The 70,904-nt window shown below is 40.8% G+C and overlaps 1 protein-coding gene across 2 annotated transcripts; it reads left to right on the top strand.

The window, feature by feature from the left end:
* The first annotated feature begins 11,238 nt into the window (after positions 1–11,238).
* clec19a (C-type lectin domain containing 19A) lies at positions 11,239–58,843 on the top strand. 2 transcript variants are annotated; one of them, XM_059979385.1, is made up of 6 exons: positions 11,239–11,449; positions 24,441–24,618; positions 32,152–32,245; positions 37,808–37,940; positions 45,932–45,985; positions 55,675–58,843. In XM_059979385.1, exons 1-6 carry the CDS (start codon positions 11,299–11,301, stop codon positions 55,752–55,754), a joined length of 690 nt encoding a protein of 229 aa, XP_059835368.1. In that variant the 5' UTR covers positions 11,239–11,298; the 3' UTR covers positions 55,755–58,843. The 2 variants fall into 2 exon arrangements, with proteins under 2 accessions (XP_059835368.1, XP_059835369.1); XM_059979386.1 differs by lacking the exon at positions 45,932–45,985.
* Positions 58,844–70,904: the final 12,061 nt, after the last annotated feature.

Genomic DNA, 70,904 nt, shown 5'->3' with positions numbered 1-70,904 from the left:
ATGTTGTGACTTTACTCTATCTACTCTTTTTTTTAAAACTCCTTTGTTGATGTCAGTGAAGACAAAAAAAAAAGCAGGGAAGAAGAATAGTGGAGTACAGAGACCAAATGCCTGATAATACTGAGGGCAGACATTGTTAACTCCCATTGGGTAGGCACTCATATTCTTCCTGGACTCATGAAAATCTATTTATGGTCTTCTTTTCAGCTGGAATGTCGGTCTCCAGCTTTGTTTTCTACCATCTTCTGAAACAGTAACAGATGGATGCATTCTTTGCCCAGCTGAACCCTATGGTGACAAGCTGAGTTTCATTTGCTGCCTTACCACCCCCATCCCCTACCCCCACCTTCCCTCAGTTCCTCCAACATCTTATTTGTGTTTTTTTGGATTTCCAGCATCTGCAGAATCTCTTGCTTTCATAAAAAGTGGTTCTGACAGCCTGGTTCAGATCTGTCTTAGACTGATGGAATGGGTCTCTTCCATCTTTTGGGTGGGATAGGAGGAGATACTGTTTGGCATGAATTTCACTTTAAAGCTAAGGGATATCTGGAATGAGAAATACAAAAGTGTCATATTGGTGCCATAAAGGTTATTGAAAAGGTTTCAATAAACCAAAGGTTATCGTTGGGGTAGGCTATAGAGAACTTCTCTCTGCATCTGGTATAATATTCAACCTGAATATCTAGATTGAGTTTTTGGGAATCGAATGAGAAACAGGTAACTGCAAACTACCTGCTCTCTCAAGTTAGCACATCAGTGGTGAAGACAGAAATTTACTGTTGCGAATTTTAAATAGAAGAGGTTCCATTCTTCAGTACTAATAAGCACATGATAAAAAGGTTAATTAAAAGTCAAATAACTCACAGTTTGGTGAGATGGGAATGAGGACTCAAACTGGTAATGGTTACATCTGAGTAATTATTTGAATGTTAGCCCCGGCAGTTCTACAACCTGCACTTGCACATATGAACTGTGAGTCTGGGATATATTGACAGATCCATTTGTGGGGGTTGGGGATGTAAACCTATCAGTTTGCACTGTTACTAGTCTAGCAGCACTCAGTAGAATGCTGGGAATTGCCACTCAGATCCTGCACTTCAAATAACCTATTTTTTTCCAATTTACTTCAACTTTACTTGCTCTTAATTATAGTGGTTCCAACCACACCGATAGAGCTAAAGGTGAGGAAGGTAAAGAGTTATATTCCAAGTCTGAGCAATTTAATAGGTGGCTACGGCTTACGGATGACTTTTCTCAGTAGATCAGTGACAATGTAAATAGTGCGTAAAGCAATACGGCTGTGCAGTAGCTTCGTGTATTACAGAGCGAGAGACCCAGGTTCAGTTCCACCGTGGTCTGTAAGGAGTTTGTACCTTCTTCCTGGAACCATGTGGGTTTCCTCAGGGGGCTCTGGTTTCTTCCACATTCCAAGGACATATGGGTTAGTCGGCTAACTGGTCACATTGGTGTAATTAGGCTCTGCGAGCTGATTGGGCCTGTTATGCTGCTGTGTCTCAAAATAAAAATAACTAAATAAAAATCTAGTTATTAATGCTTTGACTCCAGAAAATCCCACTGGTGCTCCTCATCCCACAATCCAACGTCACGCTCTGAGTGACAATGGGCAGTGCACTTCAGAGGTTGCATTCCTAACACATGCCTGGCAGCCACAAAGAAGAGGGCAGCTGGGGTGTGGATCTTTACTGGCCATAAACCTGTAATTGATTTAAACATCTTTTATGTGTCTCTGACAACCAGAAGCACTTACAGACAAGGTAATTCTTCTTTCAAAATCATTAATTGATAAAATGTCTAAAAATATGGACAAGCATTTAAAAACATTAATGCAACAGTAAAATAATTTTTAAAAAGTTAAGCCTCTACCTTTCCGCCGCCCACTCTTTGACCTATGACCTTAAATAAGACGAATGTTGTACCCTGCACCAGATTTAACATGGGATCTGGGAAGCAATTCCCAAGAGTAATGCTGGGCGATCCAACAAAACTGGACTTTGTTGCTGAAGTCCATGTGGAAGGGAAAGCCAGCAGGTTCTGTCATAGTTCCAAGGCCGAAGGCAGAATTCCACCACACTTTCCACTGGCAAGTTGTGGAAAGACTTTGGGACATAAGGATGCGCATCATCCCACAGAATTCCCAGCCTCTGATATATGGATTTCATGTCCTGGATTCTTCCATTTCTACAATCTGGCATTATCTGTACAGAATCAAAACCGCCTGGAAATAAATGCCTTTCTGCTGATTATACTGCACAGTTCATATATCAACATTAGAATATCAATTAAATTGTTGTTTTGAAATGTAATCAGAAGAACTGCATAAATTTGAAATGAATTTGTGATAAAAATGTCTTGAAGCGGTCTGGCATTGTGGAAAAAATCTGAAACTAGGCGAGTGCAGATTAAGTACCCATTTTCGGCAGCTACGATTCAGCATGTTTTATCTATGCATGTGTTTTGCTGGATCACACTACCTCGTGGTAAGGAAGAAACCTTTTATAAGGCGCATTATGAAACAAAAGAAATAAAGACCACTGTAAAAAGAAGCAACAACCATGTTGCCAATTCCCTCCAAGCACATCACATAGAAAAAAGTACAAGTGAAAGAGGAAGGGGAAGGAGTCATGACAAAAAGCAGTACTGCCTGGGACTTGGATTCTACCCAGTATTGGTACACCAAAACATAGCAGAGTTTACTGCTAATCAAGCCTCTTGCCAAAATTATTTTATTTACTGCTCGTTGTGCTGCTGGCACTCAGGGCAGTATTGAATGTCTCCATCTCCCGTGATGTTCGGGACTTCCTTCATTGAGTCAGTAGCTTCCTCTCGGTTTTCACTACTGTCAGTCAAGCAAGTCCCAGATGGAGACTCAGGAATACCGTCACACTCCGATGTAGAAGGCTTCTTCACTGCTGTTTCCATAAAAATTTTACCATTCAGGGTTGTTAGCTCTGAGATGAATCACTGAACCTGGAGGACTGTTGGATCACTTAGTCAGTCCTCTACCCTGTTTGGCAAGGGTGACCCTGCCAAGAGCCAAATCATGCAGCTCTGACTCCAGCCAACATAGGTCTTTGGGTCATTGAGGCACGCAAGCCTCCAAACCACAAGGTTGTGGTCCTCTTGGAGATTGCAAAAATTATGAAATGGGTAAAGTAAAAATCCAATGTGAAACAGTATCAGAGAGGTTTATATACATTGAACCAAGCACTTAAATAGAAACTGCAAGATTCCTAATGGGACCTTACTGTATGTTGCGTAAATTATTCAACCCTAACAACACAGAAGTAGGCTATTTTGTCCCCGTTAATGAACTGGATGAAGGACCAGCTGGCATTATAGCAAAGCTGCAAATAATACAAAGGTAGGTGGAGGCAGTGAGTTTGTGGAAGGACTTAGACAGATGAAGAGCGTGGGCAAAGAAATGTCAGATAGAATATGATGTAGGAGAAGTGTAGTGTTGTGCACTTTGGTAGGGAAAATAAAGTGTACAAACTACTATCATAAGTGGAGAGAGAATTTAAAAATTGGAGGTGCAAAGGAACTTGTCAGTCCTGGTTCAGGATTCCCTTAAGACTAACTTACAGGTTGCATAGATAGTAAGGAACATAAATATAATGAGAACATTAATATCAAAGAACTGGAATATAAAAGCAAGGGTGGAATACTAAGGCTTAATAAAGCATTCATCGGGCTGCATTTGGAATATTGTGAGCAATTTTAGGACCCACGTTGAAGGAAAGATGTGCAGCCCCTGGGTAGGATCCAGAGGGGGTTCACAACAATACAGAAATAGAAAGCTTAATGAACTTGTAGAGTTTGATGTCTCTGGGCCTGTACCTGGAGTTCAGTAGGATGAGGGAGGAATCACATTGAAACTACTACAGTACTGTGCAAAGGTCATAGGCACACATATATAGCTGTAAGACTTATAACACATATAATACCCTTCTATAATACTGTATTTGTCACATGGAGTGGAGAGCCAGTTTGTATATCTGGCAGGAGTAAAGGATATTGGGAATGGTAAGGGTGTGGGACAGGTGGCAGAGAAGGAGTGCCAGAGGTAGGGGTTGGTCCAGGTGCAGACATACCCAGCCCTGAGACACCCGGTAAGGTCATTTGATTTGAGACAATTGGTTTAGTAATCACTACAGAATGTCCCACTCCCGCCCCTCTTCCTCTTTTCCCAATATTGTCACAGACTTCATTAAAGGAGCCGTGGATGAGTGTGCTCCCATAAAATCATTCAGGGCTTCCCCCAATCAGAAGCCCTGGAAGAACAATGAAATCTGGAATCTGATGAGAGCCAGATCAGAGGCATTCAAGCCTGGAGATCAAGAATGCTACAAGACGTGCAGCTATGATCTCCAGAAAGCCATCTTACAGGCGAGGTGCAGATTCCAGACCAGACTGGAATCAATGAGGGACAGTTGTGGCAGGGTTTGAATGCCATAACCTCCTACAAAGTTAAATCTTATGACGTATGGGACAGCAGAGCTTTGTTTTTAGATGAGCTCAATACCTTCTTTGATCACCTGAACAGGGAGGAATCATCACACATCTCCATGTCTCCCGATGATCCTTTGGTCTCAGTATCTGAAGACGACGTGAGAGTGAATCCAAGGAAAGCAGAGTACTTGGCTGAGTACTGAAGGCCTGTGCTGACCAGCCGGCTGGTGTATTCATGGGTATCGTCAACCTCTCGCTCTAACACTGTGTGGTACCCTCCTGCTTTAAGCAGGCTTCAGTCGTACTGGTGCTGAAGAAGAGCATGGGAACTTGTCAAAATAACAATCGCCCAGTGGCAGTCAAATCCACAGTGATGAAGTGTTTTGGGAGGCTGGTGTTGAAACATATCAGCTCCTGTCTGAGTGGCAACTTGGATCCGCTCCAATTCACCTACCGAACCAACAGGTCTACTGCAGATGCTGTCTTATTGACACATAACCCTGGAACATCTGGACAGCAAAGGTGCATACATCGGGATGCTCTTTATTGATTACAGCTCAGCATTTAGCACCATCAACCCCTCAAAACTAATCAGTAAACTCAAGTCCTGGCCTCAATACCCCCTTGTGCAATTGGATCCTGGATTTCCTCACCGACCCCAGTTAGTTCGGTTTGGCAAAAACATCTCCTCCACTATGTCCATCAGCACAGGAGTACCACAGGGATGTGTACTTAGCCCCCTGCTCTACTCGCTTTACACCGATGACTATGTGGCTACGTACACCTCCAACACTATATGCAAGTTTGCTGATGACACCACTGTTGTGGGCTGTATCAAAGTTGGTGATGAATCAGCATACAGGAGAAAGATTTGAAAATTTGACTGAGCCGTGTAATAACAACCTCTCGCTCAATGTCAATAAGACCAAGGAACCGATTGTAGACTTTGGAGAGGGGAACCAGAGGTCCATGAGCCAGTAATCATTGGAGGATCAGAGGTGGACAGGGTCAGCAACTTTAAATTCCTGGGTGTCACTGTCTCAGAAAGCCTGTCCTGGACCCATCATATAAATATTATTGCAAAGAAAGCACAACAGCACCTCTACTTCTCAGGAGTCTGCGGAGATTCGGCATGTCCTCAAGAACCTTGGCAAACTTCTATAGATGTGGAAAGTGTATTGACTGGCTGCTATACAGCCTGGTATGGGAACACCAATGCCTTGAGCAGAAAATCCCACAAATGGTAGTGGATTTGGCCCAGTACATCACAGGTAAAAAAAAACCACTGCTGTAGAAAAGCAGCATCCATCATCAAAGATCCTCACCACCCAGGCCATGCTCCTTTCTTGCTGATGCCATCAGGTAGAAGGTACAAGTGACTCAGGACTTGCATCAACAGGTTCAAGAACAGGTACTATCACTCAATCATCAGGCTCTTGAACAAAAGCGGACAGCTATGCTCATTTAAGGATTCTTTTATCTTCTTATTTCATGCTCGTTATTTATTGCTATTTATTTTTATCTTGCATTTGCATAGTTTGTTGCCCATTGATCCTGTTTACAGATACTGTTCAATAGATTTGCTAAGTATGCCCGCAAAAAGAATCTCAGGGTTGTATGTGATAACATATATGCTCTGATAATAAATTTTACTTTGAACATTGATGCCCCTCTCCTTGCCCCCTTCCCACTCTCAATCCACAACAGAGACACAACAATGGAATTAAGTTTATCATCACTCACATATGTCATGAAATTTGTTTTTTTGCGGCAGTAGTACAGTGTAATATATATGTGTGTGTGTGTGTGTGTGTGTGTGTGTGTGTATGTAAAACTACCTTCCTTAAAAATGGAGGCAAATACTCCATTAGGGGTAACATGAGGGGGAACTTCTTTACTCAGAGAGTGGCAGCTGTGTGGAACAAGCTTCCAGTAGAAGTGGTAGAGGCAGGTTCGATATTGTCATTAAAAAAAAATTGGATAGGTATATGGACAGGAAAGGAATGGAGGGTTATGGGCTGAGTGCAGGTCAGTGGGACTAGGTGAGAGGAAGCATTCAGCATGGACTCGAAGGGCCGAGATGGCCTGTTTCCGTGCTGTAATTGTTATATGGTTATAAACAAGTCACATGCATGCCAGATATAACAAAGGCACAAGCTCCCTATGTTGGATAAATATCCCCAATTAATAAAGGATTCTGTTAGCTTTCTTAATTACATACTATACTTGTACTCTAACCTTTAAAAAGTCATACACCAAATCCAGAACCCTCTGCACCCAAATTTATTCTTCAACCAAATGGTGTTCTATGTAATGTGCTTGCTGGATGAAGTGTTGAATCTTGTAACAGATTGCTAATTGCTAAGGTCCCAGGATAATTCATTAACGTAACCATGACAGAAAGTCTTTGAGTGTCTGTGTGAGATGGTGTGAAGACATGGGTGCATCTAAGTATGGAGGAAAACAACAGGAGAGTCTTGTTCCTGGGAGACTATTAAGAAGATATCTGAGGATACTAAAGTAGGTATGAATTTCTGTACAAATGTGTGTTTGGACAGAAGACTGTTCCTGTGAATGCCCATGCCCACGTGTGTGTGTGAGCAAATGGTTGAATGAGGGACAGCGTGTGCGAATACATGACCAATTGTTAGTGTGCGGACATGTATCTTGAACAGGACATCTACATAATTAGGTGTGCTAGAATGTAAATGTTGGTACACATATATTTTTTTTTGTGTGTGCAAATGTGTGTTTGCACGTGTGAGTGTTTTTTTAAATATATGAGGAAGAGATAGAGACACAAACTCAAAATAGAAGGGTACATATGTAACCATATAACAATCACGGCACGGAAACAGGCCATCTCAGCCCTCCTAGTATGCATGAGATTGACAAGTATGTGTATGATAAAACTGAACGTTGCTGTTGTAACACTGGCAATGAATATGTTTATTGTAATTAATTGCTACAGCCTGGTGTATCCTGAAAGAGTGGTTGTATAAAGATTTTCTTTAGCATTCTGATTATGCAATGATAAATCATATTGGAACTTATTTACTAATACTTGTAAGCAATATACCGTATATCCGCAATCTCTGCCAAAGCAAAATAATGAATTTGTGATGATAAACTCCCTCAGACGTTCTCTTGCTGTGATTTCTTTGTACGTTTTTGCATCGCAGATTACTTTGCCTTGTTCTTTTATTGTAGAATCAAGCTTTGTCTGCCCTTTTCTGATTTTTTTTTACATTTCTTTCACATTTCTAGCATTTTGTAACTTTCTGTCCTTTATTTTAGTTGTTTTCTCTTTGATCTGGATTTAGATGAATCACATCCGAAGTACAATATCTTTTTAAACTATCAATGTTGCTACATTAATGTTACCATCATCCTTGCATCCTTATTCTCTATGGATCTTTTTTGTTAATGATAATAATGGTTCTGAAACCTTTCAATTGACTGCATTGAAACACGGCCATCTCAGACAGATTGTCTCAATCAATACCATTGAATACCTGACTTCTAATCAGATCCATTTTCAAACAAAATCATTTGTACAAGAAACATGGTAATAATAGCAATTTGGGTTCCCTGGAAGATGAATGTCTGAAATTAATTGTGATTTCTTCTTTGAAATAAACTTTTATGTCCAACTGACAAAATTCAATGGAGTTTGCACATGAACTTTAGAAAGGGATCTCTGCATGTTTGACTGGGATAATTACTGTAAACTGATTGATCTGCAAAATGTTTTGCTTTTTTTTGGATCAATTACTGGGCAAGAACACTAAAAATCTGAAGTACTGAAAGCCAGAAGCACTTCAAGGAATCAACATAAACCCAATTTTCAGCATTGCTTTAACAAATGTAGACAAACTAGAAAGCCAGTCATTATAATGAGGTTTTGTTTTGTCTCACAGGTTAAAGTTGTTGGTGTCACAGCTCACAACTCACTAGGGGACATCAAACTTCCAGTGCTATTTGTACAAATTGTTTTAAATCAGCTTCCCTTTGGAGTGTAGCCAATCACTTTCTAATTTAAATATTAGATATAACATTGCCTAATGACATTTATTGCATTATCTGCTATTCATGTATTTCTGTGATTAGTTCACCCATAAATCATATTCAACAAGCGCTAAAAAGGCTGAAAATTTACGACAAAGTAGAAAGTCTGGAGATTCCTCCCTGGGCTCAACCCAAACATTAAATCTGATCATGTGGCAATTCTGCTGATCTCAAATTCTGCCCTGGAATACAAGCAATAGCATTAAAATGTGCACAATCTTAAAAGGGGATAAATGGGCAAGTCCACATCAAAAACTAGTTTCAGGAGAGGCACCAAATCCACATTTTGATCTCTGTTGATCATGCTCCTTGGCATTAAGTGGGGAAGTAATCAAATTTCAATGTGACTTATACTTACCTCAATTATAATGTATTTAAGAAGTCCAGACTGTAATCTTTGCAATGAAATAGCAAAATAATTACTTTTTTCCCCATTGCCCTTATAAAGTTGCTTGTTTCAGCCTAAACAAGTGCAGTTTAAGAGGAATCACCTTTGAGAGTTGACCAATATTGTGGGGTTGATAGATTTAAAAAGACGGTGGAGAGCTGAATCCAATATAGTGATGGAGAAATAGGCATCCTTTTGAATCATGCCTCATTAACGACCTAAATTCTCAATCAGTGGTGAAGGAATGGCACTTGTCACTGACATCAATGGAAGCTGCCAATACAATCCAATGATTTCTGTGATGCTCTCTCTCCTACCAGCAGTAACTACAGGCTTAGTCCAACAGAATCCATGGAGTCCATCAACAGTGAAGATATTCACCTGACTGAACAGCCAATCACATTGAAGCATTCTCATACGTAGCAAACTAGGAAGGAAAAATGCAAACTTTAATGAATTGTTAATAGCTTACAAATCAATGGAACATACTCAAGAGATTAATGTAGAAGCTGAAATATAAAACTAACACAATATAATTTGGTAAATCCATTAAAATATTTTCATGAAAATTAGACATTTTAAGTACCAGAATACTAAGTATGGCTTGGTAAAAAATTATCAACTTATGCACAGTTCATGTAACAAAGCCTAGAAGTTTTATAGTGTTTTTCACTTGTTCATGGACCATTAGTTTGCTTTGATCACACTGGAGAAGATGGTGTACCATGAGTGGAAGCAAAGAATTATGAACAGTGATTCCTGGATCTCTGCATTTAACTACACAGGTGCTTATTCCACAGGTTGCATTACCTGTTTCACCCTATAATGATACTAAATGCTGTCACTGAAACCATTAAGGCCTGGCTACTAACTTGCTGTTCACAATTCTAGGTAAACCATAGAGTGCTGCCTAAAATACGTATATAATTCTTGGTCAATAATTTCCAAGTGATTACTCTTGCTTCCGCCTATACAGGACTTTGAAGGAGACCACAACTGGATCGTTGCGTTCTTTTTACCCAAGAAGAGATATGCTTACCATACAGTGGGTGCGGTGAAGGTTCACCAGAATGTTACTTGGGATCAAGATCATGCTTTATAAGGATGATTAACTAGGGGTGTATTCACCAGAGGCTAGAAGAAAGAAGGATGCAATTGAAATGTCCAAAGTTCTGACAGGGCATATCAGGCTGGGTAAGGGAGGATGTTTTCCCTGAAGTATCTAGAATCACAGTTCATTGTATTAAGAGTGAGAAAGGGAAAAATTTCATCATTTTGAGGGGCAAGAATCTGCAGAACCTCCTGTCACAGAAACCTCTGGGGGCCAAGTCATTTGAAAAGATTTGCAAAGGAGTTAGCTAGATTTCTGGAGAGTAGAGGCATTGAGGGGAAAATGATAGAATTTGGTATTAAGATAGAGAAAAAGTCATTGGTCATTCTGAATGATGGGACAGGTGTATTAGCCGCATTCTAACCCTATCCAAATGGGCATAGATGTGTTACTATCAGTATAGCCTTGAATATTTATTTTAGGCTGCTTATTGGCAATTCTGGACAATGTTTCTCACCCTCTGCATGCCACCTTGGCTGAACAGAGGAGCACTCTCAGAAATAGGCTAAGACAACTGTGCTGTTCCAAGGAGCACTATATGAGGTCATTCTTTCCCTCAGCCATTAGGCTCTATAATGAGTCAACCTATAGCAGGGGAAGTGATGACCCTATCCTGTTAGACAGCTTGAGATAACTTTTTTTTATTCTTTCATACTTCTCTTCTAATATTTGCACATTTGTGTATCTGTGCATTAGTAATGCTATGGTGACACTAATTTCCTTTGGGATCAATAAAATATCTATCTTACTGCTTTTGAGTACTTCATTAGAGGTAGTAACCCATTTAGCTTCAGTGGATAGTGAATTCAGACAATACTTCTCAGCTGGGACAAAATGTGTGAAGAGAGAATATGCTTCAGAACAAAACCTAAACGAAATACAATTACCATCATGGACAGTACACGTTGTCCTCTGGCGTCTAGCCCACCACAGCAGAGATCAGAGGAAATTCTCAACTTTTTTTGTCTTCACCATCTTTCAAAAATGTAGTCTCTATTATATATTATGCTGCGCTGCTGGTGGCAGGCAAACTTAATAGATTTCTCTACTTCTACTTCTCTATTTCTGTACTGTGGATAAAATTAACACAATAGGCTTTCCTTATCGGAATCCCAACGTTGTTTTTTTCCCCCTCTCTGGGACCGAACGTACCTTTTTAGGATGCAAGCTCAGCCTCGTGACCCCAGTGTCTCATTTCCATAAAGGCGAGGGTGGAGGCCGCGGCTGGAGCGCGGCAGCAGTCGGTAGGAATTTGTACTGAATGAAGTGCAGAAGGTTCGCTGGGTTTGATCTACGAGTGGGAGACAGTCCAAGGGCTATCACAATGATTAGCTGGAATGTAGGGGTAGTCCTGTCTCTTGCGGTAATTTCAGAAACGGCTGTCCCCCCGACACAAATTCAAATTAGCCAAGGTAAGAAAAACTTTCTGGAAACCTGCTGGAAGTTACATCTTAATGGGCACAGTTTAATGACTTTGTCAAGTCCACATGCAAGATGTTTTAAAATCTTTATATTGCGCTGAAGTAAAATGTATAATGACATTTATTCTCTTTCTTTCCTTAATCATTCCACATCAAAATAGAAAAACGAAACCAGACCGAACTCGCACGGGGAAATTGGCCAACATTTTCCTTAATTTGTAAGCGCGATAAAATGGGGAATGAAGATTTATCTTGGAAACACGTTGCAGAGTGTTCATTGGCAACAGCGCCGATAAATCTGTACATACAGTATATTAGAACAATATTTCCCAAGAATTTAGAACATCACCGTGTCGACGGTGTTCGAGACCAGTCTGGGAACTTCATGGGCTCAGGCGCCTCAGATGTCTGGCACCTCTGGGCGAATGCCTGTCGGGAAGACGCTGTATGGTGCACAGGGGATTAAAATTAGAACATTATTTTTGCGTTAATGTAATAAAGTGGTGTTTTGCATTACATATGCTCTGGTCTGACACAATAGGGAATTAACGAGGCTCACAGTCCGCTGATCAATGATGTAACTGTTATATCTCTGCAAGGATGCGCAGTGGAAGGCGATTTTAACGTTTCCTGATCATATATAGAATGTATCTTCCGGTAGTGCGTATTTAGTTATCTTCTGCTATTTTACACGGAATTGTTAATGAGTAAGTCAAATTGTTCAAACGGGTAAAAACACAGCATCATGGGAGTTAGAAACCTTTGCTATCTAGGATGAACTTCGAATGGGTAAATAGGGATCCAGTGTGGATGGAATTAGCAGGATATAACTTATAGTAAATCTCCTTGACTCATATTTGCAACCTCTATAGCTCTTTAACGTTACTTAAACTATTAATTAATAGTTTACTTAATAGTACTTAATACTTAATAGTTTAAGTAACGTTAAAGAGCTATAGAGGTTGCAAATATGAGTCAAGGAGATTTACTGTAAGTTAAAAATGCTAATGGATTTGTGATTGATCTGTGCCTTAATATGACTTAAAGTAAAAAATAAATTAGTTAATATTTGTATGGGAGATTTGGCTGCATTATTCGCAAAGAAACAGTGGGATGAACCAGATAACTGCAAGCCTGTCAGTTTAACATTAGTCATGGAGAAATTATTGGAATGTGTTTTCAGAGACAGAATGACTGAGTACTTGGTGAGTTTGAACTGATCAAAGAAAGTCAGCCTGGATTTGTGAAGGGCAGGTCACATCTCTCTAATCTGGTTGGATGCTTGGGGAAAGTCACCAGGAGAATCTCACTGAGAGTTATCTTTCGCCAATGATTCCCAGAAAGAATTCAATAAAAAGTTTGCCCTGAAGATTACAGACTTAATTGAGAGCTCACAGATTGCAAGATAACCTTTTGACATAGGTTGGCAATTGGTTGAGAGGTGTGAGCCAGAACATAAACATTAAAAGTAACAATCCCTTATTGACAAGTCTTGATAAATGGTTTGCCTAAGGTCTTTCCCTCTCAGCAGAATGTTTGAAGAACTTAGTGGGCCAAGCAGTGTCTTGTAAGTTGATGTTTCGGGTCAAGACCATGCATCAGGACAGAGAGCAGAAAGGAAACTTTGTCAGTAAAGAACTATAGAGGATTGGGAGGGGTTGAATTAAGTCAAGAGGTTGGTAGGTCAGAAGTGGAACCAGATGGGGAGAGGAGCATGGAATGCAGTGGAACAGAATGAGGCAGGTGCAGGTACACCTCTGCCTCAACTGACAGGTGCGGGAGGAGGTGAAAGCGACTGGTATTGTACCTTCTACAGTTGCAGGGTAAATGCTTAGGAGATTCATGAATGGACCAGGGACTCCCAAAGGAAGTGGTCTCTGTGGAAATAAGAAAGGTGTGGGGTGAAGATGTGACTGATCATGTTGGAATTAGCAGAAATGGCAAAGGGTGATGTACTGTTTACCAACTGGAAGGCTGAATACTCGAATGAAGCAGGGCTCCTGTTACAATGGATCCTCCTCCCCACCCCCCCCCCCCCCCTCAAAGGCTCCTTTTCCAATGCAGCTGATCTCACCAAAGGCCTGCTTTCTACTCTAGGCCCTCTGAAATGTCTTTCTCCTTCCATGAACATGGCATCCCCTCTGCCGTAGTTGATGGAACCCTCGCAGGCATTTGCTCTATTTCCTGCAAGGCTGCTTTCAACCCCTCCGTCTGGACAGAACATCAATAGGGCTCCCTTGGATTTTTCCTTCCGCCCCACCAGCCTCTGCTTCCAGCGCAGCATCCTCCACTATTTCCACCAGTTCCAATGTGATCAAACCACCCATCGTGTCTTTCCCTCTTCACTTCCTCCCAACGTCTGCTTGTACTCTCCTGCGACTCCCTGGTTCACTTACCCCACTTCTCCCTACACCCCGGCTGTTTACCTCGAGGCGCAACACCTGTCGTTTCCTCTCCTCCCTCACCGCCAAGGGACATTAAAAACCCTTCGTAGGTGAGGCAGATGTACACCTGCGCCTCTTCTGGGCTAGTCTGCCGCACTTAGTGTTTGCAATGCAGCCTCCACAACGTTTGTGAGACGAGGTATGAGCGAGCTGAGTGCCTGCACTCTGTCTGCAATAGCCGACTCGAGCATACAGTTGCATTTTCATGGAGAGGCCAAATGCAAATTAGAATAACATCTTGTATTCTCTACAGGTAGCTTACAAACCAATAGCATGAACACTGAATTTTACAATTTCAGGTAACCCACCCCCCCCCCCCCCTCACATTCTCTTCCCACACACCCTTATTCACCCTTTTTTCACTCTCCCTTCCCCCTCCCCTAACTGGTTCCACCTGCTCATCAACTCCTCTCTGTCTGGATCCACTTATCACCTACCTTTCTATATCCCACCTCCCCTGCTACAACAATATACAGGCAATATTTCGTCTTCCCTCTCAGTCATTTTGCACGATTTCCACAGATGCTGCTTGACCCTTGGTTCAGTCAACAATTCCGGCATCTTTTGTGCATCCTAGGGACCCTGGAATTCAATAAGGAGATGTGATGCATTGGTGGGTTGTCCTCACAGCAGCTAGGATTGGGATGAGCTGAATGGTGGGGTTGTTCAAATGGAATCATCTCCTTCGTTATTTACTATTTCTGAACAGCGGGAATAATGATCAATTGGAACCATTTAGAAGGCGGTGCTGTACATTGAACAGGTATGGATTAATTGCGCTGTAGCTCTTGCCATGGAAAGAGATAGCCTCATCTGTAGAGCAGTCCTACATTGGTCTCATTAGCCAACTCAGAACCCACAAAATTATAGGATATATTGATGAGTTGGGTAAGTGGGCTGAGGAATGGCAAATTGAGTTTAATTCTGATAACTGCAAGGTTTTACTTTTCTGAAAGTTTAAATCAAGATAGCATTTTCACGGTAACCATTAGAAGCCTGGGGATTGTTGTAGAAGTTCAGATACATGATTCCCTGAAAGTGGGTCACAGAGTGGTGAAGAAGGCTTTTGGCATACTTACATTCATCTGTCAAGGTGGTGAATATAGAGGATAGAAAAGCCTCATCAACAATAATGACACGGTAACGTACGGAGTGGTTGGCAGAATGGTGCGAGCACAACAACTTGAGTTTCAACATGGACAAGACTAAACAGATAAGTGTGGACTTTTGGAAGATGTAGGCTGACCGCTCCTTACTTCACATAAACGGGTACTCTTGGAGAGAATTAGGAATACCAAGTTACTGGGCGTGCACATGAAAGATGATCTCACTTAGTCCCTTGTTATCACTTCCTTAGCTAGGTAAGCACAGCAACTTCCTGGGTGGTTTCACCACCTCTCTCCCCATTTTACCCAATAGAATGTTCCCAAGAGAATCTGCAGATGCTGGAAATCCAAGCAGTCCTTACCAAAATGCTAGAGGAACTCAGCAGGCCAGGCAGCAGATAATGGAAAAGAGTAAACATGTGACGTTTTGATTGCGACCCTTTGTCAGGACTGGTTGGGGGGGAGGGTGGTGGTAGATGAGAAGTCTTTAGGTAGGGGCTATCCAGTCGGAATATAAAGTGTTGCTCCTCCAACTTGAGAGCGACACTTCACCTGTGAGCCTATCCAGTGCTCCTGGTGTGTCCTCCTGTATATCGGCGAGACCCCATGTAGTTTGGGAGACTACTTTGCTGAGTAGCTACACTCCATCTGCTGGAGGAACTGTGATCTCCCAGTGGCCACCCATTTTAGTTCTCTTTCCATTCCCATTCCAATATGTCAGGCCATGACCTCCTCTACTGCCGCGATGAAGCCACACTCGGGTCTCGGGTTGGAGGAGCAACACTTTGTATTCTGTCTGGGCAGCCTGATGGCATGAGCTTTGATTTCTCAACCTTCCAGTAATTGTTCTCCCTCTCTTCCCCTCCCCCCCCCTCCATTCCCCATCCCATTTTCCCCCTCACTTTATCTCATTACATGCTCATCCCCTCCTCTGGTGGCTCCTTTCTTCCGTGGTCTTCTGTCCTCTCCTATCAGATTTCCCCTTCTCTAGCCCTTTATCTCTTTCACTATTAACCTCACAGTTCTTTACTTCACCCTCACCCCCCTCCCAGTTTCACCTATCAATCAGCTACCATCTTTTACTCCTTCCTCCCATTCCCCCCCACCACCTTACTCTGACTTCTCATCTTCTTTGCCCCAGTCCTGATGAAGGCCAAAAACAGGCCAAAAACATTGACTGTTTACTCTTCTCAGTAGATGCTGCCTGGCCAGCTGAGCTCCTCCAGTGTTTTGTGTGTGTGTTGCAGTGGAACATTTGAGATTGTCCTGATCAGCTGGATCACTGTCTGATATGGGAATTGCCAGGCATCTGACCATTAGACCCTACAAGGGATTGCAAGGAATGTTGGGAGGATCATTGGGGTCTCTTCCACTCACCCAAGATATTTATCATGAGCACTGTGTATCCAGGACACTTGGCATTGTCAATAGTTCCTCCTATCCATCCAACAATCTTTTTGACATCCTACCATCAGGCAGGAGGTACCACAACATTAGAACAAGAACTGTTCGGATGTGAAACAGCTTTTTTGCCAGGCTACGAGACCACTGAACTCCCTGCCACCACCTAGGTCTTATCACATTTAAAACACCAGTAGCATATATTGCCTACTTTTTCCACTTGTGTCATAAATACACCTTATTCTTTGTTAATTTATTTGTGGTATTATTACCTCTTGTGTTGCATGTGTGTTGTATGTAATGTGCTCTGCCCCTTGGTCCTGAGGGATGTTGTTTCATTTGGCAGTATAAATGTATGCAGTTGATTGACGATAAACTTAAACTTGAATTTGAGAGATTGTGTTGCAGTTGGACAAGCTTTGATAAGACAGCATGGTGTATTGTGTTCAGTTTTGGTCACCCTGCTATAGGAAAAGTGGTAATAAACTGGAAGTGGAGTAAAGATCTACAGGGATGTTGCTAGGACTCGGTGGACTAAATTACAGGGAGCAGTTGGTCTTTTTTTTCCATGGAATGTCAGGGACTAAGAGATGAACTAGGGTATAAAATCACGAGGGGCATAGACAGGGTGAATGTGTTCAGTCTTTTCCCCAGACTGAGTACACCTTAGTCAAAATGCTTTGGACCAGAGGTGCTTTAGATTTTGGATTTTTTTGGAATTTGGAATAGCTTGTGATTGCCATAATTTCCAACTCTGAATATATGTGCTACCGCTAAGCAGTCTCTGTCTTGCATTTGTTCATCACACTTGTACTGAAAATGAAAATAATTACATACCATTAATGTAATGAAAATATAATGTGTTCAGGGTAACACAAGCAGCAGAGCAGATCGGGAGAATACCTGAATCAGCTGTTAAATAACAACAAACAACAGCAGACTTTCAGTCTCCATCTACGATGCTGTGTTTTGATTTAAAAAAAAGTTATGGCACAGTGTATTTTTACTTTTTTTAGGTTTAATGTAGGGTATAAAGCAATCAGCATTGTAGACTTCTAGTGTTAGACTTTCATCAGTGGTGATCTTGGCAAACTCCAATTAATTTCTCTGCTGCTTCGTGATCTGCAAACGATGCTTTATTACCACAAATCTTTCCTTAAATTTTTGTTACCAGCCTGCTGAATATTTACAATTACCTTCAATGTTCAGTTTGTCGTGATAGATCTTTGCCTATTTCATGACCAGCAAACAGTTAGGTGACATATGTTCACTCTGCTGACGAATCCACTCTTTCAATACACAATCGGGATCTTCATTTCCTACTTTCTGCAGTGTTGTTTTATTTTTCATTTAACTTCTGCTCAATAGATGTGAGGTCACTTCTCAGAACTGTCTGCCATCCTCAGAGACCTGCTCATTGCCTGGTAACCTTTCCTAGCACCTTGTGGGAGCTTCCACTTGTGAGACCAAAAAATGCTCAAAAAATGAATTCAGATTTTGGAGGCTTTGGGTTTTCAGATAAGTGGTACTCAAACCTGTGGTAGAGTCCAAAATTAGGGGGCATACTTAAGAGGGGAGAGATTTGAAAGGGATTTGAGGGGCAAGTTCTTCACTCAGGAGGATACCAAATGGAATGGGCTGCCAGTAGAAGCGGAACAGGTGATTATAATAACACATTTTAAAAGACAGTTGGACAGGTGCATGGAAAAAGGAAAGAATTAGAAGGATTGGGCCAAACATAGGTAAATGGGACTAACTCGGGTGGCGTGGCCGTGTAGTACCAGCCAGCAGGGTTCAATTCCCACCGCTGTCTGTAAGGAATTTGCATGTTCTCCACATGACTGTGTGTTTCCTCCAGGTGCTCCAGTTTGCTCCCATAGTCCAAATACATACCAATGAGTAGGTAAATTGTCCCATGATTTAGGGTTAAATCAGGGGTTGCTGAGCGGTGTGGCTCGATGTGCCAGAATAGACAGACAGACAAGTTGGTGCGAAGGGATTGTTTCTGTGCTCTCTGACTCTGTGGCCCACACCCTTGATCCTGAGAGTGCCTGAAAAGAAGTGTTCATTCATCTCAGAATAGACTTGGAAATCTGTTTACTGAATCCTAGAAAGGGAGTTAATTCCAAATGAAATTGGGGGAGATGCAAATTCAACCATTTCAAATGATAATCTATCTCTAGACCAACTGTCATATGTGTAATTGCTGCAACTGTGACTTCGTCATTGTTGATCACCACTGAGGTAGTTTAAGGATTTTTTTAAAAAATTGTAATAATTTTGGAGTTTTTTCAACATTTTGCTTTATAGTTATGAGACAGCTGCAGTAGGACACCTATTAAAGTAATGCATATGTACAAATTAGGAATAAATGAAGTTTCCAAATCTCAAATACATTTCAGCAAATAAGATTTACATAGATTTTGTGTCATGTAACCTAATAAAGTACTATAGAAGATTAGATTAGGCAATATCATTTTGTTTAGGACACAGTTTTAAGCAAGTTTTGCAAAGTAAGCACAGAGGGCAGTAAAAGGGGGGAATATGTGGGGAGAAAACTGTGAATTGGCAGATCAATATTCACTACCATGCACATCTGAGGATATTGACTCATGGCTAGTAGCCAAGACACCATGTCTGATCCTTGATGTTGTATTTCGAGCTGGCACCAGATGGTGGAGCCAGAGGACAGTTACTAAGCTCTCCAGGGACTGCCTAAGCCTCGACTTGACATAGTAGGACTAGCCGCTGGCCTGAGAATTGGTAAACCAATATTCCCTTTGCACCTGGCACTCATCTCCCTCCTGTGTAGGGTAATCCCAGACTCTAATAGCAAATGATCCCATTGTAAAGAATTGTTCAAATTTGTGGTCAGCAGTGATAGATGTGGAGGGTCTTCTTTCCAGGCAGTTTTCACCATTTCGTAGCACATTCTTTTCTACCTCCGCAGTAAAAAGCATGGTACCTTTCTTTTGTTGGTTTAAACATAAATGTTGCCAGTTTACTCCAAAAATGAAACCTTCTGAAAATTCTAACCAATGAGCATAATGCAGCCAGTTGTGGTCTTGCATACAATCTACACAACGTATCATTTTATCATTGTTAGATGTTCTCTTTTTGAGTCGTATGCAAGACCAAAACTGGCTGTATCATGCTCATTGGTTAAAATTTTCAAAAGGTTTCATTATGGATCAAAGTGGGTACATACATGCTATATGCCTTCATATTTAGAGCAGCAGAAGAAAGAAACTTTTTACTGCAGATTCATAGAAGCTGAGGTAGAAAAGCTGCTGATGGGAATCGCCATACATTTCAAAATCTTATAACCTTTAAAAAAAGGATCTTGTGCTTTCCTGGTATATATAATGAAGCCAGTTAAAGCTTTCTCGGGCTTCAAGCCGGCTACAGGAATCGACTATAACCGATATTTCAATGAGAAGCTCTGCCATTGTCCAAATTCATTACTTTCTTTTGGAGATGCTAAGTACATTGGGATGATCACAACTGGTTAGCTGATTTGTAAGATCGTAAGGAGCAGAATTAGGCCATTTGGTCCGTCAAGTCTGCCCTGCTATTCCATAATGGCTGATTTATTATCCCTCTCAACCTCATTCTCCTGCCTTCTCCCATAACCTTTGACACCTTTACAAATCAAGAGCCTATCAACCTTTGCTTTAAATATACCCACTGACATGGCCTCTGTGATGTACGGATCTATTTCTTTTATAACAATGATTTCCTCCCCCCCCCCCCACCCATCCCCGCACCCGTACTATCTATTGATCTGTTGTCCGCATATGCGCTGTTGTCCACATGTGCATTGTTCCCTCTCTCTCTCACTGCAATGTGAATACACCAGTTAAAGCCTTCTCGTGCATGCTTTTATTTCGTTGATATGTAGTTGTAAAGACGCAGCAGCCTCTGTGGCAACGAATTCCACAGAATCGTTATGGGTGACTGGCAATACATTTATATTCCTTGCTGTTACTATGCCAATGCATAAAATCAGTGAACTATGTCATGTTCCATTTTTACATCACGTAGAATTGGTGAGATTTCAACAAGGAACTCCAAACCTGAGTTTCTACACATTTGTGATATTTCTATCATTAGAGTTTCAGGATTCTTCCATAAGTGTTAATTAGTTTCTGAATTATGCTATTTTCTATGTAAACCTTAAGCTTTTAGTCTTGCCTCTAATTTGAAATGATGAATTTTAGTTCCTATATGTGCTTTCCACATACAAGGCAATGGTCATCATCATATCACACTACTTTTCCCAAAAGAGTTTTGCTATCTGAGAAAAGACAGATCACTTGTCAACAACGACGGTGGAAAACCCTTTATCAATACAACTGAATGTTTCTTTACATTCCAATCTTAATATAACAATTCACAAACACTACTATAGATATTGTATATCTCCTTTTAAGGACACTTGCCCTGCATTCTGTCCTAATCTACAGCTGTCTTGCCAGTACGTATATGTTTCTCCAGCAACTTGCTAGAGTTTCCTTGCCTGGACCAAAATGGCGTTTCACTTGAAAAAACAATATTTTAGAAAACAACTGGACGCACAAGCCCCCTCACCAACATCCCAGGCTCCAGACAGTCCTTTCAGGTGAGGCACCACTTCACCTGCGAGTCAACTGGGGTGATATACTGTATCCGGTGCTCCCGATGTGGCCATTTATACATTGGGGAGACCCACCACAGACTGGGAGACCGTTTCGCCGAACACCAGCGCTCAGTCCTCCAGCAGTGGCGGGATCTCCCTGTGGCCACAAACTTCAATTCCACAGACCGCTCCCACTCCATGTCTGTCCATGGCCTCCTCTACCGTCAAGATGAGGCCACACGCAGGTCGATGGAGCAATACCTTATCTCCCGCCTAGGTAGCCTCCTACCTGCCGGCATGAACATTCAACTCACAGACCTCCGTTGATACCCCTGCCCCCCCCTTACCCCCATCCCTATCTATTATTTTAGTCTGGTTCTCTTTCTCTCTTTCCCCCCCTCGCTATAATCTCCCCCCCAGCCCTACCTTTCTCTTTTATTTCCCATAATTCTCCACCTTCCCCCTAGCCCATTTCCCTCCAGCCTATCACTTCCCAGCTCTCTACTTTATCCCTCCCCCAACTTCTTATCCCCTTCTGACCATCCCATGTTACTTCACTCCTGATGAAGGGTTTCGGCCCAAAACGTCGTCACTACCTCCTCCCATAGATGCTGTCTGGCCTGCCGAGTTCTGCCAGCATTTTGTGTTTTTATTTATTTCCAGCAACTGCAGATTCACTTGTGGGTCTCTGACTGTTTTTTTTTCCATGGATGCTGCCTTGCTGTACTGAGTTCCTCAAGCGTTTTGTGTCATATTGCTTTGGATTTCCAGTGTCTGCAGATTTTCTCGTGTTTGTGAGTTCACTCTGCCACTCCACGCCATGATTGGCTTGACTGATTTGAAATGGCTTGATTCTTTTAACTGCTTGCTTACCATCTCTCACCTTGTATTACTGTTCCTCTTTGGCCTTCCACCCCGTCTTTCACCTTCTGTCAACCCTACTCGTTTTCTCCGCTTCTTGAAGCTTGTTATTTCTGACATTTCCCAGTTTTTAGGAGAGGACCTTGATTGGAAACACTAGCTCATTTTTCTCCAGCCTGCTTGAGCGTTTCCTGTATTTATGTAAAATAGTTAATAGCTATCCTCCGGTGCTTCTTGCCTTCTTAATGGCAGTGAAATGACCACAATTCTTGCTAAAGCTAATTTTACAATTTGTATCCAGTCTCTCCTATTTCTAACCTTTCACTCATAAAAGGATGAAAGAATTTCCAATCCAAAACAAGATGAAGTGCAATAATTTGCCTACTTGAATCCCATTGGGATACAATGTTTGAGTTCACACATTAATGTTTATTTTGGTAATCATGGTTGAATTGTCTCTGCTGCCAGAATTGAATTCAGTGTTATCTTAAATCTTGCCATATCAATATGTTTATTGTAGAATCCACTTCCCCACCCAGTAATTTATTTTTTTAATCTTTTGGTTCTAGTTGCTTGTGTCTTGAAATGTGTATGATGAGTAATCTTGACTTGCTTTTAAAATGTGATATGTTGTATTTCTTGTTATAAATTCAGCAGCAGCTGGTCACTGCTAAGTATTGTTATGGGGGTGGAAGTATACACAGTTTTGAGCGGAAAAATTTACATTGAAGAATTTATTATCTCTGACTCTTGTTTTATTTTGAAAGTATCAGGCTAATTACGCAAATATTGCATGCGCCCTGAAATTAAAGAAATCAAATCCAATTACGGCAAGCTACAAATCTAATAAAACAGGTAACTCTGGTGCAGCACTTAAACTCAACATGATTGAGAACCACTCTGTAAAATTTCATCTGATTCCTCATTAACGTTCTTCAGCAAAAAGAGCCACTATGTTGATCTGACAATAGTCCTTGGTAAAACTGCTTACTGTTACATCACCCGTCTGAACCCATCTATTTCTGATGTATATAGTTTCAAAGTTCAAAGTAAATTTATTATCAAAATATGTAAATGTCACCATATAGTACCTTGAGATTCAATTTCCTGTTGACATTCACTGTAGAACGAAGAAATACAACAGAATCAATGAAAAACTGCACACAAATGAAGATTGACAATGTGCAAAAAAGCAAACTATGCAAATAAAAAAGTTAAAAATAATAAATAAGTAATACTGAGATCATGAGTTAGTTGAAAGTGAGTCGATAGGTTGTGGAATCAGTTCAGTGTTGAGGTGAGTGAGGTTTATTTGTTGTTTATTGAGAGACAATACAGAGACCCCTCTGGCCCTTTGAGCCACGCTGGTCAGCAACCCCCCCCCCCCCCCCCCAATTTAATTCTAGCCTAATCATGGGAATTAACCTATCAAATGCTATGACTTTGGACTTTGGGAGGAAACCGGAGCGCCCGGAGGAAACCCCCATGGTTACGAGGAGAATGTGCAAACTCCTTACAGGCAATAGCGGGAATTGAACCCAGTTCAATACTGTAAAAGAACTACGCTACCATGGCGACCCAACTTCGCTTTTGTGCCACCCCATTCCACACTGGTTTGGGAGCCTAATGGCTGAGGTGTAATAACTGTTCGTAGACATGGTCTTGTGTGTGCCTCCCTCCTGATGGTAGCAGTCTTGCCTTTGAATTCCAGTAATATTCACCTGCTCTGTTCGAGCCCACTGAAAGTTCTGCCCTCTGCATCTACTCCCACAATGTTTCTCTTGCCTATCACATTTATTCTTTGAGCTACATTAACTACAAGCTTCTCAGTGCATTGCATTTAATTGAAGTTCCTAACTTCACAGTGAAACTCCCTTCTCCCCATGTCCTTTTCTGCAAACTTCAGCTGTCTCCCATTTCTACCAATTATTCTGACGTGTGTGTGTGTGTGTGTGTGTGTGTGTGTCCTTCTTTCACACCACCATCAACACCTTGCCCCATCTTTGGTATCTTATTTTTGTTTACCTATTACAAAACACCTTCTATGGCATCTGTTTTCAGATGATTACTGCTCTCCATCTTAAAGTCAGTTTATAAAGCCAGTTGTATAGTCTCAAGGAATGTGGCTGATTTCTAAAGCTAAGAGAAAATGGGCAAAAATCCGTAAGTGCTGTGTTCTGTAGCATCCAGGCAGCCTTCTTAGAAGTTCAATCCTTGAAGATGACTTGAGCTATCCAGAAACATTAATCACTTCTGTTTGATGACATGTCCATCTAATGTAGAAAAGTCCAATGGCTAATGATGGGGGGGTGGGGGGGGCACGCAATACAGGTTATCCATTATAACTGCTGGCTCAATCTGCTTGAATCCCACATGCCATTCCTTATGATTGAGGTTCAGGCAAGTTTTCAGTGCAATAATAGCTCCAATTATAACCAGTATTTTGTTATGGGTTATTTTGAAATGCATGCAGAGTATTGGAAAGGACATGTCTTACATGGAATTGAATTATTTGGATTGAATTGCTGATTGTGACTTTTGTGTTATTGCAGAATTGCCTCTTCGTCTCACAGGAGCCATTCCAGCCTATTCCTGCCCTCTCTTCTGGACAGAATTCAATGGATACTGTTTCCGCTTCTTTCCTGAGACCAAAAACTGGGCGGAAGCTGACCTGTATTGTGCTGAGTTTTCAAATGGACTTAGATCAGCAAAATTAGCATCTATTCATAGGTAAATCACACCTGTTTAGATGGGGTATGTCAATAAGTATACACTTTTAAAATTGAAGTTCTTCGTCAAATGTGTATGACCAGGAACGTGATCTGTAATTCATCAGGAAACTTTATTTCCTGTATTGAAATACAGGAAACAAAGACATTAACTAATTTGTGGTGACATAAGCTTGTGAAGAATTAAGACTTAAATGTGCCTGGAGTTACTTAAACCTTCAACATGCAGGCTTCTTTTGAGCAGCTGAAAAGTATTTGATATCAAGTATATTTAATTTGGGTTGAAGAGTTTCCACGAAATTGAAGGTGACACGGATCATTGGAAATCGAATTCTCTTCATGAAAAGATGTTGTGTGCGAAAGTAAAGATGGTGAAAGGTGTCACAGCAAAGGTCACAGCTATTATTTCTCTTTATGTTTGTGCTGAAATAAACATGTAACACACAAATGAAATATTGCTGATGTTTGAGACCTTACACTAAAGCATAAGTGTTTTATATTTAAACCTTAGAAGTTTGGTGCCAAAACTATGAAACAGAGAGAGTGAGCACAGGCCAATTTGTAAGTGTTGTGCACATTAACTTATAAGTGTCTCTCTCTTTGTGATTGTTACTACTTGATATCTTTCACATAGGTAGGTAGACATTTATTTTATTTAGAGATATAACATGAAGAGCCCCTTCCAGCTCAACAAGCTGCATTGCCAGGCAACCCATATATTGAACCCTGTTCTAATCACTAGACTATTTCCAAAAAACAATTAATCAATAAACTGGTATGTTTTTGGAATATGGGAGGAAACGCACACGCTCACGGAAAGGATGTACAAACTTCTTACAGAGGACACTGCAGCTTAACTCCAAACTCGAACGCCACAGGCTGTACGTGGTCAAGAGCAGAGCATTTTTACTGTTCTGTCTGGATAGGATGTATTCTATGGTGCATTGACCAAAGAGAGAATGCTAAGTCTCTTTAGCCTCCTGAGGAAGTAGAGGCACTGGGAGCTTTCTTGGCACGGTGTCAACAACATGGTTGGACCAGAACACTTCACATTCAACACCACTAAACAGAAGCACGTGCATTGCCCTCTTCCTGAAGTCGATGGCCAGCTATGTCTTTTTTAACCGACATTGAGGGAAACGTCATTGTCACAACATCATATCACTGAGCAATCTATCTCCTTCCTATATTCTGGACTCATCATTATTTGAGGTGTGGCCAACTACAGTGGTATCCTCTGCAAACTTGTAGATGGACTTGGAGCAGAATCGGGCCTTAAAGTTATGAGTGTATAGGGAGTAGAGTAGTGCGACACCATTGTTGAGGATGATCAAAGTGGAGATGTTGCTGCCTTTCCTCGCTGATTGTGGACTGTTGATCAGAAAATATTGGGTTCTGAAGTTTGCTCATGATACAAGTTAAGCAGGATGAGTAGGGAGGTAAAGAGACTTCCAGAGTATATAGGCATACTGGCTGAGTGGACAACATCATGTGGAGATATGAAGTTATCTATTTTGATCAAGTACACATCCCGTTAAAACCAATCAGCTGCAGGTGGATGTGGAATGACTGAGTGTTTCAGGGGCAGCTGAGTGGCTAGTGGAAGATGTATCTCTGTCATGACCCCTATGCTCAAAAGCAAAACAGGGAAGCGGAATATTTTATTTAATGCTGAGAGACGGGATAATGTTGATGTTGCACGTTCTCAGATTGATGCTTGTACTTTGCCAAGACTATGAACTCTGCAATTACTCTCCTAATCCTATCTACTTTATTTTCCGCTTTCAGAACAAGTTTTAAAATCTTGCCTCAGCCTTTTGTTGATTTCCAATAAAATCTTTGTGGCTCACTGTCAGATTTTGTGTTTTGTTTTAAATGTGTCTATTCCTTTGTCTGTGACTATTGATGATCACAGATCTAACCTTCTGGCCTAACCTGTCCTTCAACCTATAATTAGCACCAACATTGATTCAGTGGAGCTTGTACCAGTGGGTGACAGCAGCAGGGATTGAGAGCAATCGAGAACACTTGCTCTCCATCTCAATATCCAACAAACCCTCTGCCTCCTGCTTATCCATGATTTCTATTGATGCTAATTAGAAGGACTATCTGGTTCAGTTATTTCTCTTTGCTTAAGACCGTAAGGTAGAGTTGGGCTATTCATCTCATCGAGTCTGCTCTGCCATTCTATTATGGCTTTTCAACCTCATTCGCCTGCCCTCTCCGCAAAACCTTTGACACCCTGACTAACCAAGAACCTATCAAACTACGCTTTGATAGTAGCCATTGACTTGGCCTTCACAGCTGTCTGTGGCAACAAATTTCTCAGATTCCCCACCTTGTGGCTGGATTTCCATACAACACTACCTGAGTAGTGATGAATCACTTGTCATCTCTCTACACTACAGATTATGCATGATATCCAACTGCTTGAGATGATTCACTTTTAAATTCCTCTAGCCTGCATTGCTTTGTCACTTGATTAAACAATTGTTCCTACTCTTCCGAGGCTTGCCCGTTGGAATGGCTTCACCAGGATGAATGGGGCTGTGTAGGCCTGCTGGCACCATAAAGTTCATAGTTGGTTCACCGTTGTGGGTGCTGTAAACTAGGGCTTTCACCAGACATTAAGGATTTTGTCACATTCAGAGAGCACTTGGCGGTGCTGAAGTCTTTTTCGTATATCTTGGTATATGATCCGCTGTTGACAGCCAAGAGTCTGGCAGCATTTGGTGTCAGTTTGCTTCATCGCAACATCCCACCTTCTGTCAGGCTTATCTGCTTTTAATGTCTGACAAAACACAGGGCCAGAATTCCCTGCCGGTAGTAAGTTGCTGGTCCACCAGTGACACGCTGTTTCTCATTCATAACTGTTTGGGTCTTGTGCCTTTGGCAGGTAGGGAATTGTGGAGGGAGAGGTTTAGCACTGGACAGGTCGTGCTATTAACACCTGAAGAAAAAACTTTCACTGGAGCCTAAGCTAATATAGCTGAATGTCAAATCTGCCAAAACTGACTATTTCTGAAATTTTCAAAAACTACTACAAATCAATGGAACGGCTAAAATGTGTTAAATAAGAATGGACGATTCTAGAACTATTCAACAGGTCAGGTAGCATATGTGGAGAGAGGAACGGAATTAACATATTAAGGTAATGGCATTCTGTCAGCTCTTGGATAGACATATTTTAACTTGGAGAAGAATAGAGTTGTGTTGGGAACAAAAGGAATATTTGTGAAGGGGTGAAAATAAAAAGAAAATGAATGATATGGATTGACATCATCTGAGAGAGAGTCCTGATTGGTTATTAATGCTAATTAAACAATTTTAATCATAGTTCAGCAATACCACTCATTTACTCCAAATCAGGGGTGCACTGGAAATATCCAATCGTGATCACGTTGTTGAACAATCATTTCCCACCCCTTCAATTTCAGTATAGCGATTGACTGCATTGATGCAACTACTTGCTTGCCCTCAGAACTTAGAAATTTCATCAGTCTTGCTGCCAACCTCCACTCGGCCCTTGTATTCATATGGTCCATCTTAACCTCCTTTTTCATGATTCCCTAATCTCCATTTCAGAAAGCGAGTTAGCAGCCAATTACCATGACAGGCTGACAGATTCCCCAGTTACTTTGCAACACCTCCTCCACTCGGCTTCCTGTATGGATTCTATTCCATGCTCTCTGGCTCAGTTGCATCCATTCCGAAACTGTCATTTTCCCAGCAATACCAGCCTTTTAAGACTGTTGCTGCTTCTCCATAGTGGTTGATATAGTTCCCAACTGCCTGTTCCGCTCCCCACCTTCTCGCCCCACTTCCCACTGACAACCAGCATCCTTCCTCACATCCTTGCCTTTCATCCCACTAGTCTCTACATTCAGTAAATCATCTTCCACAGTTGCCATTATCTGAATGAGTTGGGACTACCGGACCCATTTTCTCCTCCCCACGCCTTTCATTGCACCTATGGTGCTCTAGGTCAATCTTCCAACTCCCCTTCCCACGGAACCTTCCAACACATTTGCAGGAAATGTGACTTTTGCTTCTTTTCATCATCCCAGAACCCACACAGTCAAGGCAGTGACGTGCATGTGTTACTTCTATTTAAATGTGCAGTGTTCATTGCTCATGATGTCATCTTGTTTACGATGGAGAAAACAAACACAGGCTGGGTAAACACTTTGCAGAAGCTCCTCTGTCCAGTTCACACAGCTGACCCTGAGCTTTCAGTTTCCTGCTTCTTTAAAAAATTCTCATTCACATTCCTACTGTTGCGCCTCTGTCTTTCTTTCCTATACTGTTTTATATATTATATCATAAAGGTTGAGGGGACAGCACATTGTGTTCCGTGCACTACATACAAAATGCTGGATGAACTCAGCAAGTCAGGAGCATGGAGGGAAATGAACAGTTGATGTTTCTAGCAGAGACCCTTCGTAAGAGCTCTTTAGGCACATTGCAGACCTCAGGGCATAATATTGACTTTAGCAATTTCAGATAGCCTGCCTTTCCTGTTTGTGTTTTATCTAACCTGTTGTGATGCATGTTATTACTTTTCAATCCCTGGTCAAGGCTTATGTAATGTAGTTTTTCTCTCACTACTGATCCAGCCTAACCTGGTGGTTTTTTTCCCAGCATTTTCTCCTATTTTAGCTTCGCAACAACTGCTGTGCTTTGCAGTACAGGTTTCTTTTACATTGCATTCCCTCTATTTCCACCTCCCTCAGACTGATTAGCTGCCATCAGCAAGACTTTGCTCTGAAACTCTCTATCATTCTGATGATCTCCACCTTTAATTTCAATAAGAACTTTTCAAAAACAAGGTGTTTACCTGCTGAGCATTTTATCCTTTGTTATGTTGTCAGAACTATAATTAATGTTGGGTATCTTAGCACCCTTTGTGTAAAAGTAATTTTAAATGGGGCTTAGTTGAATTCTGCATGAAATTAAGTATCAGGTTATGTGAGTACACAATGTATTGAGCACATTTTATCATTTTGGCTGTTGGATTGCTTAATTTCCTCTATTTTCTTTTACTCAAGTCTGATATGCTTTACAAGCAATTTCAGCTATTTCTTGTGCATCCTTGTTGCCTGAGGATGAGAAATTTCACCGGACAATGCAGACAGCTTGTACTCTCCCACAAAGGTGTGTCCACTGGCTTGTGGTGATGGCATCTGTCGGTCTTGAGAGACCGTCGATCTGTGCCTGGAGTTTTCCAGGGCGCAGGCCTGGGCAGGGTTGCATGGGAGACCGGCAGTTGCCCAAGCTGCAGGCCTTCCCCTCTCCACGCCACCGATGTTGTCCAAGGGAAGGGCACTAGGACCCATGCAGCTTGGCACCCATACAGCTGGCTTGTACAACTTAACTAATGTTATCGGACCAAGCCGTCCAATACTGCAGATTCCTTGTTTCTTCCAATTAATGACTTCAGTTTCTCTACAACAGTCTGCCAGCAGCTATGTAACGTTTTCTGCTCAGACTTCACAACTTGTTATTTGAAATAGATTAAAATCCCCGGAGGATGCTGAAGTGAGAATGGGAAATGTGCTGCAGGGCATCTTAAATTGATTTACAGCAGGACACTGCTGGCATTGTTGTAATTAAACAGAAAACCACACACAGCCATCCATACTTCACCATCAGTGACATGCCCTCTTATTGCTACATTAAGGTGCAGCTATAGGAAAGATGCACTGTAATGTCTTGAGACCAGCTTCTTACCCCTCTGCTATCAGATTCCTGAATGATCCATAAACCCATGAGCACTAATTCCTCATTTGCTTCATTTGTATTCTATATTGTAACCTGTGTTTTTTAAGGACTTGTGCTGTATCGCTAACACAAAAACAAATTTCATGGCAATTGGCAGTGATAATATATCTGATTCTGATGCACTGGACAGTTCTGGTCTCAGCAGTGTTAGGACTGAGGTTAAATCTGATGAGCTCATCTTGGATTCTTGGGGCTGGGATTCTGGTACATCTTGAATATTCCTTTTTATTTTAGATTTCTAGCAACTGCTCTCTTCTTCATTTCTCTGTGCAACGTTGTTTTCTGTCTTCCATTTTAGTTTACCCCTTTGCGAATCAAAAATATTGTATTTTTTTCAATGTAAGATTGCAAGGCCTTGTAAATGAAAACAATACATGGGTCTAATCTGTTGATGCTATGGTTATTCAATTAACACAGTTTGGTTGGCAGTCATCAATCATGGGTTTGTGCCTGTGGTGGACTGTGTCCTCTCCGGGGTGCAAGCCTGGGCGGAACAATTTGAAGAACCTGCCATCGCCCATGCAGCAGGTTCCCCTTCTCCATGTCACTGATGTAGTCCAAGGGAGAAGCAAGCACTGATACGGCTTGGCACCAATTTTGTCACAGAGGTTGCCAATGAAGTTGTAAGTAACATCAAACTGCCTTAGGGACCCCGGCTCAGGATTTCTTCCTTGGGGATTACTCCTGAAGCCTTTCCCGTGGGCAGCAGAGGTTGAAAATCAGTTTTCCTTCTCCTAGGCAGGCTGCTGTCCAAGGCTGACAAGCCCCACCTGCCCGAAGCAACTGGTTTTGAGGTGCCAGTGGTCAACATTTGCCCCTTCTCTTTTCAGCAGAAACAGTTCTGCTGGGCCTAGTCGCTCAGCCACATATGAAGGCCAAGAGTTGGACTTGGTTGTCAGAGGTTGTTAGAGACACACATTATTTGGAGCACTTTTTAGGTAGTGGGAACTTATCACCACTACCACCCCAGCTATGACAACCTTAGGATCCAATGTACGGTTTAGTACAGGAATTACAATTGTTTCCCACCTTCTAAGTATCTCGCCTCACAAGTCTAGGCAGTTCATGGGGAGGCATTTAGCTTTTCTTGCAGCAAGCAATGAAAGTTGTCAGCATCTTGTTGGTGGTAGATTACGGTGAAACCGTATCATCTCTCTGACATCCCAGATAACCACCACAGACCTACAAATGCACCTACATTAATTACAGTTCCAGCAAAATAATTTTCAGGATTGGGGCACAAAAGCAGGGCAGGTAATTGTTGAGTTTTTAAAAAGTTCTTTTTAAGAGCTGCGGTGGGGGTATTCACAGTCACTTTAAGGCCAACGATCACTGATTGGGATTCGATTCTCCACTATTTGAAAGGAGTTTGTACATTCCCCTGGTGACCGAATGAGTTTTCTCTCTGTGCTCTGGTTTCCTCCCACATTCTAAAGATGTACAGTTTAGGGTTAGTAAGTTGTGGGCAAGCGCTGTTCATGGCGACACACGTGGGCTGTGACCAGCGCAATCCATGGACGCAAAATGATGCCTTTCACTGAATGTTTTGATGTACATATGACAAATAAAGCCAATCTTTAAAGCTCTGCTTCCTTAATCAAATGGAATGCTGCTTGCTCAATCATACTCACCTAAAGATCCACTGTGGAAAAGGACCACAGCGAAGGAGGAAGATAATGATGAAAAAGAAACAAAAGCAATTACACGTACACTAACATTATTTTAACTTAACTCTTTGCCTTACTCTTACTAGCTGGGAAGAGAACGTGTTTGTTTATGACTTGGTTAACAGTCGAGTTCCTGGAATTCCTACTGATATTTGGATAGGACTCCATGACAGAAGAGTGGTAAGTCCATTTTGTAATATCGTGGCAATTTCAAAAAGTTGTTTAGGTGACCTTGCAACATTGTATCATGGAATATAAACTTTGATAATTGACGCTTGTAGGCCTCTCTATTATTCTTATTGACCCAAAAGTTACAATGGAGATGGTGTCAATAATGGTTTGTTTTCGTATCTTAATTAATTTTGAGTGACAGGTCCTCCAATACTTGAGATTTTCCCTCTTGTAGAAACTTGTATTTTAAAGGAAACACATGGAAGGAAGACATGTCATTGGTAATTGGTGCTAAATGGACGTGAAAGTACTAGCTGCCATCTATACTCACCTTTTCCCATACAGTTTAATTGACTTCAAATTTCAAAGTAAATTCATTATCAAAGTACATATAGATCATTCATTTTCTTGTAAGCATAGAAATACAATAGAATCAATGAAATACGACACACAAAGACCGACAAACAACCAATGTGCAAATGAAGACAAACAGTGCAAACACAAAATAAAACTAATAAGAAATAATACTGAGAACGTGAGTGATAGAGTCCTTGAAAGTGAGTCCATAGGTTGTGGAATTGGTTCAGTGTTGAGTTGACTGAAGCTGTCCACGCTGGTTCAGAAGCCGAAAGGTTGAAGGGTGATAATTGTTCCTGAACCTGGCCGTGTGGGATCTAATGCTCCTGTACCTCTTTTCTGACAGCAGCAGTAAGAAGAAAGCATGGCCTGGATGGTGGGGGTCCTTAATGAAATCTGTTTTCCCTTGTAGCAGCACTCCTTGTAGACATGCTCAATGGGGAGGGCATTTCCTGTGATGGACTGGGCTGTACCTGTTAATTTTTTTTTTAGGCTTTTACATTCTTGAGCGTTGGGGCTTCCACACCAGCCAGTGGTGCAAACAACCAGGGTGCTTGCCACTTTGCATCTTTGGAAGTTTGTTAAAGTTTTGGATGACAGGCCAAAATTTGCGCAAGTTTTCACGAAAGTAGAGGTGATGTTGTGCCTTCTTTGTAATGGCTCTTGTGTGCTGGTCCCAGGACAGATCACTGAAGTGAAAGCACCAAGGAATTTAAACTTGCTGACTCTCTTCCTCCATTTCCCTATTGAGGACTGGCACATAGATGGCTGGTTTTCTCCTCTAGTCTATAATCACCTCTTTGGTTTTGCTGATGTTGGGTAGGAGGTTTTTGTTGTGGCACCATTCAGCTAGGTTTTCAATCTCTCTTCTATATGCGGATTTGTCATCACCCTGGATTCGGCCAACATTTGCGGTGTTGTCGGCAAACGTAAATGTGGCATTGGCCTCACAGTCATAAGTATAATGCGAGTAGAGCAGGGGCTAAATTCAATGGAATTGCAAGAGCTGAGATGACCAGAAGATGATGATATTTTTCCTGTTTTGGACCAAAGGTGAATTGTTACTTTTTTTTGGATAAGTAGCTCTGGTTTATTTGAAAAATGCACAATAGCCAAAAATGAAAGGGGGGGGGGGGGGGGAAGACCCAAGAATAATCCATAACCAAGAAACTAATAAGAGCCTTCAGAAGAAATCAATAAAGGTTTAAGTGATGATGGCTAGTTCTTCGCTAGTGAAGATCAGGAGGGAAGAAGAGTCCTCAGGAGCAATGGCACGATTGTTGGTGACTGTAGAGGCCAATTCTGGATCTGATGACTCTGGGACATTTGGGACACGGAACAACTGGAATGTGGGTGCTTGAGTAGTAGAATCCTTCCTGCATCTTCTCTTCGGCAGTTGCTCTTCTAGATTCCTCAGAACTGTTGGCTGCTCCATGGATCAGTGGTCTCTGTCACAGGTTGACCTCTATTTGCCTGAGAGAGCTGCTGCTTAGGTTGTTGTTTGCACCTCTTGTGCAGGGCACCATGATTTCTCTTGCCCTTAAAGGTTTAACTAACTGGACATTTAACCACTTCAATGATTTTTTTTCATCGATCCATGATGATACTTCAATTAATTTTCATTCCAAGTTCCTTAATAAAATAAATCTTACCATCTGGCTTGAAATTTTCAATTGAATCTGCACTGTCTTTTTGGGAAGAGCCCTCTGTGTTTCCACAGCACTTTGTATACAAAACTAATTCCTGATTTCATACATGAATGGACCCGGCTCCAAGTTGAAGATCGTGCTCCTTTATTCCGAATTCGTCCATGTTCTACAAAGAAGTAATATTACAGTGATCCAGTTCACAACCAAAGTAGCATGCCTTGAAAACAAAACGCAGAGTGCATGTTTATCAGAAAACTGCTGTTTCTAGGCCAGTGAATTCCATTATGTGGACAAATGTGTGTATCAATACTCTTAATACCACAGTTGGACAGGTGACCAGTTGATTGATTTGGTGGTGGAGGAATAGTATTGAATATTACATTAGCTTCCTTAGTAGTTGCCTGATTGATAGTGGCCCAGAAATTACTCCAAGCAATGTTGTGAGTCACCCTAGCACCATTTGTGAAACTCTCATATAGAGCAAGAACATTGAATGTGTGATTCACAGAGCAAGCAAATGGGTGTTACTGCAACAACGATAGGTGTGATCTTTTTCAGTCAACTCTTGAAGAGTAAACAACCATGAGAAGCAGCTTTCCAGTCAGGTGCTACCTAGCAGTGTACCGTCCTGTATTGGTACAGGAGCCTGAAGACCCACACTTAATAATTTACAAACAGGTTGTTCTTCTCCACCATCAAGTTTATGAAAGTGTTCATAGGTTCATGAACCAATCTCATTATTCCTTTTTTCCAGAACATCGAAGAGTACAGCACTAGATGAAACCTTTTGGCCCACAATGTTGTGATGAGCCAATCAAATTAATCGTTTGCTTGTTCATTTATTTATTGAGATACAGTGTGAAGTAGGCCCTTCTGGCCCTTTGAGCCATGCTGCCCAGCAACCCCCCGATACAATCCCGGCCTAATGATGGGACAATGTACAATGACCAATTAACCTACCAACCCTTGCATCTTTAGACTGTGCGGGGAAACTGGAGGAAACCAAGATGGCCACAAGGAGAATGTACAAATTTCTTGCAGGCAGCAGCAGGACTAATCTCTTCTGACTACACAACATCCATACCCTTCCATTTTCCTTCCATTCATGCACCTATCTAAACATGTTTTAAACATCTCTAGTCATTCTGCCTCTACCACCAACACAGGCAGTGCATTCCAGGCTCACTGCGTGGGGGAAATAAACTTGTCCCTCGTATCTCTTTGAAGATTACCCCTCTCATCTTGAATACATATCATCTGGTATTAAACATTTCAACCCTTGTGGGGAGGGGGGAGAGATACTGTCTGCCTCTCATAACCTTATAAACATCTATCAGATATCCCCTCAGCCTCCGACACTCCAGAGTAAACAACCCAAATTTGTGCAACCTTTTCATTATAGCACACGCTTTCTAACCCAGGCAGCATCCTGGTAAATCAGATCTACATTCTTTCCAAAGCCCTGACATTCTACCTATAATGGGGCAATCAGAACTGTGCGCAATACTCCAGATGCGACTGAACTGGTATTTTATAAAGCTGCAACGTAACTACCTGCCTTTTGAACTCAGTGCCTCGACAAATAAAGACAAGCATGTCATAATGTCTTTTTAACCACTCAATCAACGGGTATAGCCACTTTCAGGGAGCTGTGAACTTAAACCTCAAGATCCCTCTGCTCATCAAAACTGTTAAAGATCTTGCTCTTAACAGTATGCTGTCTCTTTGTGTTTGATCTACCAAGGTTCAGCACTTCACATTTGGTTGGGTTGAACTCCATCTGCCATTTCTCTGCCCATGTGTACAAATCATTGTATTCTTTACCAGTTTTCTATGCTATCCACAACACCACCAATCTTCGTATCATCTGCAAACTTACTAACTCACCCATCTACGTTTTCATTCAGGTCATTTATATACATCACCAACAGCTGAGGTCCCAGTACAGATCCCTGTGGAACATCTCTAATCACAGACCTCCAGCTAGAATAAGTCCCTTCGACTTCCACCCTCTGCCTTCTCTGGGCAAGGCAGTTCTGAATCCAAACACCTAATTCACCATGGATCCCATGCATCTTAATCTCTGGATAAGCATCCCTTGAGATCCCAAATTTTCAAGCACCTTACTAAAATCCATACAGACAAATCCACAGCTCTACCTTCATCAGTTACTCTCATCACCTCATCAAGAAACTCAATTGAGTTAGTATGACATAATTTATCCTGTACAAGGCCAAGCTGGTTCAACCTAATTAGACTGTGGGTTTCCAAATGCTCATAAATCCTATCCCCAAGAATTCTCTCCAGTAATTTCCCTACTATTAATGTGAGGCTCACTCGTCTATAGGTTCCAGGGTTATCCCTGATTTGATTCTTGAATAATGGAAAAATATTAACTAATTGCTAGTCCTCTGGGACCTCACCCATGGCTAAAAAGGACACAAAGATATGTTTCAAGGTCCCAGCCATCTGTTCTCTTGCCTTTCTCAATAACCTAGGGTATATCCCATCAGGTCCTGAGTACTTGTCACCTTAATGATCTTCAAGAGACCAAAGACTACCCCCTCCTTGGCCCTAACGTATCAATACACTCAGCACTGATCGCCTATCTTCCACATGCTTCTTGGTAAATACTTCTAGATGTTTGTACCTTGGTAAATTGTACTGTTTATTTTGTAATTTGTAATAATATATCTTTGCACTGTACTCCTGCTAAACAATAAATTTTACATCATACAAGTCAGTAAAACATGATTCTGGCAATAATGCATGATTTGAGAGAACATTCTCCGGGAGGTCAAAGACAGAATGATGAAGAACAGTGTCCACAGGATATCCTTGGTGCAAAAAAGTCTTCCATGGCTGCAGACAGGGCTCCTGGTGAGTGGATGCCAGGAAGTCTATAAAATTTCTGCACTTGGAAAAATTTTGCCCGCTCCTGTGTATTGAGTGGAAAGTAAATGAAGTTGCTTTTCCTTGAGTATGGTGTTCAGGATCACCTGCAATGCAGCAGTGAACAGGAAAATGTGAAATGTGGCAAATCAACAGTAAAAGGTGGCCTAAACCTTGGCACTTTATCTACCCAGAGGAGCCCAGGTTCATGAGTGAGGGCATGCTTCAGGGTACAGTGGGTCACAAATCTCTGAGGAAAAATAATGCTGACTAATGTTGTCTTTTTAACTGCTCCCTTTTCAGAGTAAATGGGGTTTTAAAAATCTGATTAAATAGATTTATTTTTGGATCAGTGAGTGAACCTGCTCCATTGTGTGGGTTCTAAGGTAGCTACTGAGGCTAGTCTCTTCCTCAAAGGCTGATGGAAGCATAATCTTTCGTTATTTTTAGAGACAAATAGGTAAGAGGGCGATGAAGGATTACTGCACATAGATGTAGTTTCATTTAGATGAACCACATTCTTGTTAAATTGTAGGGATTAATATTTGCTGGCTGGCTTGATTTGGAAAGAAACCAAATAAGAATGTGAAATTTTTGGCCCATCTTTTGAAAGCAATAATTAATGATTAACATATTACTTTTTTTTTAATCAAATTCTGTTTAAAATATTCAGGAAGGCAGTTTTGAGTGGACTGATGGGACAACATATGACTACAATTACTGGGATGGCAACCAACCAGATGATGGGACCCAGCTGATACAGGAAGAGGAGGATTGTGTGCAAATATGGTTCCGGCAAAACAGTGGTATGATATTTCTAATATGTGCATTTCTGTGATATAATGTTTAGTGATGCATGCTTCTACTGGGAAAGAAATGATACAACATTCAGAATAGGACTTTTGTAATCTTGTATTATTGCATTTCCCTTTTAAGGAGACTTATACAATGTTCTTAGGTCCAGCATCTTGGGTGTAGGATCTGAGAATAAAATGGACCTGTTATTTACATCACTCTCAGCAGAGAATCTGTGTAATTAGTCATAAATGTGTAGACAAAAGCAGAGTTTATACCATTAATTGTAGGGGAAAAATAGGATGAGATTGATACTAATTTAGCTTGGCTTTAGAATTTAAGGATATAAGAACAATTCTTACAGAAAAAGGAAAATCAGGAGAAAGTAGTACCCATGTAAAGAATATGAAATTCTGGGGTTCTGTTGTCCACATATTAAGTACATTCGAGGCTAATCTTTCATGCTTTGAAATAATTCAAAAAATATCAGTATTCTTTTTGATAACCTAAATGGTGTAAACATGTTATGTGCAATTTTTCTAGGTCACTTAAGATGTTTTCTACTATTAATATGCAGCATTAACTGGTGAAAGGAGAAGGAATTAATTGTGATGAAGGTTTAAAATCAGAGAAATAGAAACTGTAATCCTTACAGTTTCAGTACATTAGTATTCCTACTTTGAGATAATAGAATTTGCAGATTACTCTTTATTAGAATGGACACAGAGATCGGATTGTTCAGACTTTATCCAGGTATCTCTTGTCCACAAAAGTACTGCACAATCTGTCTACTCACCAGCTGCAGCAAATAATGGATTATGTTAATGGAAATACAATCACCCAGCACTTGCTAACCAATAGTTGTTCACCATTGCCTGACGAGAGCTTGGTTCAAAACTCATTATAAATCATCCTGTACGTCAACCTCTTCAACAGCTTCCTACTTCTCCATCATAAAGCAGAGGAGGGTTGATTATTCCACCATATTTAGGGCAATTTTCAATGCCCCTAATGTCGCAGACCATTCCTACAAGAAGAAAGACCTCAATGCATATTGGCATTTTCTGGTACATGACTAATATTATTTGGAATACTGGTATTCCCTACAGATATCTCCTAGACTGAGTTCAACTACCTAACTTTCATTGCCATCATCAAATCTCCCATTGATCATGGGTGTCACTATTGAATTAAAATTGGGGTTATTATTGGTGACAAGTATTGTGGAATTTGATGTCCAGAAACAATTGTAATGGAAACCATTCCACAAGTGAGGTGCAGCTCCCAACTTCTCTCAAACAACTCTATTCCATCCAGAATGGAGCAACCTGCTTGATTGGCAATCTCATTGTTGTCAAGGTTAATCCTCTTTCGACCCCCCCCCCCCCCCCGACACTGTAGTGTGTACCGTGTGCAGATCAGACAGGCAGGGCAATACCATTGGGACAAGGACTGTTAATAATGAGAAATAGCTTCTTCTCACAGGCCTTGAGACCATTGAACCACCTGTCACCACCCAGCTCTCATCACGTATGACACACCAATAACATTATACTGTCTACTTTTAACTTGTTTTGTAAATGCAGCTTATTATTTGTTCAGATACTTGTGGAGATTTCTGATTCTGATATGTTGCCTTGTGTGTTGTGCAGCTTGATCCAGAGGAACATTGTTTCATTTGGCAGAGTACATGTATACAACTGAGTGACAATAAACTTGAACTTGATGTACTGCAGCATCATGCAAATGCTCCTTGACAATACCTTCCAAAACTATAACCTCTGCTACTCAAAGGGTCAGATAGGAATGCCACTACCCCTAAATTAAGCTCCCAAGTATACATTATCATAACAGGAAGAGATTTCACTGTTCCTACATTGCAAATGAGTAGGGAAAAATTGGAATTCCCTCCTTTAAAAACACTGTTAGAATGTTTTTAAAGTTTCTATCCCATGGAATTGTTCTATAACCTTTGTTAACCTGTCTGAGAAAAATATCAGTAAACAACCAATTTGCTTGTTTACTATTATATCTCCAGAGATCTCTCTGAAATTCTGAAGTGCGCTCATCGGGCTCATGTAGAAATGTTGCATGAAGGCTTCCCATTCGCAAAGTGCAGTCAGTGGCTACTTTATTAGGTAACTCCTGTGCCTAATAAAGTGTCCACAGAGTGTATGTTCACTATCATCTGCTGCTGTAGCCATCTGCTTCAAGATTCAATGTGTTGTGTCTTCAGAGATGCTCTTCTACACACCACTGTTGTAACAGTTATTTGAGTTACTGTTGATTTCTTGTCAGCTTGAACCAATCTGGCCATTCTCCTCTGACCTCTCTTGTCAACAAGACGTTTTCACCCACAAAACTGCCATTCACTGGAATTTTTTTTCTTTTTCTTGCACCATTCTGTGCATGAAAATCCCAGGAGATCAGCTGTTTGGGATACTCAAATCACCCCATCAAGCACCATGAATCATTCCATAGTCAAATTCACTTGGATCACATTTCTTCCCCATTCCGATGTTTGGTCTGAACAACAAATGAATGTCTTCACCACAAATGCATGCGTTTATGCATTGAGTTACTGCGACATGATTGGCTGATTTAATCTTTGTGTTGTTGAGCAGATGTACCCAATGAAGTGGCCATTGAGTTTAAGGTGGCTTTAAAGATCTTGGACAGTGTAGAGAAAAGTATGCATATCAGAAATTTGAACCAAATATGGTGATTAGATACATTACTAAAGCTCTGTCCACCATCGAGCACACCTACACAGAGCAGAACCTCCACCACTCAGTTCATGCTGTCTTCTCACTGCACCCTCAGGAAGAAGGTACAGGAGCATCAGGACTCACACTGCCAGGTTCAGGGACAGTTATTACCCCTCAACCATCAAGCTCCTAAACCAGAGGGGATAATTTCACTCAACTCCATTTTCCCTTAACTGAACTGTTTCCACAACCTATGAGCTCACTTTCAAGGATTCTCCATCTCAAGTTTTCTATCTATAAATCTATCTCTTTTTGTACTTGCACAGTTTGTAGTCTTTTGCGCACTGGTTGTCCACCCTGATGTTGCGGTCTCTCATTAATTCTATTATGGTTGTTGGATTTATTGAGTATGCCCACAAGAAAATGAATCTCAGGATTACATATATGACATGTATGTACTTTGAAAATAATTTTACTTTGGAGTGGTTCAGTATCCACGAGAGGCCATGAGAATACTTAATGGGATGGAGTAGATAAACTTACAATACCTCCTCGTCCATAAGTGACAAGACAAAGAATATAGGATCATGTTTGTTAAGAGTTGCAGATCCAGACTGCTTTATGGAGCTATGAAGAACAAAGCTTTAATCTAATTGAACCAGGGATAAAACATAAGGCTCTGATGGTCAACTCCTCGTCTTATCTTGGTCACGAGTAGTGCATTTGGGACTGGAAATTGTTTTGCGCCAAACTTGTGGTGTTAAAGCAGTGTTGCATGCCATCAACACTGTTTGTGAAGCTCATATAAAGGGTGAGAATTTCATTTGCCAGTCTACAGGACAGCATTGTTGGGCTTCCCTGTTTTAACACCATGCTAAAAGGGATCATCTGTCTAGACAGTGCATTCTACATTAATGCCTTACAAGATCCAACAGTCTTCATCACTGTGTTCTCCAGCAGATGTGATTCTTGTTGCCAGCTCTGAAAACAACATGTGTTAATATAATAAATGCCATTTCAATTACAAGGGATTGTTGCTGTTGTGTAAATGGATGTCTCAGTGATGGAAGGGAGAGTGCTCCTGAAAGACTAGTGGTGAGCATATAGCCCATGTGGCTTGGCCTTGGTGAAGGGGAGATGATGGATGTCCTGTAGTGATGGTGGTTAGTATCAGTATGTCTCAAAGGACAGGGTGGAAGGTATGGAGATCCTGAGATGTCAAGTCATCAAGATCCCCCTCTTGGCCTCACCAGTGTAGTCCAAAGGAAAGCTTATGAAGCAATTTGTTTGGCTGCAGGAGCTGCCGGAGGGATATTCAATGAGTTAAGGAGTTAACTCTGGATTTACTCCTGTTGCCTTCGTCCCTCCCAAGGCTGCCCACAAGGTAGTGAAACTATTTACCCGTAGCTGGGGAACTGATTCATGAGTACCAGGGTGTGTCCACACGCCGGTGGGCTTGATTGCTGCGTGTGCAGGGGCCAGACCTCCTCCCCGTCCTCTGTAGTTCAGCCGGAGTCTGAAAGGAGTTCAGTTTCTGTGCGTTGCCAGTGAGGCTTGCTGTTGGAGGGGCTAGGCACTGGCAGGGAGAGACTTGCACACTTGGCTCTCCTTTTTGTGAGAATGCTAGCCAGCAGTGGAAGCTGAAAGTGAGAACGACAAGCGCTACCCACTACACTACCACACTAGACACATCACAATAACCAATTAGACAACTGTGAGGGTGCAGTCAAACATTCATGAAAGAAGATTGTAAAACAGATTGGGCGGCATGTCGCTGGTCTTTGTATTGCTGCTACTTCTCAGTACAGAGACCCAGGTTAAATCCTGACTTTGGGTGCTCTCTGTATGGAGTTAACAACACCTTTGCTTTGTGACCTTGTGTGTTTCTTTCAGGTACTCCAATTTTCTCCCACGTTCCAATTGGCCACTGTCAGTCGTGTGTTGTGTAGGTGAGGAAATGGTGGGACTTTTGGCAAACCACAGAGCTCAAATGGATAAAATCTTTGCAGTTAAAGTGATCGCTACAATCCTGTGTAAACATCTGTGGGGGAAAATATGGACTGGAATTTTTCACCTTCACTCCCTGACCTATAATTTTCCACATATTAAAATGAACGAATAAATTGACAACCCATAGACTTAACAGTGCAGAAGATAAAAATGTTAAAAAAGCTTTAGCATTCCAGTGTTATGTTTTTAAAATCACAGTTAGGTGCTCTCATGAATATAACTGGAATTCATAATGAAGATGAATGGTGCAGGAAATAGGAATAAATGCAACTTATGTCACTTCTCCAAAAAAAAGATATTGCTTGGAGTCATTGCTAAAATGGATTAAGGGTACAAATACTTTAAAGAACCCTTTGAATAATGTTTCTCATGAACAATGAAATGGCAGCAAGTGTTTTGATTTAGAGGACAATTGAAGATTGCCTGATATATCCAAAATTTAAGCTCCTGTGTCAATAGACTGAATACAACGGTTACACAGCTCATTACATGCAAGGCATGAGTGAATTGAAGAAGAGCTTATAAATATTTCTTTGCTCATTTCACAGATGGGTCAAGCAGATCATGCACCACTAGAGGAACATCATTATCATTCACACTTCTATATAGAACTGGAGCTTAATGCAGCATTTAGAGATTTATTGACTATGCCAGAAGGAAGGAGTGAGAAGATGATTTTAATTCGCCCTGATGAGAAGGATGAAACAAAATTGATATTGGTCTTTTGGTATTGTTCCTTGGTAGGAATGAGAAGGGAAATGGGGAAATGGACACTGAAGAGGACAAGAGAGTTCATGTGGTAGTGCTCTTGTGAGCTGAATCATGTGGTTCAGAGTTGCCATTACAGTATTTTAGCTCTCTTGCATTGTAGGCGAGGCTCCTCATTGAACACATGAGCTATGTGTGGAAAGATTTTCCACATTAGGAGATAATTGTTTAATAAGCAATAAGCTACTAAAGGATATTATCAACAGCTGTGATGGTAGTTTCTGACAAATGTAGAGTCTGCCCAAAAAATGTGTGGAGATTTCTCTCAGGGAGATCTTGGGAGTGCAGAAGAACTCTGTTCCATCCTCCAGCAGTAAGTGAGCATGCTAGAAGATGGTCCCCAGGTGGAGCACATATACAAAGAATCAGTGATACCTGCGATTCAGATCATTAACTTTGAGACAGCAGTACCTTGTAAGAGTGATTTCTAGCAATTAGAGAAAGCAGGGGCCTAGAAGCCTTAGTTGTACCTGGCAGGCGTAAATATACATTTGGATGTTATCATCAAGGTGGAGGCCACTTCAAATTGCTAAAAGAATAGTGGGTGCATCATCTGGATTATGGCTATTGGCATCATGGCACTGACATCCCCATCTGTTGTGAAATCTTGTTTAATGGTGACTATAGAGTGGAGATTCTGCTGTGACGTAATGCAGTAAAAGCATTCAGATCCATGGCCATCAGATGAAGAAAATATTGAATAAGATGCACTGGTAATTATGCCAGATTCTGATTGTTCATTCCACCTAGTTGGAATCTACAGAAGAGCATGAGTTATAGACAAGGTTAAAGTTTGATTAGAAGTTTAGTTTGATTTAAAAATAGATGTACTCAGACTCTTTTTTTTATATATAGAATAACATTCAGAGATAAGATACATCCAAAATGCTTCCATTTTCAGTCACCTCTTTGAAAAGAAAGTCACAGGAAGGAAAACATAAGAAAAAAAACACTTGTTGCTTTAAGTAATATTATTAATCTAGTTGCCTCAATCATTGGAAGCACCTTTTCCATTCATTCCAACTTTTTGGTGTTGCTCCTCTGGTATGATCTGAGTACAAGGGTATCTGGTAACATCTCGTATATTGTTACATTGTTAGATATTATAAGGTAGACGTTGGCTCTCTACTTTTTGTTCCCATTGCTTTAATTGCTTCTATTGTCTTTTCCTGATTCACCCCTGCATAAACTCATCTGCTGTTACCTGCACTATTGATACCCCAACACCTTGCCATTCTATTGCATCTGGTTGTCTTGCTTCATTCTATTCTCCATAAGTTTCAGGTTGTTAAACATCCTACCCTTGTCTTAACTTGTCTAGTTTGGCTTACCCTAGTTTCCATTGAGAATCAACATGCCCATTTTCAAATATTCATCATGGTTTCAAATTGCTCCATGATGTTGCACCTCTCTAACATGTTGTCTCATCTACCCCTACAACTCTCAAACTCTTACTCCTCCCTCTTACTTGCCTACTCTCATACCCTTACTTACCCATTACTAATCCCTTTACCATTGACACTTGTACTTTCTGCTGCCGAGGTCTCCCTCAAATTTTCCACTTCTTTTTTTCTCCTCCCTTGACATGATTCTCCTTGAAGCTTTCCTGTTTGACTTAGCCATTCATCTTTTGCCCTGATGTCTCCTTAAAGTGGCTTGGTGTCAAATTTTGTACATAAACATCCCTGCGAAATACCCTGCATCATTAATTGCTGAAGACTCTATATGAAGAAACTGTGCAATTGCTGATTTTCATTGACCCTTTTTCATCATCAACAAAATTCAGATCTACTTCTGCCTAAAAGATAATGAGAGCTTGTTTATGGGCATCATACTTGACATTGAGCTTGAAAAGTTTACACTGATGTTCATATTAAAAAAAAACTTTTCAGTAAAAGGGCAGGAAGAAGAATTTGTTATATGTATGCCTTCATGTTACTCACTGATCTTGTCAGGCCTGCTGAATTTAAAACTACACTGCAGATCAACTCAACGTTGTGCCTGACAGCATAGGTTAGGGTTCGCTTTGGAGACCTGATGCCAACAAAGCGAAGAGCAGGGAAATGACAGTGAAAGTTTCACTGGCATTTCAGCAAAAGGAGATAGCACTGGAACTTGCTCTCTGAAGTTTAGCTCAGAATTACTGTTTGGTACTCGGCTGCGGTAAATGAGCTCTAGCGACCCAGATTCAATCCTAATATTTGTTATTATCTCTTTGGAGTTTCTACCTTGTCCCTGTGTCTGTGTGGGGTTCCTTTGTGTTCGGTTAATTGGCCACAATAAATTGTCCTTCGAATAGGTGAATGATAGAATTTGGGAATTTGGGGAGAATAAAATGGAGGATTAGTGTGAATGGGCATCTGGTAGTTGACACAAACCTGGTGGGTCCATTTCTCTATGACTTTATAAATGTAAAATCAGTTCAGACCCTCATTTCATATCTCTCCTATTGACTTCATTGGTGATAAGAGGACAAAACAACAGAAACTGATTTTTTTTTTCTCTCTTCTGTATAGGAAATGAGAGGATACTTCATAATAAATGGGTTAGAAATGGAATTCAGGACAGAGGTACAACAAATAGCAAATCTGATATCACTCATTTTCACCACTGTCCATCCAAAATTCCCACTGGATTCTATTTCAAGTGGATTCATTCATGAGGAAAGTTTCCAATCGTTCTGTTCAACATAATTCACCTTGACAAACTGGCAATATTTACGGAGTATTTTTTCCTCTTCCCAACTTCCCAACTTTATTTGCACAAAAGAAGAAATTGCACCATTTCTTAAAAAAAAAAGTAACTTCTTATGAGCTAGTAAAAAAAAATTACGTTTATAGCTATTTACTCCTCTTCGGTAATTCTGTACATAAAATAAAATTTTCCCTAAAGTACTTATGAACATGAAGAATTATATTGCAGGGTTGGCAGACAAGTAGATCATTCAGCTCAATTATTTGCTGCTCATATTTATACCACTATTGTTAACTTCATCCCAACCTTACAGCAAATTGTAATAATATAATTTGTTCTATAAATTGGTACAGGTCATACTTGAATGCTCTCTGTCTCGATCTCTTCCAATGAAAGTACGAACATTCTAGCAGCTGTCTGAGTGAAGGAATTTCCCATTTCCCTACTGGATTTATGCTAACAAGAACCTGAATTTGTCTAACATCTCTAATGTAATGAAACATCCCAGGGGAATTTAACAGGAGCAGATGTTACCGATGTTATATGTACTGAGCAGTGTACACCATTCTCTGCAGTTTCTTGCAGTGAAGAGGAGAACATTTGCTATACTAAAATAAGATGCATCCAGAAGGAAAACCCTATGTGGTGCATCAATGACAAATGGTGAGAGTCCAAGGGGACCTGCCATATTTCTTTAGCCTCCCAAGGAAGCAAAGGTGCTGTTGCTGAGCTTGCATGGCTGTGTTGTCAATGTTGCTGGACCAGAAGAGGCTATTTGTGATGTCCGCTCTTAGGACCTTAAAGCTCTCAACCCCATTGACCTCAGAATGGTTGACTTGTGCAGGAGCATTTGCTCAATGCCCCCCCACCCTTCCCCTCAACGTCAATAAGCAGCTCATTCCTTTTGTTGACATTATGAAAAAGATCATTGTCCTGATCCCATATCATTAGACTATCCCTCTTGGACTCTCTCTCACTGTTATTTGAGATACGGGCCACTGCAGTGGTTTCATCTACAAACGTGTAATTGGAGTTGGAGCAGAATCCGGCCACACAGTCTTGAGTGTACAGGGAGTAGGGTAGGTAAAGGGCTGTGGACGCAGCCACGAGGGGCACCAGTGTTGAGAATAATGGATAATATTGAAGGAGTTTGGGAATCAGGAGGAATTGTAGGACTGGAAGGGGTTGTAGAAATGCGGTCATAGAAGGGCTTGTAAATAAGGCTTGTATAGTTTCCTGTTCAAATGTTATTAGAGTGAAAGCCAGCATAAGCAGCAAGCGTTTTGAATGAAAGTGACTTGGAGCATGGGCATTTTCAGTTAGCAGAAATTTTCATAGGACAGAAGATGTGAAACCATCAAGAGGATATGGATCCCCATTTAGCAGAGACAAGAATCAAATGTTTATACAGAATTGGACAAACAAGAGAAAATCTGCAGATGCTGGAAATCCAAGAAACACACACAAAATGCTGGAGGAGCTCAGTCAGTCAAGCAGCATCTATGGAGAAGAGTGAACAGTTGACGTTTCAGCTCGTGACCCTTCATCAGGACTGGAGAAAAAAAATTGTAAGAAGGTGGGGGAGGGGAGGAAGAAGTACAAGATAGTAGATGATGGGTGAAAACAGGAGATGTGGAGGGGTGAAGTAGAGAGCTGGGAAGTCGATCGGTAAAAGAGAGAGAGAGGGGTAGAGAAGGGGAAATCTGATTAGAGAGGACAGAAGGCCATGGAAGAGGGGGAAGGAGCACCAGAGGGAGGTCATGGGCAGATAAGGAGGAGGTGAGAGAGGGAAAAGGGGATGGGGAGTCGTGAAGGAGAAGGGGGTGCAAATAACAGAAGATTGAGAAATTGATGTTCATACCATCAGGTTGGAGGCTACCCAGACAGAATATAAGCTGTTGCTCCTCCACCCTGTGTGTGGCCTCATCACAGCAGTAGAGGAGGCCATAGATTGGCAAGTCGGAATGGGAAGTAGAATTAAATCGGGTGGCCACCAGGAGATGGCACTTTTTCTGGTGAACCAGGTATACGTGCTTGGCAAAGTGGTCACCCAATCTATGTTGGGTCTCACCAATTATATAGGAGTCCACACTGGGAGCACCAGACACAGTAGATGACCTTACAGACTCATAGGTGAAGTTTTGCCTCACCAGGAAGGACTGTTCGGGGCCCTGAATGGTAGTGAGGGAGGAGGTGTAGGGGCAAGTGTAGCACTAGTTCCACTTGCAAGGTAAGTGCCAGGAGGGAGATCATTGGGGAGGGATGAATAGACAAGGGAATCTCCTGTAGGGAGCAATCTCTGCGGAAAGTGGGGTGGGAGGGGGGAAGATGTGCTTGGTGGTGGAATCCTGTTGGAGATAGTGGAAGTTGGAGAATTATGTGCTGCTCGTGGAGGGTGGTGGGGTGAGGGTAGACGTGTGCAAAATGGAAGAGATGCGGTGTGGGTAATGTTGATGGTGGAGGAAGTTCTTTGAAGTTGTCTCCTTAGTTCTGGAATGAAAAGTCCCATCCTGAGAGCAGATGCAGCAGCCATGGAGGAACTGAGAGAAGGGAATGGCATCTTTACAAGCAACAGGGTGGGAAGAGGTATGGTTACAAGTAACAGGGTGGGAAGGAATTGGATATTGGCTGACCTAAGTGTTGGAGCAAGTATGTTGATGAAAACTCAGCTCTATGTTAAAAGCAACTCAGAGGTCACAAACCTTCTAGCTGAGCTTTAGACAGTCTCCTGGTTTGTGGGCCAGGAGCTGAGTTTGTGACTCCACAAACTCTGACAAGGCCAATACCAGATGTCAACTGAATACCAGAGGTCCTGCCAGTGATTATTGTACTGAACAACAACCACAAAAACTAAAGTGATGCAGCAAGTGAGACCAATGTACTGTCCATAGTGTGGACAGGATTAACTTGGACCGCTGTTCAAGGGGGCTCACCTAGGTGAGCTACAGATGTAGAGAGGGACAGGATGAAATATCTCAAGAAAAATCAAAAAAGTGCAAGTGCTGGAAAATCTGAAGTAAAAATAGAAAATGCTGAAAACACTCAGCAGGCCTGGTACCATTTGTGTGCTTGGAAGCAGAATTAATATTTCATTGTCAAACACCTGTGAGTTTATTATTGAAGTATCAAATGATAAAGATTGGCAACTGGGGAAAATGTGAAGTACAGATATTAGAAAGTATGCTGTTCGAACTCGGAGATCTATGTTGTTTCTGTAATGGCTTCTCAAATGTCTTATTTCCATTTCCCTAGAAGTGTACTTTTCATTGGCATTCTTGAGCAGCATGGTGTCTCATAATGCAGTAGATTGTAATTGGCAGTAGTGGGTGAAGCTATTCTAAATCTGTTTGCTGCCAGAAGCATTGATTGGGCTAGTATTTTCAGATAGGGTAAATGGCAGGAAAGCCATAGGTGCTGACACTTCCCAGATCAAATTCTAAAATGTCATATTTTATTTGTATTGCATTCCCAGCAGGCAGCACTAAATTTTGTTCTCTTGAATGAGCAATTGTCTGCAAACACCACAGGCTACAGCAAAATGTTACCAACAACATTACAAAAGTGTGGCAGATCATCCAGGCGGGGGTGTCTCTTGCCTTCTGTAGAGACTGGCAATTTACAATATGGCTGCCAGGGAATAAACAGAATGCAAGTACTCATGCTGTGCATTAGCCATTATGTTTCCATAGCAACACTGACTGCAGCTGATGTCTAAGATTTTTTTCTAGTTTGCTGTGCTGATATTTGAATTTTTAAAAATACTTAGGGCAGTTGATTAGAGCACAGTGGATTTTATATGTCAAGGTGATATCTTTATGCATTAGCAGACTTAAAATCGGGTAATCAATGGCTCTTCTGTTGATAGTGAAGAACTACCACTATCTAAAGCTGACCCTGTAAGACCATGAAAATAGGAATACTCCGTTTGGCCCTTCAAATATGGTGTGCCACTCAATATAATCCAACTTCCTTCAAATCAATTCTCCTGCCTTATCCCAATAGTGTCTGATGTCCGTATTGATTAAAAATCCATATTTGCATTATGTTCAAATATTCCACCACCACAGTTTTCTGAGGTGTGCAATTCCAAAGATTCACACCCCTCTTAGAGAAGAATTCTTCCTTATCTCAATCTTAAAGCCCCTTAATCTGAGACTATGCCTTCTCATTCCGGATTCTCCAAAGAATCCTCCCAGGTAAAATTATGAATGTATGGAGTTATGATAGTAACTTGAAGTATAAATGATTACCGGTCAAATAAACACTTTTTGGGCTTCCTGCCAGATATAGGTATCAATTATAGCTGATGTTTCAATGACAAATTCTACCATCTTCTTCAAGGATAATGCCTAGGTACAGTGGTGCGAGAAGGTTTGTGAACCCTGTAGAATTTTTTCTGTTTCTGCATAAACATGACCTAAAACGTAATCAGATCTTCACATAAGACCTTAAACTGGATAGAGAACCCAATTAAATAACACAAAAAAAATTATACTTGTTCATTTATTTATTGAGAAATTATATTCCAATATTACATGTATTTGTTGGAAAAAGTATGTGAACCTTTGCTTTCAGTAACTGGTGTGACCCCCTTATACAGCAATAACTTCAACCAAATGTTTCCAGTAACTGTTGATTAGCCCTGAACATTGGCTTGGAGGAACTTTAGGCCAGTTCTCCCTAAAAACCTGCTTCTGCTTCACCTCTGCGATGTTGGTGGACTTCCTTGCATGAACTGCTTGCTTCAGGTCCTTCCACAACACTTCTGTAGGATTAAGGTCAGGGCTTTGACTCAGCCGTGATTCTTTTTGAATGATTCAATTGTTGATTTACTCTTGCCTTTTGGATCATTGTCTTGTTGCATTATCCAATTTCTATTAAGCTTCAGGTGACAGACTGTTACCCTGTTTAAGGGGATCCAAGATCTTGGTACAATTTTGAATTCATTGATTGTAAGCTGACCAGGCCCTGAGGCAGCAGAGCAGCCCCAAACCATGATGCTCCTTCCACCATGCTTCACAGTTGGGATGAGGTTTTCATGATTTTTTTTCCCAATCATAGCAATGTGTATTTCTGCCAAAAGGTTTAACTTCTGTCTCATTTGTCGACAGAACCTTGTCCCAGAAACATTGTAGCACATCCAGGTGGTCTTTTGCAAACTTGAGATGTACAGTAATGTTTTTTTTTTGGAGAACAGTGGTTTCCTCCATGGTGTCCTTCCATGAACACCATTCTTGTTCAGTGTTTTTAAGTGGACATGTGAACGGAGACTTTAGCAAGTTCTAGAGATTACTGCAGGTCTTTTGCTGTTACTCCTGGGTTCTTTTTCACCTCTTTCAGCATTGCACACTGTCCTTTGGTGTGACCTTTTGCAGGACGTCCACTCCAAGGGAGAGGAGCAACAATACTGAGTTTCCTCCATTTGTAGTCAATTTCTCTTACTGTGGACTGATGAACACCCAGGTCTTTAGAAATACTTTTGTAGCCTTTTCCAGATTCATGCATCTCTACAATTCTTCTTCAAAGGTACCTATGCTCCTGAAAGTTGTTTTGATCTAGACATGATGCATTTAAACAGATCTTTCTTGAGAAGAGCAGGCTCTGTCAGTAACCTGACTCTGTGTGCATTTTTATAGAGCAGGGCACCTTTACAACCCACACCTCCAATCTCATCTCATTGATTGGAACACCTGACTCCAAATAGCTTTTGTAGAAGGCATTACCCCAGAGGTTCACATACTTTTTCTAACAAATACATGTAATATTGGGTTATTTTCACAATAAATAAATGAACAAGTATAGTGATTTTGTGCTATTATTTAATTGGGTTCTCTTTATCTAGTTTTAGGACTTGTGTGAAGACCTAATCACATTTCAGGTCATATTTACGCAGAAACAGAGAAAACTCTACTGGTTTACAAACTTTCTAGCACTGTATGTCTGTATGTCTAGTCCAGTGGCATTTATACCCCTGTAGTCTGTTCCTCCTGATTGGTTAGTCCTAATCCAAGAAGGTTTCACTCTCTCACCTTGTTTACAATCCAATTCTAGATCTATCTTGGAGCGAGACTTCAATCTTTTTTTAAAATTCTTTTCTTCTAGTTCCATTTCACTGGCTTTCTTTACCAGGTGGTTTCAGAAGCCATTGGCCATCAAAGGCAATCCTATGGCCAGTGTGAATGCAATATTCTGCTAATGCCGATTTCTCTGGTTAACACAAATAGATACACCTCCTGTGCTCCTTGATGTGGGTTTCCACTGTGCATCCCGTCTAGCCGATTATACGCTGCTCATAATTCACGGGGAATCGTGTAAACACCAGCCGACTTGAGTCCCAAGTCATCTTTGATTAACAGTCCTCCTGGAAATTCATTCTTGTTTTAACCAAAGCAAATAATCTGACCTAGAATGTCCCAAAGTAGTTGTAGTGTTACTAAAACAGAGATTATGGCTGTAATGGGGAGGAGAATGAAGTTTGCAATGAAACAGTTTCTTTAAAACGGCCTGTTTTCCTCTAGATTTGATCTGTGTTCTTTACTGATTAGTCATCAAATGGGGAATGAGATGAATCCACAGTCTTCTGACATGGTGCTTATAAGTTGTGATATTGATGTGTATTGTCCTGTTCCTCAGATTATTAATTATTAAATGGAACAGGAAAGGTATCAACAAGATTGAAAGAGTGCAGAGAAAATTTACAAGGGTGTTGCTGGGACTTGAGGACCTGAATAATAGGGAAAGGGTGAATAGATTAGGACTTTATTCCCTAGAGTGCTGGGGAATGAGGAGAAATTTAATAGAGGTATACAACTATATGAGAGATAAAGATAGGGTTAATGCAAGCAGGATATTTTCCACTGAGAATGGGTGAAACTAGAACTAGAGGTCATAGGTTAATGGTGAAATATTTAAGGGGAACATGGAGAGGACTCCAGCGCCAACTAATGATGTAATTGTTCCTCCTTTGTTTTTCTTAAGATTGCAAAGCTTTGCTGGATATTAAGAACACCGAGTACTGCAAGTTTACCTCACTAGACTTGTGAGCTTAACCTGCCTTAACGAGCCACTGACCTCAACAGTAAATGATGTTCTTTAAGCAGCTGGTTATGGATCTCACTGAATCCCATCTCCCTGCCAAATGAGACCCTTCCAGTTTGGTTATCACTCAAATTGGTCCACTGACAATGCCAAAGCCTCTGCCCTCCACTCCATCCTGCCTGACCTAAAAATAGTGCCTCATAGACCAGGATGCTATTTATTGACTTCACATTTAATAGAATAATCCCTCAAAAGCTGGTGGGTAAACTGTTGGGTCACCACATCTCTTCTTGTGATTGGATCTTGGACTTCTTGACTGAAAGATCAGTTAGTCTGTGTTGGCGGTAACAGCTCTACTTCCATCTAACTGAATGCCACCACCCCCACATATCCCTCCAGGGCTACATGCTCAGCCCCCTGCCATTCACACTGCTGACACATGACTGTACAGCTGGATCCACATCAAACTGAATCATCAACATAAAGGAGGAACACTGACGAGAAGATGGCATAGAGAGAGGAGGCCGAGCGGCTTGTAGCTTAGTGTGAGCACAACAACTTGAGTCTCAACCTGGACAAGTCTATCCTTTTTGAGAGTGGTCTGACCAGCTGCACCACCATTTGGAACAAGAATTGCAAGGCATTGCAAGACCCCACAAAGGATTGCTAGGAATGCTGAGAGGATCATTGGGGTCTCTCTTCTACCCATCTGAAATATTTACCAGGAGCGCTGTATATGCAAGATCCTTAGCTTTGTAAAGGATCCCTCTCATCTGCCCCACAATTTCTTTGAGCCTCTTCTATAGGATAAGGACTGTTAGGATACCAAAGTAGCTTCTTCCCCCATTCCATGAGACTACTGAGCTTCTTGCCACCATTGAAGTCTCATCAAGGATGAAGCACCAGTAGTGTTATACTGTTTTTAATGAGCTGTAAACTCACCTTGTGCTGAATGTCAATCCTCTGGAATACATTATATTACTAGTGAATTTATTGGTGCTAATTTTACTTTGTGTTGTGTTTGAGCTTTAAATACAGTGTTGTGCACCTTGGTCCAGAGCAACATTGTTTCAATAGACAGTAGGTGCAGGAGTAGGCCATTCAGCCCTTCTAGCCAGCACCACTATTCACTGTGATCATGGCTGATCATACACAATCAGTACCCCGTTCCTGCCCTCTCCTCATATCCCTTGAACCGGCTATCTATAAGAGCTCTATCTAACTCTCTCTTGAATGCATCCAGAGACTTGGCCTCCACTGCCTTCTGGGGCAGAGCATTCCACATACCCACCACTCTCTGGGTGAAAAAGTTTTTCTGCATCTCTGTTCTAAATGGCCTACCCCTTATTCTTAAACTGTGGCCTCTAGTTCTGGACTCGCCCATCAGCAGGAACATACTTCCTGCCTCCAGCGATTCCAATCCCTTAATAATCTTATATGTTTCTTTATAATATCTTATGTTTCAATCAGATCCCCTCTCATCCTTCCATTTCGTTTGGCAGTGGGCATGTATGCAGTTGAATGACAATAAACTTGAATGTGAACTTCTTCACTTAGCCCTCTGGTGAGAGTGTGGAATGAACAGCCAGAGGAAGTGGTGGGTGTGGGTTCGATTTCAACATTTAAAAGGTATTTGGATCGTTAAGTGGATGGAAAGGGTATGGTCTGGTTGCAGGTTGATGGGGCTAGGCAGAACAATAGTTCATCATTATTGGCTGGAAGGGCCTGTTTCTGTGCTGTCGTGTTCTGTGACTCAATGACATACCAGCATTGAACTAGGTTGGGGCATTACTCTCGAGTTGAATGCCAGCCTCAGTTCAATAATGTAAGTATTTCTTTGTTTATAGCTTAATGTTTAGCTTTACACTAAGATGTCACTGGGTGGCAGAGTGGCGTAGTGGTTAACACAATATTTTACAGTACAGGTGGCCCGGATTCAATTCCCACCACTGCCTGTGAGGTATCTGTATGTTCTCCCTGTGTCTGCATGGGTTTCCCCCAGGTGCTCTGGTTTCCTCCCTTGGTAGGTGATTGATCACTGTAAATTGTCCCGTGGTTAGGCTAGAATTAACTAGGGATTGCTGGGCAGGATGGATTGAAGGGCCATAGGGCTTATTCAGTGTTGTAACTCAGTTTAAAAAAAAATGACCTAGTTGATGATAGAGCAACTTCAAGTCCATAGATCCTTGTAATCTAATATTAATTTGGCAGTTCCTTGCATGGATTTTATGAAAGGGATAGTACTAAGATTTGTAGCATCACATATACCTGTACATAAAACAAGGGCTCCCCAGGACTCCATCCAAATTACAGAAAACTTTCTCCTTCATATAAACAATGAATATAATTAATATACATGTTATTCGGTGCTGATGCTGTGTACAATAATGAACAATAACTCTTCCACTCTATTATCCCTCAACTAATCCTCTTCTTAAATAAAAAAGGGTGAATTTTATTACAATTAAAGATTATTTGTTATTTAATACCAAATTAAAAACTTTTATTTCTCTTTTTATATTCCAAGCTCTGAGATCCTGGAACGATAATCGTTGCAGCCGTGAATTTCCATTCGTTTGTAAAATTCCCTCCCTGGAGAACAACTAACCAGCATAAGGAGCTCTGGCTGTTTGGAATTCATCCTGAAAGTGATTTCTTTGGAATCGGCAGCATTGACACAAAGACATTCTAGCCAAATGGGAGGAACAATGTTGAGGTTCTGATCGAAGTGCCACACCATTATAACATCATTACTGTCTGCTCCATATAGGAAAACAGCTTGGTTTATCTTCTGTTTTTTGATTTATTTTCAGGCTTCAATATATTGTAATACTTTTCTTATGAAATAGATTAAATTATATATGGCTAAACACCAAACATCAATATTCTTAGAATAACTCTATTTGACTTTTGAATAGTAAGTAAAATTTGGTTTACACATATGTATTAGTTAAATAATTGTCATTATCTTATGTTAGGTCATTTAGCTACAAACCCACTAAATTATGTATTTGATTAAGACTGAACCAAAACAGCTGAAATATACATGCATTCATTTTCACACGGTAATTAAATCCCAACAAACCAGCCACTTGCATTGACCTCAGCACAAATTCCTCCCTTATTCTTGAGTAGATCTATATTCCCCTTAGTTATCCTTTTTGCTTAATATAAGTATAAAATGCTTTGGGATTCTCCTTTATCCTGCTTGCCAAGGATATTTCAAGGATATTTGTCCTTCCTAATCACCTGCTTGAGCTCTCTCTTTCCATCTTTGTACTCCACAAGGGTCTGTCTGATTTTAGCATTCTAAGCTTTATGTATTCTTGCTAACTAAGTTTAGGACCTTCTGGGTCATTCAAGATTCACTTACCTTACCATCCTGGTCCTTCATCCTTACCAGAACATTCAGCCAATCTTTAAACAATTCCCCTTGTGTCAGGTGTGGATTCCCAATCAATGGTCATTAGCTCTTGTCTTATCCTGTTGTAATTTGCTTCCCCAATTTAATACCTTCCTGAAAGAGCTGATTTTATCCTTACTCATAGCTATCTTTTTAAAAATTTTATTTATTGAGATACAGTACAGAATCGGCCCTACCAGCCCTTCAAGCCAGCAATTCCCTGATTTAATCCTGGCCTGATCACGGACAACTCATAATGAGCAATTAACCTACTGGTGTGCCTTTGGACTGTGGGAGGGAACTGGAGCACCCGGAGGAAACCCACGCAGTCACGAGGAGAACATACAAATTTCTTACAGACTTTGGGAAGAATTGAACCTGAGTCACTTGTACTGTAAAGCATTGCGTTAACCACTACACTATTGTGCTGCCCAAAACAAAATGAGTTGTGGTCACTATTGCAAAATGTTCATCCGCTATCAGGTCAATCAACTGGCCTGGCTCATTTCCCAAAACTAGATCCAGTATGATCTTTTCTCTAGTTGGACTCTGCATACTGTTTCAAGAATGTCCCTCATACATTGCAGAAACACCATCTAAGCCTTCTGTGTTTTTAAAAAAAAAAGTTCCAAACAATAACAGGGAATTTAAAGTCCCCTTCTTTAATAACCCTGTTGTTCCTGCGGCTTTCCATAATCTATCTACCTATCTGTTCTTCTATCTATATTGCTGTACCATCCCATCAGAGTGTTTTTATTTTGGAGCGCCACACAAATCGTCTCTGTGGATGGGCTCGAGGGGAATGTTTTCTCCAAGTACCACTTCCTTATCAGTAGTGCAATGCCACCTCCCTTTTTTTAACTCCCTCTCTATCATGTCTAAAACAACAATCCCTGGAGCATTGAGCACCATTCCTGTTCCTCGAGAAACCAGGTCTCTGTAATGGCAACACTGTCCTATTTCCGTGTGCTGATATTAAAATGTAACTTTACTACAACAAACATAACATTTTCACTAACCACTCAAACATTAGGTATTTTAATGGAAAGGGAGGCTGTAGGGATATTACCCTTGGGCTCTAAGTAAAAATCTGGCAAGAACTATTATTGGTGATGGCTGCCAGATATTGACAAGCTGTCTATCTGCCCAGTAAAACAATTTTAATCTGTTCCAAAAGAAAATTCCAGTTTGATTCACTATTCCATTGGAGAATTAAGTACCATTGTTTTAAAACAAACTTCAATTTTCAGTATTTGACAAAACAATGGTAAGCATAAACAGGATGAAAAAAGCACTAATAGTCATTAACAATTATATTTACAACAGACAGTAGACAATCTTCAACTTACTGTATAATTTTTTGAGATTATATTGATGGCATTCATTTGAAAAGTAGATTATATCAGTCCTGGCAGTTTTGAATCATTTCATTCTTCAGCAAAAGTGAAAAGCTATAATGTTGCTTCATTAGACTGTAATTTTTAAATGAAGGATTCATACATAAGGGTTGTTTTCTTTCAAAGTCACAACAATTCATTTAGAAATCTGCTGGGTAGACTAACTGAAACACCATTAACCAATATACAGTTCTAATAATTTTGAAAGGCAATAATATTTCCAGAATGCAAGTAAAGTTTATTATAGCAAAAATATTCAAGCTAAAAAATTTTTTTAAATTAAATTTAAGTGCAGGACAAAATGACCGTGCATTCTTTCATTTGACTTAAAATGCAATTGCATAACTGTTAAAGAATGTAATAGTGAAATAAATTCAGCTTTTCTGGGCCAAATTTTTCGTTCCATATAGGTAGCATTATGTATTTTGAGGTATGCCTGGCCGTGGTTATCTGTTACAGTTCAAAATTACTTCTGGTGTCCATCCAAATACAAGCAGGAGAATCACCCTCCCACCCATTGGCACCACTAACTCCCACAGCAGCAATCCCTTTCAGCTGCACTTATTACAGTTTTGTTGCTAAAGCTTCCAATCTGAAATCATCTGCCCACGTCCAGCTGCTGAAGGTCCTAAGACTCTTCAAGTACAGTTAAATAGCTGACGAGCAGTGTTATAAAAACTGTGACAATTGAATATGCAAACCAAACAGTTTGTGGGAATATTGTTATAGTGTTATTTTTAATTTATTTTCTATGACATTTTTGTATAACTCCATACTTGTAGTTTATATGGCTAATGAACATTGTCATTTGTAGATGTTTTACAGTGATTGAGATGCGATGTGTTGTTTAAAAGGCTTCTGTAGCCATGTGGCCAACAAGTAAACCTCCATGTTAATTAACAGAAAATAATTAAAAAAACAGATTTTCTTCTGCTATGTTTCAAATCTTTGAGTCAACAGTCCTCACATTTCCAAGATCTGAAATTGCTCTAAGGAATTACAGGTGCAATGTTTTTGTAGACTGGGTGTCTGTATTCAGATTGGTGTTGTTCTCTCTGTTCACTCAACCTTTGAAAGCCAAGAGTGGTGAATGGGCAACATGTGATTGTGCGGAAGTGCTGGTCCACGCAGACATAATTGAATCCACCTCAAATCCCAACTGTCACCAGCTCCACCATTGTCTCCATCCCTCAGTGTCCTCTTCCCATGAACACAAAATGTATGGTTAGTGGTATATTTTTGATATTTAAGTTTATGTTCTCATGGTGGGACAATGGGTTCATATTCCTATTAATCTGTTAGGCCAATCCGTTGAAGGAAATATGCTCATTTGACTAGAGAGTATGGGCATGCTGGTTTGCATTTATTTGGAGGGGAAACCTATCAGTAATATCTTTTAGAGACTCATTTTGGGAGGAGCATGTTCATTAAAGCAAAAATATTCCAGTTAAGTAATGGTGGTCAACTAATCTGACAGAGTGGTGTCTATAGCCCTGCAGTTCCAATAGGAAATCTTCATTCAATGGAACTGATAAGTGGAAAAACAGGAAGTTCTAATATATCTGCAGTAATTAAGCAATCCAAAGCAGACTATTTCAACAGAACCTATATATCCAGATGTGTTCAGAAAATAATATGAAATCTTATAGCCAGAGACTGAGCTTAATAAGGAGTAGCCACTTCTGCATCTTGTGTTCCCAGCTTGCTTACCTGCCAACATTGTGAAGATAGTGTTCTCCTCTGAACTTTTATAACATTATTGGACATGCTCCACATCAGCCAATACACTGTACTCTTCAGTAAAATGCAGATTACTATTCACCAGGGCGTGACAGTTTAGCTAATTTGAGTGTACTCTACATAGTTGGAATTGTCCAAAGATTGTTCTTGCTTTATACTTGCCAAAAAATATTGTTTATATGAGCTCTTTGAATTGACGAGCAAGGCTCCTTAAGCATGCTGCAGATAGCTTAGTGCCTCACCTCCAAATAATCTTGCTTTTCTCATGGTTAAAAGCATTCCTCAATGTAAAAGTTATCTTTTGTCCCCAAATCTCTCCTTGGCTTTGGTTCTTTTGGACTTCCTTCAGACCTGCAGCTCATATTCCTTTGACATAAAATGTTGTGCATCTCTTATCTACATCAATTATAACCTTACATTTAGGTGAATTGATCAAAAGCTCTGGAAACCCTTCCCTAAATTTATCCTTCTTTTCCTTCAAATAAATATTTTTGAATTTGCCTCTTTCACCAAGAGTTTAGTTACCTTTCATCTTTCTCTTCTAACATGGTGTCCATTTTTGACAGGTAACTCTAATCTGAAACATAATGAGATATTTAGCTTGTTAAACAAACCAGGCTGGAAATACTTTTACAAGAGTATTTTGTAATAGATGCATATTGACAGTGAGGGACCTTATAACTGCACTGTACTGCTCTAAAACTTTGATAAACTTCTACAGATGCGTAGCGGAGAATATATTGATCTGCTGCATCACAGCCTGGTATGGAAACACCAATCCCCTTGAATGGAAAATTCCTACAGAAAGTCCTCCCCCTCATAAAGCACATCTACCAGAACATTGACACAGGAATGCTGCCATCAGGAAGAAGGTACAGGAACCTTGGGACTCTCACCAATACCTGCTCAAACACCCAGCTTTTGAACCAAAGGGAATAACTTCACTCAACATCACTTACCCCATAACTGAAATGTTTCCACAACCTCTGGACTCACTTTCGAGGACTCTTCATCTCATGTTCTCGATATTTATTGATTATTTATTTTTATATTTGCATAGTTTGTTGCCTTTTGCACACTGGTTGAATGCCCAAGTTGGTCCAGTCTTTCATTTGACTCTGTTACGGTTCTTCTTTGGATTTATTGAGTACACCCACAAGAAAATGAATCCCAGGGTTGTGTAAGATGACATATATATACTTGGGTAATAAATTTATTCTGAACTGTATGTTCTATTTGCTGAAGAAATGGCAATGTTACCATCTAATGTGCCACAAGGTGCAGAAAGGAACAACGATTTTTGTTCTATGTTCTATATGAACTTAAGCTAAACTGTAATAGCTAAATACTTCCAGGCCCTTTTGTGAATGGTGCACACACCCAGATAATTAATCCACATCTTCCATGTGCAGATGTGCATATAAGCAGAAACACCAGGGTATGTGGAGTGAGACATAGTGCATGTTTTGATCTCACTTGTAGAATATTTTTGTGTGCATTAGAGCTTCATTGAGAGCATAAGCCAGCTACACTGAAGCCGGCTTTAACTGGAGGATTGTGGCTTGCTCTGGTATTAGTTGGAAGGTTTCAGTTTGAGTCTCCTGGCTCCTTTTAACCATCTGCTGATTGCACCCTCTCATCTGCCAATATTTCAAACCCTTGCTTATGTTTGGCCAATCTCTAGCGCAAGCATATGGCTGACCCCCTCCCTGTACTAGCACACCCTCCCACACCAAATACTCAATCAAGTGGTGATGATGGGGAAAGATGGATAATAGTGACAGGAGGCTGACGTGAGCTAGTTAGGATATCAGCCATTGCCCACAGAGGCACTGGGAGATTGAAATACAGTATTTCAAAAAAAACCTATCCACTGGAACTACACCCCCTATCCCTCTGTAGCAAGGTCTCAGTTAGGGTCAAATCCTTTAGCTAAAGCATCATGCTTGATAGAATTTGACTGTTGAGGGAACAAGCACAAAAACTGATGCATAGACGAGTCCCTATAACAAAACATAAGCTTGAGGTAACCTTCTTTGTGATTCGTAACTTTACAATCAAGAGAAAACTGACTATTTCTCCCAGGAAGGCTGATTTTGGCACTGTTAGTACGAGCTAAGCTCTGACCCACAAGGAACAGGAAGCAGGTGGCCTAACAACAGTCAGGTGACCTCTCACTTGATACTTTATGGATCAATTTATTGTTTTATGGATGTTTCATTCCATCAAATATTTGCCTTTCCTCACCAAAATCTCCAAGGTCTGAATAAAAAGTCAGCTCCTCCCTGCCTCTTACTAGTCCTAAACTTAGGTTTAAACATTAATATAAAGATTTAAAGATTCAAATTATATTTATTATTAAAGTATGTATAAATTATACGACTTTGAGACTTGTCTGCTTACAGACAGCCGCAAAGCAAGAACCCAATTTAAAAAAAAAGAAATACCAACTCCCAGTGCGCATTGACAGAGAAAGAAAACACAAATCACACAAACAGCAGAAGCAGGCAACAGCATTCCAAACCAAATTGAGTCCGTAGATCTGACTCACCGGAGCAGCCAGAGTAGGCCCAAAGCCTAGGTCTAAAGGTCATCAAACAGCAGGTCAATCCACTGCAAAGCTCACAGGCACAAAGCACATAACAGCGGGAGAGCGAGTGAAGTTGGCCCGACCCTCACCACCGGTCCCCGCACCCTGCCTTCCCAGCTTATCTGGGCCAGCGTTTAAATCGTCCAAACACCATTACCTGTCCTTCAACCAGTCCTGCCATATTGTGATGCCTGATATTTGCAACTCACATAAATTGATGGATTTGCTTTTATGATGTCGGTTGTGTATTTAATATTTGAGTGATATTGTAATTCTATCATTAGATTAAGCATTCATGTTCATTTAAGTAATGCATTGCAGGTTATATGTAAATGCCATACATCATCATGCCACCATGTGCACCTTGCTTAAATTAAAAGACAAAATTAGACTCGCATTTCGGACCTCCATCTTAGTTGCATGTTTTGCAATTACAAAAGATAACAGTGTCAATTTTCTCCAGTCTAAGCTGGAGAGCTCGAACCTTCACTGTTGTTGGTATATTGCAGGGAGGCTGATATAGCTACCGTGGTGTCATCCTAATTGCATCCTTACAGAATATCTCTGTTCCTTGTACCAAGCTTAGGGTAAGTGGTTACCTGCTCCATTACTATGGTAGTCATTTTATGACCCCATTCAACCATGTCAAAGTAAGAAAAGAGAATGTGTATTTTATATCGAGCTTATAAGCACTTGGAAGCTTTATAAGCATGATTGAGCGTTATAGTTATTAATTTGACTATAGGGTTAGTAAAGAAAAAGGGCCCATTCTCATGAAACAGTCTAATGTGCAACATTGGAACTCACTGGTAAGCCAGTCCTCCACCATCGATCTCCTCATATCGTCACTGACCTTCAGACCCTCGCTCCACGTCCACTCTGTCCGAAGATCTACCAACTCTCTCCATTCGCGTCTTCTCTCCTCATCTCCCCCGGCAAAAGGCAGCGAATTCCCAACTCCCAGACACACGAGAGAACAACATCCTGCTCATTAGCTAACATGCCCCATTATCTCTAGTCATAACCCAAGCATTGCTACAGAGAAACCATTACCTTAGCAGTGGAACTTTACAGAGAAGCCATTACGTTAGCAGTGAAACCTTACAGCACATTATACAAGATAAGCATTGTGCTGTAAGACGGAGTCTTGATCTCACAATCTACCTCGTCATGACCTTGCACCTTACTTTCTGTCTGCACTGCACCTTCTCTGTAACTAACACTATATTCTATATTGAGTTGTTATTTTTCTGTTGCACCACCTTAACGTGCTGATGTTGTGAAGTGATCTGTATGGATGACATGCCAAACACAGTTCTTTGCTATATCTTGGTAACATGTGGAATAATTAACCAATGACCAATATTACCAAGGATGCTGCCTGTAACGTTATTCTTAAAATGGTGTCATTTATTCTTTCATGCTTGCCTACAAGGCCAAATGGGACCCTGATTTTAATAGTGGGAGCATGGTTACCTACAGCATAGTGTTGCCACATGCAGTGTTTGTAGGTCATTGCAGCTTGAAACATAACCTTCTGCTTCTTGTAACCATTCTGCATTTCTAATTTCATTCTGGATTAGATCAGTGACAAACCCACCACTTAACTTTCTCATGGAGCAACATTAGTAGCTACCATACATGAAGTCAGATTGAAGATGTTCCTCCCTCTTCCTTTCTCTGTTGCCCCCTCACTCGCTTTCTTTCTCTTCCCCCTCTCTCTCTCTGTACACCCCTCAATATCTAAACCACTAATAATTTCACTTCGTAATTGCAGTTCTCTCCACATTTGTTTTATGTTTGCAGTGTTTAAATCAGCACCTGAAAGTAGCTTAGCAAGGAAAATATAGTGGGCTAAGTATTTCCATTCAGGTCAGGGTCAGACACATTTCAACTTATTTGGTTATAATTTGCACGTGTACTGAAAATCAAACTATGGTCCCAAAAACTGATTGGAGCATTTAGCAACTGTTGGCATCTTCTTTAGTATCTCAGTCCAACAGTTAACAAACAGCTGTTTCGCTTTAGCAATGTGGCCCCAAGTTTCCTCCTCAGGAGGATTCCAGGAATTTTCACTAGTACTAAGCATAGACAGAAGCTTTGGTATTGTCCTTCTGTGTTCAACACTGATATCTGAAAGGTAACATTAGTGAAGAAATGGGCTGCTGAGCATGAGAATGAGTCAAACCACTAGTAGGAGAAGCAACAGCTTTCTCATACCTCATTTTATTGCTGATGGAAGTTAATAGTCTATATCCTCCTTTCAAGTATAGTCTTCCCTACTAACGTATTTATTTACTGATGTCTGATTTCATATTGTCTCTTTTTGCAATTTTCCTCGTCTCCCTCATTTTCTCTCTTGCCTGATCTGTCTCGCTTCTCTCCCATCTCCTTTATGTTCTTCAGCCCACAGTTTGCTTTCTCCATCTTTAGCCCAGCAATGAATTTCTCAAATTCTTGGTTTTGTCTCCAATTCCTCCCATAAGGCAAAGACTTATAATCTTTGTGAAATTATTTCTCATAATTTAATATTGAAAGTGGTTTGGTTGACTTCTGCATTGCTGAATACTTCAGGTAAAATATGACTTTACTGCACAATAAAGTGGTATCTTATTAAACAGAACACCCCCATGGAAAGGTAGTTAAATTTCCTAGTCTGTCATATCTTAAACAAGTTGTCATCCTAATATGCAATTTCGGGATGACTAACACCAGGAATGGACTTGGTGAGTTACCAATGATTCTAAATGACAATTTTCAGTTCCACAGGCGGGAAAAAGTACTTTTTTATGTAATTGAAATTCCATGTAGAGCCCCCCAAAAATTGCAAATTTGCTTAAAGGCAGTAAAACTTTGCCTTTTAATTGCTTCTTTTGAATTGTTGCCCATATTGTAATAAAGTTTGTTGTCCCTTTGAGATGCATTGATGGCAGTGAGCAGCAGTTTCATCCTACTGTGTCCCACAATTGTTCACGTTCAAGCTTCATTCAAGTTTATTGCTGTCATTGGCATTCACACGTTACAAGTATCAGCTTTTTACAGCAGTAACCCAGTATAATTCAAAATAAGGTCAAGCAGTATGTCCATCTAAAAAATTGAAGCCAAAACCTCAAGATGCTTACAAACTCCTTGAAAATATTTGTGAATCATTGGAGAACGTTATACATTCATTCTCCTTCCTGGTGGATTTTGGTGGTGTGGAATACTATGGGATAGGATTGACTCTATTGAATTTTGATATGAGTCTACAGTCTTGAGTAAATTCTACACATATCCCATTGCAAACTGGCTCCATTTCATTTCAGCTCCTCCCTAAGTTACGGACATCTCATATATATTAAAGAGCATTTGGAGATGGTAGGATCGATGGGGATAGTTTTTTCTGTGAGGCTGCAGGCATCTTCTCCCTGTGGAAATGGGGCAATTCCCCACCCTCCAACCACCAGGCTGCAGCAATCGGAGGCTGGGTGAGTCGAGCTAAGCAGAGCTAGGAACACTGAGCAGACTTGCTTAATTACAAGTCAGTGAGACTAGTTTAACCATAAGTCACAAGATTTAGGAGCCTATAAAGTGTACTCAACCATACCACCACGTCTGATTTATTATCCCCCTAGATTTTCCACTAGAAACGTAGAAAACTTACAGCACAATACAGGCCCTTTGGCCCACAAAGCTGTGCCGAACATGTCCCTGCCTTAGAACTACCTAGGCTTTACCCATAGATCTCTATTTTTCTAAACTCCATGTAGCCATCCAGGAGTCTCTTAAAAGACCCTACCGATTCCGTCTCCACCGACACCGCCAGCAGCCCATTCAACGTACTCACCACTCTCTGCATAAAAAACTTACCCGACATCTCCTCTGTACCTACTCCCCAGCACCTTAAAACTATGCCCTCTTGTGCTAGTCATGTCAGCCCTGAGGAAAAGCCTCTGACTATCCACACGATCAATGCCTCTCATCACCTTATACACCTCTATCAGGTCAGACCAGAAGATGTAGAATCCTTGTAGGTAGGGTTAAGAAACTGCAAGGGTAAAACAACACTGATGGGAGTGATACAGCCCATGAACAGTAGCCAAGACGTGGGATATAATTACAAAGGTATGTAATAAGGGCAATATAATGATTGTCATGGCAAATTTCAATATGCAGGCAAATTGGGAAGATCAGGTTTGTGCTGGATCCCAAGAGAGGAATTTCTATAATGAGGTGTTTTTTTTTTAGAGCAACTCATGTTTGGGTCCACTAGGGGAGAGGCAATTCTTGATTGGGTGTTGTGTAATGAACCAGATTTGATACGTTTGGTAAAGTAACCCCGAAAAGGCAGTGATCATAATATGTTAGAATTCACCCTGCAGTTTGAGAGGGAGAATCTAAAGACAGATGTGTCAGTTTTACAGTGGAGTAAAGGGAATTACAGGCATATGAAAGAGGAGCTGGCCAAAGTTGATTGGAAGGGGACACTAGCAGGGATGACAGCAGAGCAGCAATGGCTGAAGTTTCTGGGAGCAATTCAGAAGGTGTAGGATCGCTGCTTCTCAAGATGAAGTATTCCAACGGGTATATCCGACAACCATGGCTGAGAGGGAAGTCACAGACTGTATAAAAGCAAAAGAGAAGGCGTATATTATAGCAAAACTTAGTGGGAAGTTCGATGACTGGGAAGCTTTTAAAAACCAACCGAAGATAAAAAAAGACCATAAGGAGAGAAAAGATGAACTATGAAGGTAAGCTTACCAACAATACAAAAGAGGATACCAATTTTTTTCAGATAAATAAAAAAGTACAAAAGAGGAGACGGTGGATATTGGACTTCTGGAAAATAGTGCTAGAGAGCTAGTAATAGGAGACAAGAAACAGCAGATGAACTTAATACCTATTTTATGTTGGTCTTCACTGTGGGAGACACTGGCAGTACACCAGAAATTGTGTTAGGGAGCAGAAGTGAGTGTAGTTGCTGTTACTAAGGAGAAGGTGCTTGAGAAGAAGAGAAGTTTGAAGGTAGATAAGTCAACTGCACCAGATGGTCTACACTCCAGGGTTCTGTAAGAGGTAACTGAAGTGATTGTGGAGGCATTAATAATGACCTTTCAAATATTACTAGATCCTGGAATGATTCTTGAAGACTGGAAAATTGCAAATGTTATTTCACTCTTTAAAAAGGGAGGGAGGTAGAAGAAAGGGAATTATAGACCAGTTAGCCTGATGTCAGTGAGTGAAAAGACGGTGGATTCCATTATTAAGGATGAGATTTCAGGATACTTGGAGGTATATGATAATGTAGGCCAAAGTCAGGGTGGCTTCCTTAAGGGGAAATCTTGCCTGGAAAATTTGTGAGACTCAGTTTAGAAAGAACAGGTAGGATAGACAAAGGGGAGTCTGTGGATATTGTTTACTTGTATTTTCAGAGGGCCTTTGACAAGATGTGGCACATAAGAGCCCATGGTACTGTGTTACAGGAAAGGTATTAGCATTTATAGAAGATTGGCTTACTGGCAGGGTAAGAATAAAAGGGGTCTTTTCTGGTTGGCTGCTGATGACTAGTGGTGTTCCGCAGGGATCAGTACTGGGACCACTCCTTTTCACATTATATGTCAATGATTTGGATGATGGAATTGACGGCTTTGTTGTCAAGTTTTCCGACGATACAAGGGTAAGTAGAGGTGCAGCTAATGTTGCAAAAGCAGGGGGTATACAGAAGGACTTAGACCAGTGATTCCCAACAGGGGCAGTTATATGTCATGAGGGAGTGTTAGGGGAAATATAAGTCATCGAGGGGGTGGTCAAGACTTTTGAGGGCACTTTAGGCACGAGACCTGACCAACAGTGTCAGCTCGCTGCCGTCATCAATATCCAATAGGCATTCCCAGTTTGTGTTAATTTTGTATTTTAATTTAGCCCCGTAATGATGGATTAATATGTATGGCGCAATCTAAATTAGTCTAAAGGTGGTGAAGCCTTGAATTCTAAACCTACTAATCAACAGAAACTACAGAAAGGGGGTCAATACAATGTTACATATCTGGAGTACGGTTTTATTCCATTCTGACAGATCAGCAACACCCCATGTGTCTTATTTGTAATACTGTACTGTCTAATGAAATCCTGAAGCCACCATGATTGCAGGGACACTTCAGTAAAAACACCCTGAAAACGCCACTTATGGTATTACACAGTTCCAGAAAATGAAAGCATTTCAAAAGTGTTGCACACTCGTGTTATTTGCCAAGGCAAGCTAAAAATGGCCTCATTGCTTCTTATAATATTTCCAAAATGATAGCAAAGTGTGGAAAATCTCAAACAATTAGTGAAATATTTCTAATGCCCGCTGTATCAGAAGTGCTCACCACTGTTCTCAAAATGGAGACCAGTATTTTAAAATCAATTCCTCTGAGTAATAACTCTGTAACTCGTCGTATTGAAGAAAAGAGTGAAGACATTGAGGATCAGCTATGCACAGAGCTACAACAAACAGAATTTGGGATACAACTGGATGAGTCAACTGTGTGAGAGAACAAGGCTTTGCTAATGGCTTATGCACGGTGTATCAAAAATGGAAAAGTTTATGAAGAGATTTTCTTTTGTAAAAAGTTAAGAACTATCAACAGAGAATTAATCTACAATAAGCTCAAAATGCATATTGAGGATAAAAGTATTCTGATTAGGAACACGATTTCTCATACAACAGATGGAGCACCATATGACAGGTCACCATGCTGGTTTAGTGGCAGTTATGAGAAAAGAAATTCCAAATATTTGCAGTCCTCTGTGTAATTCATTGTCAACATCTTGCAGCCAAAAATCTCAGCCAGTAACTTTTTTCAAGTATGATTCTTGTAATATCTGCTATCAACAAAATTAATGCTCATCTATCAAATAACAGAATATTTCACGTTATGCCAAGGTAACGATGAAGAGTTTGAACTTGCTTCTTGACCTTGAAGTGTGTTGGCTGTCAAAAGGCTGCTGCTTAAAGTGTTCCTTTGATCTTTTTGACTCTGTGGTTGAATTTTTGCTCAAAGTCAACAAGAGCTTGGGAAACAAGATTGAACTTCTACGTGGAGATGTGACATACTTAGCTGATCTGTATGTCAAAATCAACATTCTGAATATGAAATTGCAGGGCGAGAATTTCAATTTAATCCAGGACAAAATTGCAGTGTCCACTTTTATTCAAAAATAAAAAATGTATAAGCAAAACATGAGGAGAAGAATGTTCTCACGGTTTCCCTTCATGGTTTTTCTTTCACAGACCATGATTTGCAAGAGTACTGCTTATACCTGCAGTCACTGAAGGAGGATTTTCAGAATCAATTCACTGATTTGAATGATCTGGAAATTCTGGACTGGGAAATTAAACCATTTCTTTGAAAGGTGGAAGAACAGAGAGCATACAAGAAGAAATTATCGAAATTCAGACTAATGAAGATGCTTTTCAAAAATGTCAGCTTTTGTGGTATGTGGCTACACTGTCATACAAAGTTTCCTAGTCTTTGGAGAAGAGCCAAACTGCTTTTTATTGCATTTTCATTGCTGAAAGAGGCTTCAGTGCAGTGAACTACATACTCATAAAAAACAGAAATCGCTTGGACATCGTTGCTCATGGGAACTTAAAGGCTCTTGCTGTCACAACTTGAATCAGATATTTCAACTCTGCTAAAGACCATCAAGCTCAAGGATCACATTGATATCGAAGCTGCTGTACAGAGCACAGTTTACTTTATTGTCACCAAACAATTGATACTAGAGCATACAATCATCACAGCGATATTTGATTCTGCGCTTCTCGCTCCCTGAAGTACAAATCAAAGTAAATATAATACAAATTTAAATTATAAATCATAATTAGAAAATAGAAAAGAGAAAGTAAGGTAGTGCAAGTCAGATCCGGATATTTGGAAGGTACGGCCCAGATCCGGGTCAGGATCTGTTCAGCAGTCTTATCACAGTTGGAAAGAAGCTGTTCTCAAATCTGGCCGTACGAGTCTTCAAGCTCCTGAACCTTCTTCTGGAGGGAAGAGGGACAAAATGTGTGTTGGCTGGGTGGGTCGTGTCCTTGATTATCTTGGCAGCACTGCTCTGACAGCGTATGGTGTAAAGTGAGTCCAAGGATGGAAGATTGGTTTGTGTGATGTGCTAGGCTATGTTCACAATCTTTCGCAGCTTCTTCCGGTCTTGGACAGGACAACTTCCATACCAGGTTGTGATGCACCCTAGAAGAATGCTTTCTACGGTGCATCTATAAAAATTAGTGAGGATTTTAGGGGACAGGCCAAATTTCTTCAGCTTTCTCAGGAAGTAAAGGTGCTGGTGGGCCTTCTTGGCAGTGGACTCTGCTTGGTTAGACCAAGTCAACTCATTTGTGATATTCACCCTGAGGAACCTAAAGCTTTTGACCTGTTCCACCTGCACACCACCAATGTAGACGGGGTTGTGCAGTCCGCTACTCCTTCTGAAATCAACAACCAATTCCTTCATCTTGCTGATGTTGAGGGATAGGTTATTGTCTTTGCACCATGCCACCAGGTTCTTAATTTCCTCTCTGTACTCAGACTCATCATTACCCAAGATACGGCCTACAATTGTGGTGTCATCAGCAAACTTAAATATTGAGCTCGATGGAA

Source organism: Hypanus sabinus, chromosome 9, assembly GCF_030144855.1.
Source record: "Hypanus sabinus isolate sHypSab1 chromosome 9, sHypSab1.hap1, whole genome shotgun sequence".
Classification (NCBI taxonomy): Eukaryota; Metazoa; Chordata; class Chondrichthyes; order Myliobatiformes; family Dasyatidae; genus Hypanus; species Hypanus sabinus.
This window is presented reverse-complemented; position numbering and strand designations above follow the sequence as displayed.

Excerpts from the sequence above, each read along its gene's own strand:
- clec19a (XM_059979385.1), top strand. The coding sequence starts at position 11,299 with ATGAAGTGCAGAAGGTTCGCTGGGTTTGATCTACGAGTGGGAGACAGT. Across the intron at positions 11,450-24,440 it reads ACAAATTCAAATTAGCCAAG|AATTGCCTCTTCGTCTCACA; the intron begins GTAAGAAAAACT and ends GTGTTATTGCAG. Across the intron at positions 45,986-55,674 it reads AAATGGAATTCAGGACAGAG|CTCTGAGATCCTGGAACGAT; the intron begins GTACAACAAATA and ends TTATATTCCAAG.